The sequence below is a fragment of the Hibiscus syriacus genome, unplaced genomic scaffold (genome assembly GCF_006381635.1).
Source record: "Hibiscus syriacus cultivar Baekdansim isolate YM2019G1 unplaced genomic scaffold, ASM638163v2 tig00110114_pilon, whole genome shotgun sequence".
Classification (NCBI taxonomy): domain Eukaryota; kingdom Viridiplantae; phylum Streptophyta; class Magnoliopsida; order Malvales; family Malvaceae; genus Hibiscus; species Hibiscus syriacus.
The window spans coordinates 3,988,239-4,060,327 of record NW_024062594.1 but is presented as its reverse complement, the minus strand read 5'-3'; the positions used below and the strand labels follow the sequence as shown (position 1 = coordinate 4,060,327).

Sequence of the window (72,089 nt, the reverse complement as noted above, 5' to 3'; positions counted from 1 at the left end):
GGAGGCATCGGATCTAACATGCGAGAGACAGCAGAGGATTAAAACTCCGATTATTAGTAAAGAGGGGAGATTGCTGAAGTTTTTCATGGTGGATCGGAATATTGGAGAAGGATCGAAAGTGTTAATGAATAAAAACAATGGTTGATATCTTTTGTACGGGCAAATTGGGACACGTATGAAGTAAGATGTACATGATCCGACCAATCACGGGCACTTTATTTTCTTGATAAACTACAAATTTAATTCCTTAACTTTAACATTGTTTCTGTTTTGAGTACTCATCTTTAAAATTGAATTATTAATTTTATTAACTTTCTTATTCTTCATAGTCGAGTGCATTAGCTTGGTAAGGCGGGGGGAGAGAGTTGAAATCTAGCTTAAATTGAAATAAAATTCTTCAAGGTTAGCTTGAATTCTTCAAATTAATTTCATAGATTTCGAAACTAAGGTGAAATATCAATTGAGTGGATATTAAGATTAACTTATAAAATAAAACGACAATATATCAAAATTTAGTTATCGACCATATTATGTTCAATGAAAACCTTGAGATATAAGTCTTATATTAGTTATCGATCGTCAGGGAGAGGATTAATGTTGAAGTTTGAATTTAAAGAAATAAAGGTAAAGATTTTAAATTTTAAAGGTTGTTTACATATAATTTTAATGTGATTTTGATAATTTTTGTCATGAAAAATGTTATAACTGTAGTTTCATATTTTGATTTTAATGTTTTTAAGGCTTCAAAGAAAGTATCAATTTGAATTTTGAAGTCAGTGAATTTTGTATAATTAGTATAATATACGATGTCATCGAACTTATTCAAAAGCTTTTTTGGTGTGTATATATTGACTTAAATTATCATGATGTTGTTTTGACATGTTAAGATGACAATATATGAATTTGGACTTATTTGATAAGATGATACATCTAAATATTAGATGATGTGTACATGTGCGTGTAGTTTTTTTGGGTAAATTACACATTTAGTATCTAAACTAAACAATTACTTTGTTCTGTTTTGGTATCAAAACTTTTTTTTCAAAACCATACTTAATATTTAGTTTATGTTTCATTTTGATACCTACTGTTAAAAACTTAACGGTGATGTTGACGTGTCATCATAAGATAATGCCACATTATCATTGAAAAAATTACAAAATGTCACATAAGCTATTTTGTTAAATTTTTAACGATGAGTATCAAATTGAAACTTAAACTAAACATTAGGTATGACATGTGACATTAATTAAAGAATTCTTTAGGTACATAGATAAAAAATTGAATACTTTAGGTACCTATTTTGACCAAAAAGATAACTTTAAGTACTTATTTTGACAAAAAATACTTTAGGTACTTATTTGTATATCATCCTAAGAAATATCACGAAGTTATATCAGGTCACACAAACATCAAATTATTGAAATAAGATATCCTCGTGGTATATACATACTCATCGACTCGTAACATACTTAATTTAGTCTTAGAATTAGATAAATCTAACGCTTCGATACCACTAGATGTAACACTTTATTCTCGATACGGAAGTTAAACACGAGTCGAAGATGTCACAACACATATGACTAAATTTAAGTAAAACATAAGTTCAATTTGAATATTATACTCTTGGAACTCGTATGAAACTGAAATGGTTATTTAGGAAAACAATAAGCAAACCATGCTAAATTAAAGTGAAACATTCATAAACAAGTTTAATTTGATGTAATTAGGACTTAGTTGGAACCTTTGAGGAAAATATATAGAAATTGGCTAAGTACGGGAAGGGGTTTCGAAATTTTCCCTATAGGTTTCGAAACTCTTGATCTAGTTATTGTTCATTTTGACATTCTAGACTAAATGTTTTGAAACTTTCTTCAGGAGGTTTCGAAACCTTTGAAACAATTTGCTAAAATAGTTTCGAAACTCTTGAGCTAGTTATTGTTCATTTTGACATTCTAGACTAAATGTTTTGAAACTTTCTTTGGGAGGTTTTGAAACCTTTGAAACAGTTTTGCTAAAATGAGGCATTGAATTGGTTTTAAACCCAAAAACACTACCTTCAAAAATCCTAATTAAATTTAGAATTCATTCAAAATTGTATGAACTTGAAATGAAGCATATGCCAACACATTTTAAGACATGAAAGGCATCTTCAGACACTTATAAGCATGCTAAACACCATTACATCACAATTGAGCATTTAGGCTACAAGCATCTATAACTCTCAAGGTCGTTGCAAACATGCCAAATTACTAAAATGAGTTAATCAAAACTTGTAAAACATCAATCAACAAAAAGTAATGGTCAATTTGCAGTCCATATAGGACCATTACAATCGTATGTACTTTGCAAAAGAATGGCTGACAACTAAACTTATCTTACTATCACATATACTTGCCACTAAAACTAAAAACGTACAAAGAAAGACTTTTACTGTGATAACTTGCGATGACCCCTCTTTGGTGATGCAATTTGATCAACTCACGGTCGACTCAAACTACTTACGTGTGAAAAAACAATAAACATTTTTCCTTGAAACAGAAGATTTTATCTCACTCAAGATTATTTCTCCTTGAAACAGAAGATTTTATCTCACTCAAGATTGTTTTTCCTTGAAACAGAAGATTTCATCTCACTCAAGATTGCTTTTCCTTGAAACAGAAGATTTTATCTCACTCAAGATTGTTTTTCCTTGAAACAGAAGATTTTATCTCACTCAAGATTGTTTTTCCTTGAAACAGAAGATTTCATCTCACTCAAGATCAAGATTGTTTTTTCCTTGAAACAGAAGATTTCATCTCACTCAAGATTGTTTTTCCTTGAAACAGAAGATTTTATCTCACTCAATATTGTTTTTCCTTGAAACAAATATTTTATCTCACTCAAGATTGTTTTTCCTTGAACAAAAGATTTTATCTCACTCAAGATTGTTTTTCCTTTAAACAGAAGATTTATCTCACTCAAGATTTTTTTTCTTGAAACAAGATTTTATCTCACTCAAGATTGTTTTTCCTTTAAACAGAAGATTTTATCTCGCTCAGATTGTTTTTCCTTGAAACAGAAGATTTATCTCGCTTGAGATAGTTTCCCTCGAAACAGAAGATTTATCTCTTTTGAGATAGTTTTCCTCGAACAAAGATTTTATCTCGCTTGAGATAGTTTCCCTTGAAACAAATTTTGTCTCTCTTGAGACAGTTTTCCCTTGAAACAAATTTTGTCTCTCTTGAGACAGTTTCCCTTTAAACAATTTTGTCTCTCTTGAGACAGTTTCCATTGAAACAAATTTTGTCTCCCTTGAGACAGTTTTCCTTGAAACAAATTTGTCTCCCTTGAGATAGTTTCTCACGAAACACACAATTTTGATAACGTATCACATATAGTGTATTTGTTATTATCTCTTATTAACCCATGTACACATGTCACTAATTCTTTTTATCATATAACATATACAAACATTTATATACAGATAATGGAACACATATATCATTTTCAACACGTTTAACATTTCACATTTATTATCATTGATTCTTATAATTTAACACCCTTATACATACATATCATGCATTAACCAAGCAATACACATTACATAAATCCTGTGATCTATTCCATATAACAAATCACATATACAAATCATATCAGTATACTTATTAATCTCTTTATTAGCCCATGTACACTGTTGAGAACTGAAGGTATGTGAGTACATTGAGGTTGTGCACTAATGTTGTCACCACAGCTCGTATAAATTCCCACTAGGGGCACTGAATATTATCCCGAAGGACCGCGTAGAAATTTCCGAATGACCACTATGTCCCGAAGGACCACATATCGCATATGTCCCGAAAGACCACTCCTTAAGAACCATATACATAATACAATGGGCCAAATAAGTGTACCAAGCACCACATACATGTTCCACATAATTACATATATGTCCCGAAGGACCACATAGAATTGTTACGAAGGAACGCGTAGACCCTCTACTCTTGGCATGACAACTACCTATGCTCTCGTATCATATAACATGGGCATTTTCTTATGCTTCATATATTCATGTACTCATATCATTGCTCTTATGATCACATATCACTGTGCAATAATTACGTAGTTTACTTTCATGTATTCATGTCACTTTCATATGAATTCATATTCATATATCACATAGCTCGTATCACTTTGCATGAATTCACATAAATATATATATATATATATATATATCATTTGATTCATGTCTTATTCTTATATCATCATATATTGTTGAAACATTTTGATGTTTCGATATAACAATTAAATTAAAAGAATTTTAATTTTGAAAAAGATTTTTTCTAAGCATTTTCGATATATTAAATCGAATATCAAAATATTACTCAAAGTATTCAAAGTTCATTTTAAATCCTTACTCAAGTGTAAAATTAATTTTTAATCTTAAAAATAATTCAAAACGATTTTACAAAATATTCGAACCATTTCAAAGCCAAAAATTCCAGATTGATGAGGGAACCGATTCCCCCCCAAGGGGTACCGATTACCCCTGAATGGTTTGGCTTCAAGAATTCCAGTATGCTCGGAGGGAACCGATTCCCCCCAGGGTATCGATTCCCCCCACTGTTCAACGGTCAAAATATTTGAATTTTACATTAGGGGACCGATTCCCCATTAGGGTACCGATTCCCCCCACGCTCCAAGCTGAAATATTAATTGTTTTTCACACTTAACGGCTCCAAAAACTTCATTAATGATCCCCACGTTCAGAAGTGATTCAAGGTGTATTTAAGCAAGCTTAGAAGCCATTGATCAACAACAAGAAACATCAAGCAACTAGAATCAGAGAATCAAAGAGAAAGCATCAAACCTCAAGTTTGAGCATTTCAAGCCTATTTTTTCATTCAATATTCATTTTGCTTTCAAGAACACTTATTGTGCTCAATTGTATTCATTCTTGAGTGTTCTTTTCTTTGTTCTAGAATTGTGCAAACAATCTACATTATGAGGATTTCCTTGTAAGTTTGCAAATTTGTATTGTTCTATTTGGGAGAGAGTGTTATTAAGAATTTGGGGTATAATTCTTGAGGGTTTGTAAGGTTACTATTTGTCCTCAAAAGAAAGACAAATTAGTGAATTTGTGGAAAATCCTTAGTGTGGATAGTTAAGTAATGGACGTAGACTTTGGTTGAGAAAGTCGAACCACTCTAAATCGCTGTGCAAATTTCTTTCAATTTTCTGCAAAAGCTTCCACCAAAGTTTAATTACCAATTCACCCCCCCCTCTTGGCCATTCGTCAATCGTTAACTCAACAATTGGCATCAAAGCCTAACTCATTTGAAGGTTTAATCGCCTCTTGATTTGATTCGGGAAGAGTCACATCGATAATCAAGTCATCAATGGCCTCTACTTTAAACTTCGACTCTGGTCTCGATTCGATGCCCGTCAACAAGCCTCCTTTCTTCAATGGGGCTAACTATGCCTATTGGAAAAATAGGATGATGTACTTCATTCAAGCAAGTGACATGGGAGCATGGAATGTCGTAGAAGAATGATACATCAAGCCTCTCACTCATCCAAGTTTGTGGAGTGAAGGAGAGACAAAATGTTCCAGCTCAACTCCAAAGCCATCCATATCATATTTTGTGCTCTTGGACCAGATGAATACGGAAAAGTTTTCATCTGTACAATCGCCAATAAATATGGGACAAACTTCAAGTCACTCTGAGGTAAAATCTAAAATTAGTATTCTAACGCATAGCTATGAAAATTTCAAGATAAATCCAAATGAATATATCAAAGCTATGACAGATAGATTCTGAACGATTAACAATGGTCTCAAATCATATGGAGAGATCATTTCAAATGAAAAGCTTGTGAGAAGTTAGTTTTACTCCCTTCTAAATCATGGCAATCAAAGAAGACGACAATCATTGAGTCTAAGGATCTAACGTCCTTAACTCTTGAAGAGCTAATCGGTTCACTCCTCACTCATGAAATGATACTTGAAGATGAGGTGAACCTCGATAAGATTGAAGAGACACCAAAGAGAAACGAAGAAGAAAAACATTGAATTGCTCTCAAATCCACAAAAGATGAGAGTGATTCGGATGAAGATGACGATGACGAGGAAATGAATATTTTCCAAACGGTTCAGAAAAATGATGACCTTACCGAGGAAGAAAATTCAAAAAAATGAAGGCCTCAAAAATGAACCAAAAGAGAAGGACCCATCATTTGCTATGAATGCAAAAGTCGGGGCATGTCAAATATGATTGCCCACAATTGAAGAGAAATAGTCAATCAAAATTAAGCACAAGGCTCATGTGGCTACATGGAGCGATGAAGAAGGTTCCGATGAAGAGGAACAAGAAGTAGCAAACTTGTGTTTGATGGCATTCGGGGAAGATTCTAAGGTAACCTCTAACTCATCTGATTTTGATGATATATCCAATGAGCTATTAGAGGAATATAATGGGTTGGCTTCAGATTATGAGAAATTATTTTTAAATATAAAATGATGTTTCAAAATTAAAAATGAAAATAACTCATATCCAAAACCAACAACGATCTTGAAAGTAAAATCAAAGATTTGCAAATCAAACTAGAAGAGTTTGAAAAGAAATTTTGGACTTGCAAATTTACTTTCAAAGGTCATGATGATCATCAAAGAAAATTGATGATCTTAAAGCTTCTTTTGATAAAGTTGGAACAAACATTTTGAAAATGGAGAAAATTCAAAATCCAACTTTGTTAGAAAAAGTTTTAAAAACTACAATCATAGAGGACCCCAAAGAACCTCTAATAAAAATCGTTAGAAGTATATGGTTCCTAAAGAGCTCATTACTACTAAAGATAAGGATATCCTACACAAATGGATACCTAAGGGGACTATGATTTTGGTAACTAATGGATATGGACCCAAAAGAATTGGTTACCAAAAATTAAAATTAATCTATGTTTGTAGGAAAAAGAGCATTGCTACAAGGCACGGGAAACAAATTCAAATTCATGGTACCTTGATAGTGAATGCTCAAGACATATGACCGGAGACAAGCCGGTTCATTGAGCTTAACGCCAAAATGAGGAGAAGTGACTTTTGGTGATGATTCAAAAGGTCACATTGAAGATATTGGTACTATTGGTAATACCTCTTCCATACAAATTAAGAATGTTTTATATGTGAATGGATTAAAGCATAATCTATTGAGTATTAGTCAATTTTGTGATAAGGGATTCAATGTCATGCTTGATATTAATGGTTGTAAAGTCATTGACATTGCATTTAATCAGATTATGCTTGTTGGTCATAGATAGAAAACATATACATGGTGCATTTAGATTCTTTTGATATGACTAATTTGTGCCTAGTTGCTAAGGAAACATGATAGTTGGTTATGGCATATGAGACTAGGACATGCTAGTATGAGTGTTTGCAACGGCTAATTCAAGGTGATTTAGTTCGAGGGTTGCCTAAGCTTAAATTTGATAATGATAAAATCTGTGATGCTTGTGCTAAAGGAAAACAAAAGCAAATTTCTTTTAATCCGTTAATGACGTATCAACTAGTAGAGTATTACAATTGATCTATATGATCTTTTTGGGCCAACTAGGACTACTAGCTTGGGTGGAAAACAATATGCATTTGTATTGGTAGATGACTATTCTAGATACTTGGGTTATATTCTAAGTACTAAAGATGAAGCATTAGAAAATTTCATCACATTTTCAAAAGTAATCCAAAACGAAAAAGGTTACTCTATCATTAGTGTTAGAAGTGATCATGACACTGAATTTGAAATCTTGGATTTAATGAGTCTTGTAATTCTAATGGTATTAGCCATAATTTTTTAGCACCTAGAACCCCTCAATAAATGGATTTGTTGAGAGGAAAAATCGAACTTTAGAAGAATGGCTAGAACCATGCTTTGTGAAAATAATTTGCCAAAATTTTTTGGGTGGAAGCCACAAATACCGCTTGTTATGTTGTAATCGAGTAATATTAGGCAATTTTAAAGAAACTCCATATGAAATTTTCAAAAATAAAAAGCCTAACATTAGCTATTTTCATCCTTTTGGATGTAAATGTTTTGTTTTAAATAACGGTAAAGAAAACCTTGGCAATTTGATGCTAAAAGTGATGAAGGAATTTTTCTGGGTTATTCCTTAAATTCTAAAGCTTATCGAGTATTTAATAAAAGAACTTTAGTTGTAGAAGAGTCTATACATGTTTTTCGATGATAATCCCCTTCCGAGAAAGGATTCTTGTGTGAATGATGATGTAGGTATTATAAATACAAATGAAGTTAGACATGACATTGAAGAACCATCATCAAAGGAAGAAACAAAGATGAGGTAACTCATGATCCTCTTGAGAATCCAACCATTGAAGAAAGGGAAGTATCTATCCAAGAGAGTACAACTATGTCAAGGATGGTGATATTATAGGTGATTCATCCAAAGGGGTAACAACTCGATCTTCTTAGAAATATTTGTAATTATGTTGCATTATTTCATGCATAGAGCCTAAGAATATTAAAGAAGCATTAAAAGATGAACAATCGATTATGGCTATGCAAGAAGAATTAAATCAATTTGAGAGAAGTAAAGTATGAACATTAGTTGAAAGGCCTAGTAATAAATCTACTGTAGGTACTAGATGGGTATTTAGGAATAAGCTTGATGAGAGTGGTAATATAGTGAGAAACAAGGCTAGACTTGTTGCTCAAGGGTATACTCAAGAAGAGGGCATAGACTATGATGAAACATACGCTCCCGTAGCTAGGATGGAAGCAATTAGAATGTTATTAGCATTTGCATGTTTTTATAAATTTAAATTATATCAAATGGATGTTAAAAGTGCATTTTTAAATGGTTTTATAAAGGAAGAAGTGTATGTGGAACAACCTCCAGGTTTTGAAGATTCAAAGTTTCCGGATCATGTTCTTAAATTGACAAAAGCTCTTTATGTTTAAAACAAGCTCCTAGAGCTTGGTTTGAAAGATTGTCAAACTTTTTTAATTGAAAAAGGTTTTCAAAAGGGAAGGTTGACACTACATTGTTTTTAAAGCATAAAGGTAAATATTTATTAGTAGTTCAAATTTATGTTGATGATATAATATTTGGTTCTACTAATGATGTTCTTTGCCAAGAATTTTCTAAGCTAATGCAAAGTGAGATTGAGATGAGCATGATGGGGGAACTCTCATTTTTCTTGGGACTCCAAATCAAGCAAAGAAAAGATGGCATCTTCATCAATCAAGCTAAGTACGTCAAAGATATGCTCAAAAAGTTTGGACTGGAAAATGGCAAACCTCACGACACTCCAATAAGCTCTTCAACAAAGCTTGACTTAGATGAAGGAGGTAAATGTGTAGATGTTAAATTATATAGGTCAATGATTAGCTCTTTGCTTTATCTAACTGCAAGTAGACCGAACATTATGTTTAGTTTGCTTATGTGCTAGATTTCAATCATGTCCTAAGGAATCACATTTACTAGCTGTTAAGAGAATCTTTAGATACCTTAAGGACACTCCTAGTTTAGGACTTTGGTATCCTAAAGACTCTAGCTTTAGATTGCATGCCTTTTCTGATGCGGATTATGGAGGATGCAAATTAGATAAGAAAAGCACCTCCGGTACTTTCCAATTCCTTGGAAATATGATGATTTCTTGGTTTTCAAAGAAACAAAATTGTGTTGCATTATCTACCACTGAAGCCGAATACATTTCAGCTGGTAGTTGTTGTGCACAAGTTTTATGGATGAAAACTTTTTGATTATGGAATTGAAGTAGGTACCATTCCTATCAAGTGTGACAATACTAGTGCTATTTGTCTCACTAAAAATCCCATCCAACACTCTAGAACTAAGCACATTGAAATAAGACATCACTTCATTAGAGACTATGTCACTAAGGAAGATGTAGTTCTAGAATTTGTTTATACTTTGCACCAATTAGCGGATATCTTTACAAAACCTTTAGACAAGGAAAGATTTTGGACACTTAGGAGAGAATTAGGTTTGACCAACCTATCTTCACTTAGTGTTTAAAATAATTTTAGCACTTTTAAGACTAAATGAAAAATGCTTAGAATAGTACTTTTTGATTGCATTCATTGCTATTAGTTAGGGGGAGTTTATGATTCTTGATGAAAATTAACTTTATGTTCAAATATAGTTTAAAGATTAATTTGATTGTTTTTGAACGTGATTAATAGTGTTTAAAATAATTTAGCACTTTTAAGACTAAATGAAAAATGCTTAAATAGTACTTTTTGATTGCATTCATTGCTATTAGTTGGGGAGTTATGATTCTTGATGAAAATTACTTATGTTCAAATATAGTTTAAAGATTAATTTGATGTTTGAACGTGATTAATTTTCAATATATGAGGGCCAATACCACTAGAGAAAATAATTTAGCATTTTGTGTTTAAAATGGATTTTAGCATTTTGGTGCAGAGGGAATCGATACCCCCATGAAGGAATCGATTCTCCCTTTTGAAGGTGAACCAATTCCCCCCACAGGGGAATCGATACCCCCTTGGGGTTCTGGTTTTATCGGGTAGAACCTCATACTTTGCTCAAACTCTCTTCTCTCATTGCCACGTTCTCTTCTCTACTCTCCATATCTCCACTTTGCCTCAAAACAACGTTTTTAATCGGAATTCTCTTCAAATATCATCTTCTAAACCTGCTAGCATCATTAAAATCGTGCAAACAACATCAAAATCCACTCAATCTCATCTTTCAAGGTAATTTTTCTAAACTCTTTATTTTTCATTGATTTTGAACATATGACTAGTTTTAATTAGTTCTAGATAGAAATAGTGATCGGACATTGATGTTTACTGATTAGAACTAGATATTACAACTAATTCATCAACACAGAATATTCCAAAACTTTTGAAATTTTGAAATATTTTTTTAAAAATTATTGTGTTTTAATTGAATTATGTTGTTGTTATGAAAACTATACATATATGTTTTCAAAATCTTATTTTTTAATAGTTTTCAAAAACGTGCCCATTAGGATTGGTTTAGAGAACCTTGAAATAGGACTCAATTGAGTTTTGGGATTGATTGAATTGCATACATGTATTTTCTAAATTGCAGGTTATCCATTCTATTCCGACTTCCTAAATCATGTCCAATCCTAAACGTGCTAGGTCATTATCTAGTTGCTCACACCGTGAACCAAATCCACCTCCAAATCCTCCTCGTATTCCTGAAATTCCAATTCCTAATCCTAATCCTATTGATCCTAATATGACTATCCAAAACTCGTGCTTCAATCATCCTGGTCCTAAAATCATCGTTTTTAGTATTATCAATATTTTGACTCTTACAAATTAAAGAAGAACGTATCCCTTCTCGTCAAGCTATGTTAGATATCGATTTAGATATCTTCCTCTTTTACAAGAGTGGAAATTTGAAACTTTGTGACCTTGAACCTATAGTTTACCATCAACTTGTTCGCATCTTTTATTCTAATGCCGTTTGTGTCAAAAAGCGAGCTCAAACTGAAACCATAGGAGTTCGTTCCTACCTCCTAGAACATTCTTATATTAACTCGAATTACATAGCCAAAGCATTAGATAGATAATGATGGTATATCAATGAAAAAGGTTTTAGGTTCTCGTTATAAAAGAAGGATAGTGCGAGTGTCTTAGACCTTCATGATCATTTTCTTCATCTAATGATTTCTTGGTGGTTTCGACCATCCGGAGGTCGTTACTCTACTTCGTTCTTTAGATCTTTGGTGGTTACATTGTTTCCAAAACATATTAAAATAAACTACCTCAGATTATTTTTGCTGAAATCGTTGAAACCGTAAATCTTGTTCCTAACAAGAAACTCTGTTCATCTCTAGTTTACGGTTGCATTCTGAGTAATCTTTTCTAAAGCCGGGCTTAGAGTAGTCTAGATGTCATCTTTCTTCTAAAGAAACAAATTAATCTTCTTTCCTTAACGAGAGCGGGATGGATAAAGGATAAAGGATAAGGAAACCGGTGAATGGGTTCGATCTTCTGAAAATACTCCGGGAGCTAGTTCTTCACGAGCTCCACCAGAAGCTGACGACGATCCGAGCTTGAAAATTAATGCGAGACATCGATGAAGCCGAATATGAGCCTGAGCAGCCCGAGGAGCAAGCACAACAACCGAATCAAATGCCTCCATATTTTCAATCTTTTATGGAGACATTCGATTTCTGATATGCTACCATAGATTCGAGCTTTACTTCTATAGAGTCCCATTTATCCACAATGGGAGCTCAACAATTGGAAATTCTCCAGGAGATGCGTGCAAACAATGAAGCAACCAACGCTCGTATTAATGAACTCACTCATGAATGGCCGCTATGCGAGCTCGTTTTCCTCCTCCCGATCCTCCTACGGATGCTTGATTCTGTGTTTTGCTTTAGTACTTTGAACTTAAAGCTTATTATTTAAACATCTTGAATGTTTTTGATTGTTTTCCTTTTGTTGTTGGATATTTGAACTTATTTGATGGATTATGGACGTTTGAATATTTGGTTTAGTTAAATTTATTGCACCATTTACATCATTTTAGCAATATGGCCAATTTTGTGTCACATTATTTATGATATTGATTATGAAACTAATGGCTAACGTTTCTCTTGATTGTGATCTTAGCAGCTTAAACTATATATAATCAATTGGCCAAATGATTTCAAAACCTTGTTTAAATTCTTTTACGAATCTTTTTATTTAACAAAAAGGGGGAGAAATGTTATTAAATTAAAAAAGGAGTTTTTGAAGAGGAGTAGTGTTAAAGTAAGGGGGAGTAGTATTTTTCAAAATCAAAATTCATTTTAAAATTAGAAAATCTTAAAATGTTTTGTTATATCAAAAAAGGGGAGATTGTTGAAAATATTTTTGATGTTTCGGTATAACATTAAATTAAAAGAATTTTAATTTTGAAAAATATTTTTTCTAAGCATATTCGATATATTAAATCGAATATCAAAATATTACTCAAAGTATTTCAAAGTTCATTTTAAATCCTTACTCAAGTGTAAAATTAGTTTTAATCTTAAAATAATTTCAAAACGATTTTACAAAATATTTCAAACCATTTCAAAGCCAAAAATTCCAGATTGCTCAGAGAGAACCGATTCCCCCCCAAGGGGGTACCGATTCCCCTGAATGGTTTGGCTCCGAGAATTCCAGTATGCTCAGAGGGAACCGATTCCCCCAGGGGTACCGATCCCCCCTACTGTTCAACGATCGAAATATTTGAATTTTACACTTAGGGAACGATTCCCCATTAGGGGTACCGATTCCCCCCACGCTCCAAGCAGAAATATTAATTGTTTTCACACTTAAACGTCTCCAAAAACTTCATTATAACCTCAAGTTTGAGCATTTCAAGCCTATTTTTTATTCAATATTCATTTTGCTTTCAAGAACACTTATTGCTCAATTGTTTTCATTCTTGAGTGTTCTTTTCTGTTTTTAGAATTGTGCAAACAATCTACCTTGTGAGGATTTCCTTGTAAGTTTGCAAATTTATATTTTTCTTTAGGAGAGAGTGTTCTCAAGAATTTGGGGTATAATTCTTGAGGGTTTATAAGGTTACTCTTTGTCCTCAAAAGAAAGAAAAATTAGTGAATTTGTGGAAAATCCTTAGTGGGATAGCTAGGTAGTGGACGTAGACTTTGGTGAGAAAGTCGAACCACTCTAAATCGTTGTGCAAATTTCTTTCAATTTCTGCAAAAGCTTCCACCAAAATTTTAATTGCCAATTCACCCCCCCTCTTGGCCATATTCGTCAACGATTAACTCAACATATATATATATATCATCTATGTTCATCACTTAATCTTATATCATATAACATGTATTCACATACACTATTTTTTACCAGTTCACATAGCTTATCACACTAACATTTATTCCACATTCATGTAACATATGCAATGATATATATATCACATAGCACATAGAATAACATGTCACATAGCTCATGTATAATGATATATAAACATATAATCATGTAGGTCATGTTACATAAGAATAACATCAATCACGTAACATTTTAGGAGTTACTTCTTACCATAGAAACTCAGTCACTGGCTCATCGCAAGCCAATATTTGTTCGATAGCATAAATACAATTAAATTGCACTCACCTTAGCCTTGCTTTGATTCGATCCTAATTCTTTGATTGTTTCAGAATTTGTTTAGGTTCTGTATCTACATAAATGATTTTCAAACAATTATCAGAAGCCTAAACCTTAACTTTATATTAATAACTTAAGCTAGTTAATGAACCAAAATTTCATTTTTCCTTTAGGGGGTACAGATACCCTATCGATTCCCCCTATAGGTATCTGTACCCTATGCAAAATCTGTAAATTTTACCCATAATTTATTGTTCATGCAAGAAAATTCACTATTTCCAACTTCAATTCTTCATGTTTCATTCCCTTTCACATTCTTAACTCAAATATACATACTTAAACTAATTTCTATCCATTTATTATCTTAAACCTCAAAATCTATTCTCCATATAGAAATCAATAATCATACCAAATTTAACACTTCTAACTTCTTATTCTCATAGATGACAAGTCAAATTCATCATCCAAATTCATTTAAACCTTCTTATTCAAAATTTCACTTAAAAACCTATTTTCTTTAATCTGTCATAACTCCTTTATCTTTTGATTTTAAGATAACTTAAGTTTTCCTTAAGCTTAGTTATCATCTAATGATCAAAACCCAACATTTAATTCAACAAATAATCAAAAATTAAGAAATCTTACATTTGCTATCTTGTTCACAATAGAGAAGAAGAAATGAAGAAGAAGATAACTTCTCTTTTCCCTACGATCATTCATATATATAAAAAAATATATTTCCTGTAAAATGACCATTTTGACCTTTAATTCCTTTGATAATTACTAATAACTTCCAGGAAATATTTCCAAATAAATCATTGAACTATTCAACTATTCTACTTTTATGACCAAATTCTGAAATTTTACAATTTAGTCACTAACCCATAATTTGGGATGTTACAGCTACTATTCTCAGCTTATTGTTTATCATTAACACCATCAAAAGAGTACGCCCAAGAAGTTTAACAACAATGTGAAGCCTATCACGTAAGGGTGGACAAAATCGTAGGTCCAAATACGCAGTAGTACTCAGATCAAGTGGAACAAGTTAGCAAGATGGATGAATTCGAAGGTCCTAACGTACCGAAGTGCTAAACTCTCACCAAACGAAACTAATCATGTAAGGTGGATGAACTTGAAAGTTCAAATGTGTAATTGCTCGACTCTAGACATGTCACTGTATCATATGATCTCTATCTAGTTTACATTCACGAGTAAAGGTTAAACATGGATAATCTATGGTACAACTAGATCCATTTTTTACAACATAACATGATCTTGCAACACCTCAACGACATGAAAATCTTGATATCATACAAATATCATGTGAACTAATGACAAAGAATGTCATACATTAACTCATATATAGAACATAAAATATGAGGGGCCTTCGTTTGATCTTAATTTGAAGCAAATATCATAATTGCACTTACCCTTATACTATCTTACCAAAATACAAAAAAAGTAATAAATGGAGTTCTACTCCTAACCCTTTTTTTCTTTTGCATTTGGATGTGCCAACTCCTTGTTCTTTTCTTGGAGCTAGAAGAGCACACATACAATAATGAAAAAATCTATCAATCAAGCATGTTAATCACATATGTGTACACATATACCAAATTTTGGTTCATCTTTTCTCTCCTAAAAACATAATAAATGCCTCAACTTCTTTTAAAAATCAATATATCATTGTTTGACGATTAAGAATAAAGATAGATATCCATTAAAATTATATGGTTCATACTTATTGTTTATATAAGTATGCATAAACTATTTGGGTAAATTATTTTATAAAAGCTCAACTTTTCTCTTGTTTCCATTTTAGAATTCATATACTTCATTTCTTTTAACTAAACTCTTAATCTTCTAAAAATATTATTACACATGACTTAAACTTTTAATAGTAGTTTTAAGTAATCTTCATCTTTAAGGAAATTGTCAATTTAGTTCTTGCGGAAATTTTTTAGTATTACAATATTAATATCATATACAGTGGTGGACGTACGTGTACTTCAGGGTAGGCACGTGTCCATCCTGAAATCCGAATTTGTTTATGTTAGTTTTTCATTTTATTGATGGTGTTTCTCGAAACAATTTTTAAAGTGGGGCGAACGAGATTTTGAAAACCACATCATTTTTAATTATTCTCTTTTCGATTGAATTTTAATTAAAAACAATGTAATTTTAGAAAAACCTCTTGTTTCGAATATTTGGGAATCCTTTAAAAATAAAACATATTGTTCGAGAAGTCACCACCAATATTGATAGGGTGTGATTGGGCACCCAAAAATATCTTGCCATTTTAAATAAAAATTAATTTTAATTAAAGTGACACGTAAAGGTCTGCGTTACCAAAATCTAGATTCGGTAGTCGATTACGCGTGGGGAAGGATTAACACCCCCATATTAATTAATGTATTTGCAATGAAATTTAAAAATTCAAATTTTAATTTGATTTATGATCCCTATTAGAACAAAAATTTCAAGAAAAAAATTGTTTTGTACAGACAATCCTAAAAAACACACTCCTTGTTAGTTAAGGCGCATTTTTTATGGATTATCCATTTAAAAGATCATTTCCATGTTTTGATCGAATTATTTAATATACATGCAAAAATTTAATAAAAAATATGTCATGCAAACTATTATCCATCGTTATGCCAAACTATTTGTACACCTATTTATGACTTATAATGTGAACATGCGAACTAAATGAATGCATAAAAGACTAAGTGTATTACAACAAAATATGGAAAACATACTAATACAGACAAACATAGTAAACGAAATGCACAAAATGACTAAACAAATAAACACTGGAATTAAAGGGGAAATGCGAGCCAATAGGAAAATAAATGGTGTAAGACATACACAATATTTCATTTTATACAAACATAAAAGGACAGACTTTATAAAGAAAACATGATTACAACATTCCATTTTGACACCTAATTATTTCAAAATTAATGCACAATATGGAAATAATAAACTAATTAGTGTAGAATATGAACAAAAAAAGGAAACAAAGTTACAAAATTAAAAGCTAAATTCATAAATGTTGAACTGTGAAACAAATGTAATACAGTGAATTGTAAATTAAAAGGGACACATAAATGCCGAAAAGAAAATAAATAATGAAATAGGCATAATAAATGATCTTAAGTTAAATAAAAAACAGGGAATGACTAAACCGAAAAAAAAAACAAAGAGCAAGATCGAAAAAAAAACATAAGGGCTCATATGAAATGTCAATGAATAAAGCTCGAATAGTAAATAAATTATGAAAAAATGTAAACAAAATTAAAAAAATGAAGGCAGACCAAGGTGAAATGAAGACAAAATAAGAGGGACCACATAACTTATTTACTCTTTATAAAAGCATGGGTTGATGAACACTGAATCATTGCCATTTTAATTAATTAATATATATATCATTTTAAAACCTAAATTGCAGTATGCGGCTGATCATGGCCATTTTAATTAATTATATATAATATTTTAAACATAAACTAAACCCTATAGCCGCATTATCTCAACCTTTTTTCTATCTTCTTCACAGAACCCACGGCTCCTCTTCTTCTTTTCTTTTATTGCCACAACCGAACCCCTCCGGTGACCGCCCTCAACAGTTGAGCAAACCCCAAACAAACTAATTACGAGCTCCTTAATCCGGCGACGAATCCATATAAAAAGGTAAATCTTACTGCGTATTTATTACCACTTATTTCTATTTCAAAATCTCTATAATGAAAACTAAATTCAAAATTACATGCAAACTTCCCGATAGAAAATCGACGCTTCAACCTTAGACTTTGATGACATAAACAATTTCGGTAAACTTCTAGCTCTATTATATTTTGGGATTCACTGTTCTTGAACGGTGATGGTAACCTCGCCTGAGCGATATGGACCGCCAAGAAGAGATCCAAACGCCTCAGGTAAAGAATATTATTTCTTTTCTTATTTTTCATTTTTTAAAACACAAATACACGTAAAAAACATAATAATAAAATAGAACAAGAAGAACTAATGAATAAGAGAAAATGAAGAATACCCTTCGAATTCTAATAAAACTGATTTCTTTGATGGTGTTTTTTTTCTTACAAATGCTTTTACAATGATATCGATCCCCTTCTCTTCTATTTTCCTTTTGATTCGAATGTTTTTCCCTCTGTTCGTTTTTTTACTCTAATGGTTGTTTCTCTCCGAATCCTCCTTTTGTTGATGAAATCCCTCTCTTTTGTTGGTAATTTTTTTCTTTTTTCCCCTTACTCTTTGCTTAATCCCTGATTTTATCTCCATTTTCTTCACCAAATACCTTGACTATGGTTGGATTAGGTAGATAAGATGGTGGAAATCCCAGATTTTAAGGATTAAGTTGTTTTCTTCTTGACTTTGGTTGTGATTTTGGTCGAATGTAGATGATTTGTGTAGCTTAATTGTGGCATGATTGGAGGCGACTCATATGCGTGGATGGGAGCAGCAGTGAAGCACAGACGCATATCTGGTGGCTGGCGGTCTTGTAACCGGGTCTGGATATGGGTCTAGATCCGGGTCTTGGGCTTGAACCAACATCTTGTAATTGGGTTGATATATGTAACTGGGTCTTAGGCCTTACTGGGCTTCTGGGTAATTGTTGGGCCTGTAAAATATAATATGTAACATTAATAATAATAATAATAATAGTAATAATATATAATTAATATTTATAATATTTTTAAACCCGGTCAAAACGAAAAAAATAACTAGTTTTTGTCCAGTTATTTCTTCGTGCTTTGAAACTTGTGAGGGATTTTCTCCCTCTTCTTGAACAATGTTCGACCAGCGGGTTTGCTCCCTCTTGCTTCAGGGAGTGTAAAACTCAAACAATCTTCATAAAACGGGTTCGTTCCCTATTCCTTCAGAGAGTATAGGACTCGATCTTTAACAAACGTGTCTGCTCTCTATTCCTTCAGAGAGTATAGGACTCGATCTTCAACAAACGTGTTCGCTCCCTATTCCTTCAGAGAGTATAGGACTTAAACAGCCTTCAACAAACGTGTCTGCTCCCTCTTTCTTCAGAGAGTATAAGGCTCGAACAATCGTGTCTACTCCCTATTTCTTCAGAGAGTATAAGACTCGAACAATTTCAATAATCGTATATGCTCCCTATTTCTTCAGAGAGTAAGACTCGAACAATCTTCAATAATAGTGTCTGCTCTCTATTTCTTCAGAGAGTATAGACTCGAACAATCTTCAGCAATCGTGTCTGCTCTCTATTTCTTCAGAGAGTATAAGACTCAAACAATGTTCAACATCGTGTTTGCTCCCTATTCCTTCAGAGAGTATAAGACTCGAGTAATCTTCAACAATTGTGTCTGCTCCTTATTTCTTCAGAGAGTATAAGACTCAAACAATTTTCAACAAATGGGTTCGCTCCCTCTTTCTCTAAGAAGTATGAAACTCGAACATCTTCTTCTTACGGGTTCACTCCCTCTTTCTTCAGGGAGTATAGAACTCGGACATCTTCTACAAACGGGTTTGCTCTCTCTTTATCTAGGGAGTATAGAACTCGAACATCTTCTTCAAACGAGTTCGTTCCCTCTTTCTCTAGGAAGTATGGAACTCAAACATCTTCTTCTTATGGGTTCGCTCCCTCTTTCTCTAGGGAGTATGGAACTCGAACATCTTCTCTTGCTTCATTACTTCTTTATGAAGGCTTATAGATGATTTACTTCACTACTCTTTCGTGAAGGCTTAAGTTTGATTTGCTTCGAAGGTTGAACCTGAAAATCAAGCATTATCAATCATGAATGTATGCTTGAAGATTTGAAAAGCATTATACTCAAATATTTAGAATTTAAGAGAATCATTTCGAATCCATTTCTCTTGTGAGAGCTTGTCTTGTCGCAACTAAATGCCAGTCTTCCTTGACTTGACTGCCATTTGAACCTCTCTCTTCCTATGACCTTGAATCTGTTAATGACTCTTCGCGAGCGTTTCCTTTTAATCACTTGATCATCTTCCTTGTACTCGAGAACTTTTTGATTTCCTTCCACATCTGATAATTTGATGGTTTGCTCCAACACTCTTCTGAGAAGGCTTAAAATGGATTTGCTTCACTACTCTTCGGTGAAGACTTAAGATGGTTTGCTTCACTACTCTTTGGTGAAGGATTAAGATGGATTTGCTTCACTACTCTTCAGTGAAGGCTTAAGATTGACTTTGCTCCAATCTCATGTGTGCAAGTCACTTCAATCGATTGATTCCTCTCTTTATACACGAAAATCTTTGTTTTTCTTCTACATCTGATAGTCTTCACTTCAAAGAAATGATTCTTCTGTATATTAGACCTTTCTGTTCTTCAGGGTATGCCTCTTTAAATGTAACTCCTTGCGTTTGAGGTTTGAAATCTTCCTTTCAATTGTTTGGATTTTAACATCCTGCATCTTCTCTTTTCATCGAAAGATCTGTCAAAATCATGTATTTATGTATGAAACAAAAATGCAATTAAATGTATCAGTGTAATGCATTTTCTTTTATGCAAATGTTATTCTCATGAATGCATAAATGTCATTTTAATCTTCATTTGCCTTAAAAGTGGCGAACTCAGTCTTTTTCTACTTGATCATTCTTTCCAAGGTCTGCTTCATATACTCGTGTAGCAACTCATAGTTTCCAACTTGCATTTTTGACGAGCCCTCTGATCTTCTTCTATCTTCTTGTCGTCTTTGTTTTTTGCCTTCATTTTGGAGAAAGTGTTTTCTCTCTCAACTTTTTACTATGGTCAGAAGCATGACTGTGTTGCCCCATTTTTGAAGACTATGTATATGACTGCGCCAAACTCCACAAAGATCAATGGGATAACAACATCTATTCTGATTTGGCTCTTACAACATATCACAAGGAGGACCACATCTAATCAGATATCAAACAAGGCTCAATTATACAATATTATGTCGAGAGGTTTAACAACAACCCATCATTCAACTTTAATTGGTTCCACTAGTTCCTTGCTGTTAAACTTCTATCGTCACTTCCATTGAAAGTAATCTTCATCATTTCTCATTTTCAACCTTGGGATTCTAGAAGACCATCTTCATCTTAGGTAATAGAAACAATCCATAATCGCAACACTGATTTATCACCATATTCACTGTTCGTAAAACATTTGACAATGCATTTATATCTTCATGTGGATTCTGCTCATATCTTTTAACCAGAGAAGCTCTTTTCATAGCCTTCAGAGTTTTGTATGGTATTACAAGGATACCAAAACACGGTGGAAATCACAAGAGTCATGCAACTAATGATTGACAAAATGATCATATAATAAACCCCACTATCATTGCTTCTCCATTTTCACTCTTCATACATTCATGCCCCATCAGAACTATTTGTTCAATTCAATGATCATTCAACAAGTCTTCATAGGCTTCAAAGATGCCCCACATTAACACCTCTAGCTGAAACAGGCCTTCACTAGTGCCACAACGTCAACTTATACTGGTACGGGCCTTCAAAATTCCACAACACCTCAAATTGTAAGGATTATTCTCAAGGCCTTCTTGGTCTGTATCTTGTCATCTCAACATGATGTGGGTTTAGTCACGCCCCAACATTACCTTATACTGGTACGTGCCTTCAAAATGCCCCATCACCTCAAATTGTAAGGCTCATTCTTCACGCCTCTTTGGTCTGAATTTTGTCATCTCAATATGATGTGGGTTCAGTTATGCCCCAATATTAACTTATACCGTACGGCCTTCAAAATGTCCCATCACTTCAAATTGTAAGGATCATTCTTCATGCCTCATTGGTCTGAATCTTATCATCTCAACATGATGTGGGTTCAGTCGTGCCCCAATATATCCTAACTTGAATGTTCTCATTCTGGTGTCACTTCACAACAGTATAGTCGAATATCTTGAGGGCTTATCTTTATATTGCCCCAAACACTTAAGATGCGACTAACTCTTCTAACAAATTGTCTTACATTTTTATACAAGCTATAATATGTGTCTCTTCTGAATAATGAGATCATCTTCTTCTTGATGGGTTCCCGATGATATCCCAAGAAAGGGTTCTTCATCCATTCTGATCTCGTAGACCATCTGCTTCAAGATTATGGAATGCTTCGTATTATGACATTGCTTATTCTTCTTCTCCAATAGAGGCACAATGAGTCTCACCAGCTTCAAGGACATTTCACATTTGAATTGTCCTGTTTAAAAATGTTTTCCTCTTTCTCTTATTTTAGGGATCAACGAATGAAAGAATTTTATTAAACATTATCCCTTAATTCAGGCTCATAATCAAATCAAATTATAAACATGAGTTCACAAAATATCAAAAGAATTAATAACTCTTTAATGTTTTCAGGGTTATAGCTCTTTGACAAGTGTCAAAATTAAGGGGTTGGATTCAGGTTGGCTTCCTATTTTCTAAGGTTTCGACCACCAGAATGTCATTTCTTTATTGATCATTGTGAATATCGCAACATGCCCTTTTTTCTTGGCTTGGTATTTTAATCGGATGCGGACAAAATGACGTAATTAGTATAATCCATTACTAGACTTCCTAGAACACTTCCATTTCAGTTCTCTGAAATCTTCCATTTGTTCAAGCTTCGTAGACTCCTCTAACCAAGGCAGTGCAGAAATATCAATCTAAAAATAAAATTCATGAGTGCTCGTGTGAAATTGACTATAACAGGTGTTCCTCAACTCCCTTAGTCCATCTTTACAACAACTCCTTATTTAGATAAACTTGATTTAATTTTCCATTGTCTGGCTAGCTGAATTCAGCTTTATTGTAATTTGCCTTTATCAGGCTAGCTGAAGGGTTCATCTCATCACAAAGTCTTTGACTTTACAATCACAGTGGAGCATACACCGAATTGCCAGGTACTCGATCAGGGTCATGGTTTGAATATAATTTATTCATAAAGCCAGGGCTTTTGAGTTTTCTCTATAACCAATTGTCTTAGCGGAATAGCTCAGCTTTATTTTATACACATAATATAACCACCTTTATCAGACTTCATTATACATATAATATTATAATCTGGGTATACGAATTCAATTTATTAAGCTTGTCAAGAAGAACCTGTCATAGTCTAGGTGTTGTTGAAAGTCAGAAAATCTCATCGTTAGAGCTCAATTTCCAAGCAGTTGACCTAAATTAGATTCACCTACTCGACTATTTCATCCGTGAAGATCATAATCATCATTTAACATCGTCAACAAAAGTATGGTCTAGACAGTTTTGTGTTGTCATAAACAAAAGATGCCCCATGTTGTCTGCTCCTATGCATACCTGAATACCAAGCTTATGGTTCATTCCCTTATGATAGAAGAAGGTTATATTGGTCCCTGCAATAAAAAGGTATGGTGTTTGATTGTATCTTCTGCGGATAAGGTCAAGGTCATTGTTTTATCAGGTTTAAACCTTGTCATTTTGTCAAAGAATTATAACTCTAATCATTAAAGAGCTTTTAATTCAATTGATACTCAAAGAATTTTAAGTTGTATATTTGATTCAACGCTCACCATCCTTAAAGTAGCATGAATTCATTTAAAATATCCTTACAAACAAAAAGATGAGAAAGTACAAAAAACAAGTTCAAACAAGATGTCGCAAATGGAAAATGCGATTTTGGTGGAGCACAACCTTCTCTTGTTCAGCCTGAATGCCTTATTTTCCCAAGAATGATGGGTGCCCAGTTGTATTAGGATTTTTTACCCTCATTTACTCCCCATTTCTCGATCATGTCTCTTGTCAAGACTCCCTGGTCAACGAGCCTTTCTATCTCTTCCATCAATGGTATGCACCTATCAATGTGATGGCCCAATGCCCCTAGATGAAAGTCGCAAGCACTATTCGGGTCATATCCATAAGTAGATGGACTAGTCTTCACACTTAAGGGCCTTGGAGTGAGATATTGATTATTGGTTAAAGGGGATAGCAAGTCAGAAATGGGCACTTGAAAAATCTTGAGGGTTGTATTTTCCCAAAACATCTTCTGTGGCCAATCTCGGACTACCTCTCCTTTGACTTTTTTCTCGTCATCTCCCGCTTCTATCTTCTTTTTTAACATTAGAGAGGTCTCAAGAGTTGAGTCATTTATCTCTGCTTCACATACCTTGCTTTCACTGATTTTGTTCTTCTCTTTTTCAACACTCTTTTCCGTATATACTTCACTTGTTTTGACCCCGTCAGCTTCATTCTAGGGATTGATTTTCAACTATTTACCATCCACCTCTATAACCCCATGAGCCAAAATATCTCGGACTTGTCGTTTGAAGTTGCTACAATTCTCGATGGAGTGTCCTTGGGCTCCAGCATGATATTCATAGGAAACTTTCCCATTATACCAACTCAATAAAGGGGGTCGTAAAGGCTTGGCCAGACGTGGGATAATCAGTTGGGCTTGGAGCAACTTGGGATATATCTGGTTATATGGAAGCTCTTTCGACCTCACTTTCTCCTTGCTATTTTTATGATCATATTGGAGACCTTGTGACTGACCACTAAAACGTTTGCTTTGAAGATTTAACGTTTAACCAGGATCCTGGGAGAGACATTGGTTTGCAGATCTCCCTTCATCGACAATTTTTGAGCTTCCGGGGAGCTTAGGTTTTCCATTTTCAAAGCATAACAACCCTTCTGTGATGAAGTTTTGAACTTTAAATCTCAGGATCGTACAATCTTTTGTAGAGTGGCTAAACTTTTGAAAATGATAGCCCCATGATTTTTTGACACCTTGCCAGTCTGGACGCAAATAAGTATTGTACCTTGGAGGAAAAGGCTTTAGGAGCCCACTTTCAAAGAGAAAGGGTAACAAGTCTGAATATGAGATCGGAATTGAAATCAGAGGCGTCCTCTTCTTCTTATTTCTATTCTTTTTGGCCTTCTTTACTGGCACTTGAACCTCCTCTAGGCTTCTCTTCTTTGAGTCCTGTTCAACTTCCTTATTAGAAGTTTCACCCTTAGCTTCTACTTTCCCCAGTATGATCTCTGTAGCATTTTTTGGAATCATACTTGATTTTTGGAGTTGACTTGAATTACCACATCCCCTAACAGGTTCTTGATCATTTGCTGTCATTTCCTTGGCTACACTACTATCATTCAAATTATCACTCAAAGTCTTCATCTTTTCTTGCATAATAGGGTCCTCTGATGATTTCTCCCCATATATTATTGTAATCATCATGCTCATCAACTGGGACATATGTTCTCTGGATTCCACTTGGAACTTCCTTGCTTCATCAATCATTTCTTGTTGGGTCCTTACGAGTTGTTCTTGAATTCCATCGATCTTACTAACTCGTGTTAACATTTCATTCATTGCTCTCTAACTTTCCAGAAACACGTCTTGGGTAACTTCAATTTACTTTTAGAGCTTCTGTCACATCATCCTTCACGAGTTACTCTCACATTTTCATGATCGATGCATGTAAAAATGCTTAAATTAACGCATGCAATGCAAAATGTAAATGTAAATGCAAATGCACGAGGTGTTAATCCCAAAAGTGGCCACTTATAGAACAATCGTTCACTTAGACAACAAGAATTCAGTAAGTGCACCATGTAGTCAAAATACATATGTGATTCTTCATCTTTTAATTTCCTTGAGTCGTACTCTTCATGGAATCTAACACTAAACCCAAAGTTGTCAGAGTATTTCATCACCTTTGATGACGTCGGATGTCCATAAATTGAATCTTGAAATCTTCATTCTTACCTCCAATGCGAAGTGGTCTTCATGTCTTTATGAAGGGTCTTTATGTCTTTATGAATGGTCTTCATGTCTCCCGGTTTTGACTACATGGTGGAGAATTTCTTGCCTCAATATATTCAGCCTTCTTGTTAGTCAGTCACTTGCGAATTAACACCCCTCGATGACATTAGGATGCAAATGAAATAATATCACAATAAAATATACATAGAACAAAAACGGGTTAGTGCACATAAGATAAACAACAAGATAGTGGATACCGTAAATATTAAATAAAATCTACCCTCACATACTGGCTACCCAATCATGCTTTAGTAGATCCTACCCAACATGATATCTACCCACATGCTTTGTCATTCACATAAAATCCTAACCGCATGGCATCTAATTCACATGCTTTGTGCAAAAATATAAAAACTAACCGCATGCTTTTCTAGTTCTCATACTTATTGCAAAAATAAATTCAAGGAAAAGGTTAAAATGAGTTTCCCTTTTGTGTCTGCGAACAGAGATTCAACATAAAACGGGCAGAGTTTTGGTATCACTAATAAAGGTCCTCGAATTGTCCTTTGATGGTGCACCCTTGAGCTTGCCAGACCCTCGATCGTCGCCCATTATAGGCTTAAAATGAATCGAGTTAAATTCGAGAGGATATATTTCCCTATGTCCATGCGAGGAAACTCAATGTTTCGCTCGTAAACATAAGGCATGTACCCCAGAGGTTACTTGCTAAAGCTTATGCGGAGAAAAGTAATTTCTCTCTCGTAAGCGTAGCGTTCACCTCTACTTAACGGTAGAGAGCACAGTTAGAAGGCTCTAAATATCGAAAGGTTATAACGACAATAAAGGGAAACTCATAATCCTTTGTCTCGATCCAATAAAAGCAACAAACTAAAATAAAGGTCAGAAAACTAAAACATGGAAATCACACGTACAACTATTTATTCGTTAACCAAATTACAAATTAAAATACAAACAAGAAATTCAAAACAAACAAGGGATTAAAAACCAAATTAGATCGAACTTATAACTTTCGTTTGCAAAGTCAATTAATTAATCGACTATCGGCTTGACTCTCTAAAAAAAAGTCCCCAGCGGAGTCGTCAAGCTGTCGAAATAATTTTTAAAGTGGGGCGAACGAGGTTTTGAAAACACATCATTTTTAATTATTCTCTTTTCGATTGAATTTTAATTAAAACAATGCAATTTTAGAAAAACCCTCTTGTTTCGAATATTTGGGAATCCTTTAAAAATAAAACGTATGGTTCGAGGAGTTGCCACCAATATTTGATTAGGGTGTGATTGGGCACCCAAAAATATTTTGCCATTTTAAATAAAAATTAATTTTAATTAAAGTGACAAGTAAAGGTCTGCGTACCAAAATCTAGATTCGGGAGTCGATTACGCGTAGGGAAGGATTAACACCCCCATAGTGCCCTAAATCGGTACCTAGTCGATTAATTAATGTATTTGCAATGAAATTTAAAAATTCAAATTTTAATTTGATTTATGATCCCTATTAGAACAAAAATTTCAAGAAGGAAATTATTTTGTACAAACAATTCTTAAAAACACACTCCTTGTTAGTTATGGCGCATTTTTTATGGATTATCCATTCAAAAGATTATTTCCATGTTTTGATCAAATTATATTTAATATACATGCAAAAATTAATAATAAAAATATGTCATGCAAACTATTATCCATCGTTATGCCAAACTATTTGTACACCTATTTATGACTTATAATGTGAACATGCGAACTAAATGAATGCATATAAAGACTAAGTGTATTACAACAAAATATGGAAAACATACTAATACAGACAAACATAGTAAAACGAAATGCACAAAATGACTAAACAAATAAACACTGGAATTAAAGGGGAAATGCGAGCCAATAGGAAAATAAATGGTGTAAGACATACAAAATATTTCATTTTACATACAAACATAAAAGGACAGACTTTATAAAGAAAAACATGATTACAACATTCCATTTTGACACCTAAGTATTTCAAAATTAATGCACAATATGGAGATAATAAACTAATTAGTGTAGAATATGAACAAAAAAAGGAAACAAAGTTACAAAATTAAAAGCTAAATTTCATAAATGTTGAACTGTGAAACAAAGTGTAATACAGTGAATTGTAAATTAAAAGGGACACACATAAATGCCGAAAAGAAAATAAATAAATGAAAATAGGCATAAATGTAATGGATCTATTAAGTTAAATAAAAAATAGGGAATGGCTAAACCGAAAAAAATAAAACAAAGAGCAAGACCAAGGTGAAATGAAGACAAAATAAGAGGGACCACATAACTTATTTACTCTTGTTTATAAAAGCACGGGTTGATGAACACTGAATCATTGTCATTTTAATTAATATATATATATATATATCATTTTAAACCTAAACTACCGTATGCGGCTGAATCATGGCCATTTTAATTAATTAATATATATAATATTTTAAACATAAACTAAACCCTATAGCCGCATTATCTCAACCTTTTTCAATCTTCTTCACAAAACCCATGGCTCCTCTTCTTCTTTTCTTTTTTAATTGCCACAACCGAAGCCCTCCGGTGACCGCCCTCAACAGTTGAGCAAACCCCAAACAAACCTAATCACGAGCTCCTTAATCCGGCGACGAATCCATATAAAAAGGTAAATCTTACTGCCTATTTATTACCTCTCTTATTTCTATTTCAAAATCTCTATAATGAAAACTAAATTCAAAATTACATGCAAACTTCCCGAGAGAAAATCGACGCTTCAACCTTAGACTTTGACGACTCAAACAATTTCGGTAAACTTCTAGCTCTATTATATTTTGGGATTCACTGTTCTTGAACGGTGATGGTAACCTCGCCTGAGCGAGATGGACCACCAAGAAGAGATCCGAACGCCTCAGGTAAAGAATATTATTTCTTTTCTTATTTTTTCATTTTTTTAAAACACAAATACACGTAAAAAACATAATAATAAAATAGAACAAGAAGAACTAATGAACAAGAGAAAATGAAGAATACCCTTCGAATTCTAATAAAACTGATTTCTTTGATGGTGTTTTTTTCTTACAAATGCTTTTATAATGATATCGATCCCCTTCCCTTATATTTTCCTTTTGATTCGAATGTTTTTCCCTCTGTTCGTTTTTTTACTCTAATGGTTGTTTCTCTCCGAATCCTCCTTTTGTTGATGAAATCCCCCTCTTTTGTTGGTGATTTTTTTTCTTTTTTCCCCCAACTCTTTGTTTTATCCCCGATTTTATCTCCATTTTCTTCACCAAATACCTTGACTATGGTTGGATTAGGTAGATAAGATGATGGAAATTCCAGATTTTAAGGGATTAAGTTGCTTTCTTCTTGACTTTGGTTGTGATTTTGGTTGACTGTAGATGATTTGTGTAGTATCAGCTTCAATTGTGACATGATTGGAGGCGACTCATACGCGTGAATGGGAGCAACAGTGAAGCACAGACGCATCTCTAGTGGACGCATATCTAGTGGCTGGCGAGTCTTGTAACCGAGTCTAGATTCAGGTCTTGGGCTTGAACCAACATCTTGTAATTGGGCTGATATATATAATTGGATCTTGGGCCTTATTGGGCTTTTGGATAATTGTTGGGCCTGTAAAATATAATAATAATAATAATAATAATAATAATAATAATGTATAATTAATATTTATAATATTTTTTAAACCCTGTCAAAAACGGGTGTCTATAGTGTTGTTAGAATTGATGAAACTCAAAAGATCAATCGAAATAATGTCAAGAGGAGATAGATTGACATTTTGAAAAATTTTAGGTATGGAAGAGAAAGGATAGGAAAATTTACAAAATGATTAATAGTAGTTTGACTTCTTAAGTAAGTCTACATCTACTACCTTAGCTTCACACTAATGATTTTCTAACAAATTTACTAATTTATTCTTTATTTTTTAGGCTCAATAGTAATCTTTACAATCTCCCTATTTTTTTCAAAGGCTAAACTATAATCACTCTCCTTTTTAGAAATGATAAAAGATGTAAACAAAAAAACCTCACAAGGTAGGTGTTTACAATAATTAAGCTCACAATAAAAGCAATTGAAAGATTTGCAATGAACTCAAACACTTATGAATAAGAGAAAAATGAAATAAAAGAGCGAAAAAGTTTTTCTCTTGATTTCTATAACTTGGATAGGTGTTGTAATCTACTTCAAGTGTCCTCAACTTATTTTTATATATTGGAATGTGTTTGTAGTCATTTCTAACCATTTGAGATATTTTGGAGCCGTTGGGGATAAAATTTCTACAAAAATATAACTGCTCAGAACATGGAGTATATGTACCTGAGCTAGGAGTATCAGTATTGCCTTGTAATTTTTAAATAACTAGCTGTTAGTGATAAGTATCAATACTAGGGTTTCAGTTTCGGTACCAATTTTGTATTCTGGAATTTGAACACTTTAAAAAACAACATATAATATCAATACTATCATGTGAGTATCAATACATTTCTTACCGAGAAAACTATTTTGTGTTTAAATTATAGTTTCATGGACTTTGAATTATTTTTGAAAACTTTGAATAAATTCAATTAAGTTCAAAAATATTTTACCCTTAAGTTGTTATATCAAAATATAATTTCATCAGGTATCCATCCTGAAATTTTATTTGTCTGCCTCATACGAATTTTTATTATTATTAATACATATATTTCCAGCTTAAAAAATATTTCTTAATTCTCCATTAATAATATGTACACTGAAATCTCACCCCATCATCATTAACACACAAAAGTCATCATCTCTCCGCGTCGCCGGATACTGAAATCCAAATATACAATATATCTGTGTCTCGTCAAAAACCGAAATCAATACAAAACCCGTACAAAAGCTCTGTTGAATGGCAACAATATCCGAGATTTGTCATTTGACAAACTGACCAAGAATTCGATTATCACAATTCAAAATTCATATCTTAGCCGATTCATGATAAACTTCCGCAAAGATCGCATTAACACAAAACAAGAGCACATAGCTTATAATTGCTTACCTTGTTTTCATTTGACAACTTTTATAATTGTTTATTAAAATTAATACGATGAATCAAGGACTAAAACATTGAAATCGTACAATAAAAACATATGAATCAATGCAAAAGGTTTTAAACGAAAAAAAAATATAAATAGAAAAGAGAATTTTTATTATATTGATTATAAATATAAAAGAATTTTCTAAAAGTATTTCAAATTTCATAATCTTAGTTATATATATATATATATTCATATAAATATAAAAACTTTAGTTTAATTAAATGGTACTATATTAAAATCAATCAAGTAACTTCAATGATTAAAGGAGTGTTATTCTCTCTAATGGTCTTGAGTTCGAGCAGTTGCGTCTACAATGTGCCTATGTTGTCAATTGTTAAGAAATATTCTGAACAGTATTACCTTATAATCCCCTCATACTATTAACAAAATTGCAATATATTATTTATCTCAATTTATTTATTTATCAAACAGTTGACATCGTAAATTATTTAAATCAAATCAAGCAAAATTTAAATTATAATCTCTAATTGAACCTATCAAGTGACCTCAGTGATAAAAGAAAATGTTGTTTTCTAATTGAACCAATTGATAATTGGTTTAATTTTTTTAACATATACTATCTTATAATCACTCTAAACTATTGAAAAAAAAATCATAATCTCTAATCAAATGAAACCTATATGAATGTACTTAGATGTGAGGGTTTTATTTTAATAGACAATTTTGCTGGATTCCTATGACTATGCTTGAATTCCGTCCGATAATGTTGTGTTTAGCGTATAAGATCAGAATAAAAGGATCTGATAGTACTACTATTATATCTATATAAAAAAACATAATTTCAGGCTCAATTAAAGTCTCATAGGAATAATAATATCGTATTTTTTTATTAATTTGAAATAATTATAAGATAATATATGTTTGAAAAACTTACAATTATTTTTTTTTGAAAAAAACATTTTGTACGGCTTTATTGATAGCACATATAAAAACGACACAAGCATAAGTCTTATTAAAAAACCTCCCTAAACTTAAATGAAAGAAAAAGAGTACGCCATGCTCGTGATACAAATCCGATATACAAGGAACAAAACCGTTCTTACAGTAAACTCGATACACTACATTCAAGTATATCACTACCAAGCAAAACCTCTAGACAAGAGCAACAGCAAGCAACCCCCTAGATCAAGGATTCCAACTAACAGACCAAACCAAATTCAATCGCCCATCACTACCAACAGTAAACCAACGGCAGTGAGCAAGAGACCCAGGCAAACATAATTCAAACCACTGATCACTCTATAAGACTTACAGTTATTTAATAATAAACATTTAAATATCCATATATATATATATATCATATTCAAATATATCTCTAAAAATAATAATATTTTTTTATTATTTAAATTATTTAATTTACGCATAATCTGTCGTATTAGTTGTTGGATTTCTGGCAATTTTAAAAAAGTATATGCTCACTGACTCATCAGTAAATCGACTACTCAAATGCATCACGTCTTTTGTTAAATTATAAATTAATAGAGTATTGTATTTGGCAATCGACATTGTATTGAAAATGAATGAATTTTTTACCAGTACGGATTAATTTAAGTGGTAAGCAGTTTGATTTCGTTTAAGTAAAGTCTCAGGTTCGAGTTTTTACGTATGTAAAAAATCCTTGGTGGAAGACTCACTTATCAATACTAGGTGTGTGACTCGGGTCAGTCCGGATTAATCAGGACAAAACCTTAGAATCGAAAGAACAAAAAATGAATTTTTTTATTTTGCCAATGTTCCAAAAGTCATTCTTATCATCTTTGGATAATAAAATAGTGAAAGTATATTATAATCCTTGACTATTAAACTTTTAAAAAATTATAAAACAATTTTAAATTTATTGAATAATTGTAATATATTTATTAAAATCTATCAAATCATTATAAAATAACTTTTATCAAACTAATATAAATTAATTAATAAATTTATCATACTTTTGTAATTATAACAATTTTATAGTGACGTTTCATAATAATTTAATAAATTTAATATTTTTTTAATTTTTTTAAATATTCAAACATTTAAATAATTATTTAAACCTACTTCAATACTTTATCCTAAAATCATTCATGTTCTTGAAGAATAACTTATATTTAATTGATTTAACCTCACTATTTTTTTATAGGAAGTACGGGGAGAAAGAGTACTTCCGATTCAAGTTCAAAATTTAATATCATTATAAATTTGTTAGGTTTAGCGTATATGTGACTAATCAATAGCGTATAATAGAATAAATTTCATATTTTTTATTATTGGGATTACAATTATTATCACTTCCATCCATACATAAAACGATCTTTATTGTTTAAAAAAAATTTAAGGTATTATAATACTAATATTCCCTTTGTCTCAGTAATTTTACCACCCGTTAATTATGCACATATTATTAAGAAATCTATTAAAAAATTTGTATTAAGAAATCAAAACTTTTGCAAATCAAATGCCTGAGAGTTGAGCTGAGCGTAGTCGAACTCAAAGGTCTTTTGTTGGCAGACAACCCTTCTAGACTTAAGTTGTGTTGCAAATGATATGCCTGAGAGCTGAGTGTAGTCGAACTCGAAGATCTTTGGTGACAGATAACCCTTCTAGCATTGAGTTATGCTGTAAATGATATGCCCTCGAAGCTGAGTGTAATCGAACTCGGGGGTCTTTGGCAGATAGCCCTTCTCGACTTAAGCTATGCTGCAAATGATGTGCCTTGGAGCTGAGCGTAGTCGAACTCGAAGGTCTTTGGTTGGCAAATAACCCTTCTTGTCTTGAGCTATATTGCAAATGTTGTCTTAAAAAAATGGTTTCCCTTCACAGGTCTAAGTCGATCATAGTTCTTCAGGTGGTTCCTCTGAGCGGGTCTGAACCAAGTAATATGATTTTTTGGATGACTCATCTTCACGGGAAAGTCCACTGATAAATTATGTCCGCTGGAAATCTTCCGTCATGGAATTGAAATCTGGCTTGAAAGTGTTAACTGGAAATATGTTGCTCTTTGTTAAGTTGATCTGAAATGGATTTGATCTGAATTGGTTCTTGAACCTATCTGAAATTGGTTCTGAGATTTGTAGATATGTCAAGTCGGTTGAGGTGTAGCTTCTCACTGCTGAGTTAAGCAACCACCATCGTTCTTCAAAAGCGCTTGTAAATCGAGTATCCTTCATCCTGAAGTTGAAACTTGATTCTAAAAGCTGCAAAAAATCATGTATGCCAAAATGATGAATGTGGTGCACTTAAGTATGTCTAAGATGCATGCAACATGAATGAATTATGTGTTATCTCTTGGATGGAGTCTCGTGCTTTGTCTGCCAGTCTGGTCATTGGAATCGATTGTGCCCTATTTTCTTTTCGAGCTTTGGCTTTATAGACCTTTCATATATGAGACTGTTCTGTTTGAAAACGTTTTTCCTTTTTCTTGTTTTAGGAGAGAAAATGATAAAAATGCTGAAAAATAATGTTCGCAATTGAATCAAATTGTAAACGTGAGTTCAAAGAATATCAAAGGAATCAAGAACTCCTTTAATGCTTTCAGAGTTACAGCTCTTTGAAAAATGTTCAAATTGATGAGTCGGCTTTAGGTTGGCCTTCTTTATAAGGTTTCGATAACCCAAAATGTCATTTTTTTAAATATTGCAATATGCCTTGGCATTTCAATTGGGTGCGGACAAAATGACGCAACTAGCATGATAAATTACTAGACCTTTTATTTCGGTCCTCTAAAATCTTCCATTTGTTTAAGCTTTGTAGGCTCCTCTAACAAAGGCAGTGCAAAAAATATCGGTCTAAAAATGAAATTCTTGAGTGCTCGTGTGTAGTTGACTATAACAGGTGTTCCTTAACTCCCTTAGCCCATTACTACCGAAAATTTCTTGCTTAGATAAATTTGATTTAATTTACCGTTATCTGGTTAGCTAAATCCATAAAGCCGGGGCGTTTAACCAATTGCTTTAGAGGGACAACTTAACATTATAATCAGTTTTATCAAGTTCACTGAAGGGTTCATCTCATCACAAGATCTTCGACCGGACAATAGCAGTGGAGCAAACACCGAATTGCCAAGTGTTTGAGCAATGTCATGGTTTGAACGTAATCTATTCATAAGGTTAGGGCTTTCAAGTTTCCCCTATAACCAATTGCCTTAGTGGAATAGCTCAGATTTGTGGATTTAATTTCTTAAGATTGTCAAGAAGAACCTATTATAGTCTAGGTGTTGTTGAAAGTCAAAAATTTCATCTTTAGAGTTCAATTTTCAAGAAACTGACCTAAACTAGATCCACCTACTAGACTTTTCATCTGTAAAGATCATGATCATCACTGAACGTTTTAAACGAAAAGTATAGTAATTGTCATATGCAAATGATGCCCCATGTTGTCCGTACCTTATGAAAGGAAAATGTTATATTGGTTAATTACAAGAGCATGGTACGATGTTTGAGTGTATGTTTTGGGTAAGGTCAAAGTCTTTGTTTTAAATCATGTTACTTCGTCAAAGATCTGTAACTTGAATTATTTACAGAGTTTCTTAATTCAAATGATATTCAAAGAATTGTAAGTTTGCAAATGTGATTCATTGCTCGTCATCGTTAAAGTAACATAAATTTATTCAAATGTTCTTACAAAAACTTGAAAAAGTGAAAAAAACAAGTTCAAACAGAATGCCTCAAATGATGAAATGATCTTTCTCACTTGGATGCCCCCAAGTTGTTGAAGTCGATCCAATTCTGGTTACACATCTTCTGTACGACCCTCTTGAATGCGTAACAGTTCTCAATAGTGTGCCCTGGGACACCGCCGTGATATTCACAATGTGAATTCTCATCATACTACTTGGGGTATAGGGGCTTCATGGGTTCCACCAGATATGGTGACGCTACATGGGTGTCAAGAAGTTGCTGGTAAAGCTCCTTATAGGTCATGGGAATAGGGTCAACATGTTCCCTTTCCTTCCGGGGTTCTCTAAAATCTTGTTTAGAAGTACCTGATGGTACAGCTGTAGTTGATTTGGGCCGGAGATTGTAACACTTTTATTGACGTGTTTGATGTTGTTAATTTCTCCATCCTTCTCCCTCATAAGAGGTTTTTTATTGGCTTCACTATCCTTAATCTTGCCTTGCTTTATGGCCGACTCGATCATTTCTCCGGCCATAACCAAGTCTGAAAAGCTCCCTGACGTGATCGCAACCAGGTGTCTGAAGTATGGAGCCTTCAGGGTCTGTATGAAAGCTTCCGGGTTTCCTTTTCATCTAAAGGTAGATGAACTTGCATAGCCAAGTCCCTCCATTTTTGTACGTATTGCCTGAAACTTTCATTATGCTTTTTTTCCATGCTTTGTAGCATAACTCGATCTGGCCTTATGTCATTGACATGTTTATATTGTTCCAGAAATGACTTGGCCAGGTCCTTCCAGGTCTTGATATTTGATCGGCTTAGCTGGTTGTACCACCGAATGACTGAGCCCGACAGACTCTCCTGGAAGCAGTGGATCAGGAGTTGGTCATTTCCTCCATATCCTATCATCTTTCGACAGAACATGGTGATGTGAGCGGATGGACAATTGTTCCCGTCAAACTTCTCGAATTCCGATGAGTTAAATTTCGGAGGAAGAACCAAGTTTGGGACTAGACTGAGCTCCGCGGCATCGATTTCATGGTAGTCATGGTCTCCTTTGACTACCTTCATTTGGTCCTCCAATTGTTTGATTTTTTCCTCCATCTTCTTTGCTTTGTCCTCTTCGTCCAAATCCGGTACATGGTAATAACCTATATTCTTCTTAGGGTTAAATACAGAGGACAAGGGCTTCGCGTTTGCAGTAGATGAGCCCCCTGGAAGTTTTGGTAAGATTTCAGGTGAGATAACCACTTACGGGGTAGGTTGTATAGTTACCCCTTCCGGTGAACCTGCCCCAGGCGCACTGGTCTGTTGTAGGCCAACTAACTTGGCAACGATCTGATCAACCAAGGACTCTTGGTTCTTTGTGATTGTTTCCAAAGTATTTCAATTGCTCTGGTTTATCTTGTCTTCTAGCTCTTTCTATAGTTTCAACATATTCTCCTCGATTTGTGTAATTCTGGCTTCCATCCTCTTCTTCTTCAAACGGGTGTTATGCAGGTGGGGTGTGTCCAACGCTTGAGGTAGTGTATCCAGTATTTGCTCCTTTTGATGAGACATGTATATATTAGTTAATGCAAATGTAAAAAATAATAAAATGCAAAATATGTCTAGATGTATAATGCATGCAATGTTCGAGACATTAATCCAAAAATGTGTCTGTTATTAGAAATAATCCTTATTGGGGACAAAAGTGTTTTATCTTTTAAGAGACAAAAAATATTCTGACAGCTTCTGACATATTGACTAGTCTTCCGCCTTCGTCCGTCGCCGGTTGAATAACCTGTCGAACCGCTCTGGTTTCTCTGGATGAACCGTGCAAATGGCGAGTTGTTTGCCCCAAAAAATCTCGAAGGACTGCACCTCTGACATTTATCTTTTGTTGAGCCTGTTCCCAACGAATATGTCATTGGAGCCCTTAATTGATAGGAACTATGTGAAGTCCATTTGTATGTTTCTTGAATTTGTCAGTAATGGTCTCCAATTTCAGTTTTCGTTTTGCCATTGTCGTCTTTGAAGTGAATCTTAAGATCAGTGGTCTTCATCTTGCCCCTATAACTTCTGCCAGTCAGTTCTTCAAAGATAGACTTTCATTGTGCTTGATGTAGATCCGGTTCATTGAGTCCTTTATAATGCAGTATGGTGATATAATCTTCAATTGCGGGCACCACGTCTTCTGGATTAAATGTGACACATAGTCTTCTTGTAGACTGTCCTCTGCATTTTCATCTCTTGTATTACAACCCCTTTGTCCATTAATGCAGATTATTCATGTTTAGCAAACACGTTTTTTGTGGATCAACACCTCTTTTAAATGATGCAAGTGATGAAAATAAAATGAAAGAGAAAAAAAGAGTTAGTGAAGTAAAAATAATAAAAAATAATCATTAAAAATAAAAGCCCTACCCCACATGATATCTACCCGAACATGCTTAATATTCCTACCCGGACATGATTTCTATCCCGCATGCTAATTTCAAACAAATCCTAACCGCATATTTGTCTAGTTCACAAGCTTTGAACAAAAAATAAAGCAGGAAACAAAACAACCTAGGGTTTGGAATGAGGTTTTGGGGTGGGCTCTAATTCCCTGTACTCTCCCGGTTTAGGTTCTAAAAAATGGTACTCGAGTTCTCCTTGTCGATGCCCCCTTGGCCTTGCCAGACCCTTAGTATTAAACCCATCACAGGCTTGTGTGGACTAAGTTAAACTCGAGAGGACACATTCCCTTATGCCCATACGGAGAATAAATTCACACGAAGGCATAACGTATATGAATCTCGAAGGTTACTTGCTAGGCCCGCACGATGAATAAATTCACAAGAAGGCGTCGCTTTCACCCCCACTTAAAAGGATTCGGAGCTCGGGTATATAGCTAGATATGAAAACTTTGAAAATATGAATATTAAAAAACGTTAGTACAACTATTTATTTGAAAAATAATCAAAGGTAAATAATTGAAATCGAATAAATAAATATAAATTTAAATTTACCATTTTCACATAAAAAGACAACCGAAAATTAATTTTGGCCTGACTCACTTACCTGTCCCTAGCGGAGTCGCCAAGCTGTCGGAACCGCCTTTCGGTTGGGCCCAGAATTGGGCTTCGACTTGGATTAAATGAATTGGAGTCACCACCGACCATTTTAAAAACATTTAGGTAGGTCAGATACCATCTTATCTGATCTGTGTTGTACCAGAAATGTGTCGGGCTCGGGAGTCGGTTACGATCAAGGAAGGATTAACACCCTTGAACCACCCTTTCGGTACCAATTAATTTATCGGTTGTCTTTAATTGTGAAAATTAAGGATTTAAATTAGAATTTAAAAATTCGATTTAAATTACTTACCTTTGATCGATTTAAATGACCACTGAAAATGTCAAAGAAAATGTCAGATAATAAAATAAAAATAAATACGAAAAAAGAAGAAAAAATAAATAAATAAAAATATTGAAGATGAAGATAAACAAAAGTCGATAAAAGGATAATAGAAAGTAATAAAATAATAATAAAGAAATAAAAATGTTAATTAAAAGAGGGAAAAATAAATAAATAAAGATAAGAATGATAATAAAAACAAGGTAAAATAAAATAAAAAACAAAATTATAAAGTTAGTTCGTAAAAACACAAAAAAAGTATAAATAGGAACTAAATTGAACGAATTGAAAATACGGAGATAAAATTAAAACGAATGATCAAATTAAACATGCATAAAATTCGAAATCAAAATTAAAAAAATATCGAAAGTTCATTGTAGTGACTGGAATGTAAAAGATGAAAGATACAATGACTAATTTAGGGGTTTAACACGAACGAAAATATGCAGGAGACCCCTCGGTGAAACGACGTCGCACTGCACTAAGTATATATATATATATATATATTTTGAAGACCAAATCGGTTACATTAGCTCATTTTCCCCACTTGTGCTGAGAATAGAGAGAGAGTGTGAGAGGAACTCTCTCTTGGGAGGGTTCACCGGTCGCCGTCGCTGGTGACTGCATACGGCGGTTCACGGTGGCCGGCACGGCGGTGCTAGGTGGCCGGAAGGACAAAAAGCTTCCCCTCGTTCCACAAAACCCATATCTAACCCCCTTTGTCTAAATCCTACCTCAAACCCCTAGATCTAGGAGAATACCTTTCGAAAAATCGGAAATCCAGTGGCCCTTCAACTTCTCAGTGGTAAGCACTTTCCCGAGTTTAGATCGGGCTTCCTTCGTTTGTCTTCTCGGTATTTTATGAGGCTTTGCGGTTGCTTTGTGTTATGGTTTTTGTCTTTTTGGTTTGTTGTGTATGTGGATCTCTCGATGATCGCTTTGGGTTCTCGTGGGTTCTGTTGGTTACCGTTGTGTTTTCCTCTGTTTCTGTGGTACTGGTTTAGTATTTTTGTGGCTCTCTCTTCCGATCCTTCCCCCCTCGTCCGGTTGTGGCCATCGTTTTTTATAGCTTGGCTCTGGTCGTTTCTAGCCCCGAGATGAATGGGTTGTTCCGAGATCTTCGGGAACGTCGTGGGTTGTTGCTTGACCGAGTTCCCCGGGATGGTTCAGTCCCGGGGATGTCGGTCGGAAACTGTTTCGTGCTTTGACCCTTGGTTGCCCCCTCGTGTGATGTTTGTGTTGTTTTTGTTTTAGGGTTCCCAAAACCCTAAATATAACGAGCTGGATCAGGCCTACTGTTCTGGACCAATCTGTGACCGTATTGGACCCAAAGCAAATCTTGGACTTAGACCCGGCAAAAAACATAAATAATAATTATAAGAAATAAATAATAATAATAATAATAATAATAATAATAATAATAATACTATATTATATATATAAATGTTTTCAAAAACATATAATATATAAATTTCTGAAATATTTTTTTAAAAACTATATATTATACGTATTTTCAAAAAACGTTTTAAAAACTATATAATATATATTTTTTCAAAAATGTCTTTAAAAAACTATATATTTATATATATTTTCAAAACGTTTTTAAAAACTATATAATATATAAATATTTTCAAAAATATTTTCAAAACTATATATTATATAAGTTTTCAAAACGTTTTTAAAAACTATATATTATATATGTGTTTTTTTTTAAAAACTGTTTGCAAACTATTAATATATATATATGAAATAAAATAAAAATATGGACGAAAATGAGTGTCTACACATATCATATAAAAAGGTTAAAATGATAAAATTATTCTTAAATAAATTTAATTATTTTCAAGTCTAGAGGATAAAATGATAAAATTATTCTTAAATAAATTTAATTATTTTCAAGTATAAAAGGAAAATATGAAGTTTAACGTGGAAATAAGAAATTAATATTTATAAATGAGATAATTCAAGAACATAAAAATAATAGGGACAAAGAATAACAAAAGTTAAACGAACGGACAAAATTAAAAGTCAACAAGATAACGTAATATAAATTAGCTACAAATTTTCTGTTCCTATAGGCTATTGCAGGTAAATAAACAAATACGACGAGTACATGGAAGCAAATGATCAGAGTTGTAGCAACATGGAGGAGACAAAGGAGAATCTGTACCTGTTACCATCGAAAATGTTACAAGAGATTAGCTCTTCTTCATCGGAGCCGGTTGATGCGGTTATCTTCGTTGGGATTTCGTTGGTATTAGGAATTGCTTGCAGACATGCTCTTCGCGGTACCAGAGTTCCGTACACTATCGCTTTGCTTATCATTGGCCTCGGTCTTGGCTCTCTCGGTTCGCCTCTTCCTTTCTTTACCACTCCATCTTCTTCTTCTTCTTCTCTTTCTTACTGTTCTTTACTTATTTATCATAAAAAAAAAGAAGTTAAAATACCCACCATAGGAGAAGAATATCCATTGAACTTTGATGGGTTTTGGCTTTTGTTTTTATTTTTTCTATTTACCCATATATCAGAATTTGTTAATTTCATTTGATTTATAAATCCTTTGCCATTAAAATATATTAACCTGACTCATCTAAATTCAATTTTGTATGTAGCAGGATCTAATTTAGATTTTAATTCTTTACTTATTTTCCAGAAAAAAAATAGTACTAATTTCTTGGGTATTTCCTTTTATCTGTTTCTATCTTCTAGTATTAAATTTGAATTCTTGATCTTCTAATCCAAATAAACGTACTGATATGCCAGAGTTCCCTTTCTAACTTGGTGAGTTTAAAGAGTTTGTCCGCTTTTATTTCTAAATAGTTTTTTATTATTATATATTACGGACTCTAAAAATAAAAACTAAAGCGGAATGCATTCTTAGAGTATATTTAGAAAAAGCGACCCTTAGCTTTGATTGTGAAAGTTTTAAAAAATTACAATATGAGTATATAAAAACGTATTCATTCCTAATGTTTTAGTTATTTGGGATAAAATCAGTGAAGGATCTACAGTAAGTTTAGTTTGTGTACGTATATACTCTGAATTTTATTTTTTTAATTAGTTATTTATTTTACTAATTGTATCTGTCTTAAATTTTATTTTGTGCCCAACCAAATAAAAACTTTTGTGTTATTAACATATGTATATCAATTCTAAAAAATATTTTTGAATCTATCACCGAATAGAATACATTTGGAGGAGTTTAAGAACTCCGTAAGGTGGATGGAATAATTTTCTTAAAACATATTATATTCCATTTTGAATCGTAACTCTTTTAAGTGAAAGGTGATTTACATTTACTTGTGAAAATTGATCTCAGTTTGGAGGCAAGATAGCATGTCCATAAACAGTGTCGATGTCTTAACTGGAATTATGATTATTTAGGGGACAAAACTCCCATATTTTTACTCTTTCTTAAACTCCCATATTTTTACTCTTTCTTCCTGGTTTTGGACACTTTTATTGATCAATAAGTGAGTCTTGAAACTTAGTCATGCTAAGTTGGATGATTGTTGCAAGCTTGTCGCTTTTTCCCCCCTGTCCTTTAGGACATGGTTTTTACCATATCTTTTTGTTGTCTCTAGAAGTTATTTGCTCATTGTAAATGTGGTTCATCCTTGCTTTGCAGAATATGGTACAAGTCATAAATTAGGAAGAATCGGTGATGGTATTCGTATTTGTAAGTTTTTTTTTTTATTTTTACTTTTCTCTTCCTCAAAATTTAAGTTAGCTTTTATCCCAAAAAAATACCTCTATTTCATCAAGAATAACCCACAAGACTAAGGGTGTTACTTCTCATTGTCAGGGAACAATATTGATCCTGACCTTCTATTAGCTGTTTTTCTACCTGCTTTACTCTTTGAGAGTGCATTTTCCATGGAAATGCACCAGATAAAGGTCTGTTTTTGATTCCTTGGCTTACATGTGCATAAAAATACCAGTTTCACAGTTTTACTCACAAATATGTGTTAACAGAGGTGTATGGCACAAATGCTTCTGCTTGCTGGTCCTGGAGTTCTTATTTCGACCTTCTGTCTTGGATCTGCTATGAAGGTATCCCACCTTTTTATTCTTAGAAATTTGATTTTCTAATTGTGTAATCTCATTAGCTATATTTACCTTGCAGCTCACTCTTCCATATGGATGGAACTGGAAAACTTCACTGTTGCTTGGGGGACTTCTTAGTGCCACTGATCCTGTTGCTGTTGTGGCATTGTTGAAGGAGCTTGGTGCTAGCAAAAAACTGAGCACCATAATTGAAGGCGAATCCTTGATGAATGATGGGTATTTAATTTAAAACTTTATTCTTTGATCTTTTAATCATGCTGTATAAAACACTCCACATATTGCTCGATAAATCAGATTATCTGAAGACAACATCTTAATATCATTTCATGATTGCTTTTACATATGTTGTGATATAATTTTTGTTAATTTACGTGTGCAGGACAGCAATTGTGGTCTATCAATTATTCTATAAAATGGTACTTGGACAGAGCTTTAGTTGGGATGCCATTATTGCATTTCTGGCCAAAGTCTCCCTTGGAGCGTAAGTATCCTTCATTTCTTGAACAACTGTGACAGAGATGAATATGTGTAAGAAATAAATAAGAAAAAGGGAACTTTATTATAGACAAGTCCTCAAAAAGCTTTCTTTGAGGAAATAGTCCTTGTCTTCAAGCTTGAAACTAATCCACTACTCAGTCCGCAACAGTCAATTTTAGGAATAATGTCTGATATAAAGACTCTTCTTGGTTCCAGTGTGGGCATCGGAATTGCTTTTGGGATAGCATCAGTTTTGTGGCTTGGATTTATTTTCAATGATACAGTGATTGAGATTACTTTGACACTTACCGTGAGCTACATTGTTTACTTCACTGTATGTTTCTTTCCTATCATTCGAACGCCTCTTTGAAAGGTCCTTTTCATCGCATACACAAAAGTGCAATCTATTATATATGATAACTAAATCTGTTATTAATAGGAGCCTCAAATGAAAGTCCCGATTGAAGAGCTAAATCTTGAGTCTCAATACCTGTTTTACACTGTTTCATTGAGCTGTTTTACACTGTTTTTCATAAGAAAGGTGAATCTTTCTTATACATAATTAATCGAAATGTTGCCAAATGTAATGCAATATGGCATATAGTAGTAATTTATTAACTTCAAGAGCTTTGTGGGTAAGAACTTACGCGTTTTATGTTATAGGGTCAAGAAGGTATTGAAGTTTCTGGTGTTTTAGCAGTGATGACATTAGGAATGTAAGTAGAACAACTCTACATGATTCCTTATCTAATTCCTACAAAACAAATCTGTTGAGGTTATGATCCATGGGTAGGTTTTATGCAGCTGTTGCAAAGACAGCCTTTAAGGGTGATGGTCAGCAGAGCTTGCATCACTTTTTGTATGCCTAGTGCCTTTGTAGCTTTTGTGTGATATTTTGTCTTAATGTGACAAAAGCCATTAATTTTACTGTAATTCACTCTTATTAAACGTGTAGGATACTTATAATTATATATACAAGACTAAGCCTTATCTTAGGTAACTTCTAAATTAGGTAAGAGACTAATTCTAGTAATAAAAAGAGTCCCTTAGATTTAGGGATACTAACTAGATAGAATATTTACAAATCCAACTCAATCTTCTTAACTTAGGTAACTAATCTCTGACACTCCCCCTCAAGCTGGGAGTATGGATATCTTCCATCCTCAGCTTGTCTGTTAACTTTTGAAAATACTTACCAGGTAACCCTTGGTAAGTATGTCTGCAACTTGATCTCTAATGGTCACATAGGTATAGATCAGGCCACTGTCAAGTTTCTCTTTTATGAAATGTTTATCCACTTCAACATGTTTTGTTATATCATGTTGAACTGGATTATGAGTAATATTGATTGCTGACTTGTTATCACAGTAGAGTTTCATTGGTCCATTCCACTTTGTCTTCAAGTCTTCTAAAATAATCTTCAACCATAATAACTCATAAATTCCAAATTCCATAGCTCGAAATTCAGCTTTTGTACTTGATCTAGCCACTACATTCTGTTTTTTGCTTCTCCAAGTAACTAAGTTTCCTCCAAAGAAAGTGCAATAGCCTGAGGTTGACCTTCTATCAATTATGGATCCTGCATAATCTGCGTCTGATTTTGCTTCCAGAGTCAAGTTCCCCCCTCTTCTAAATAGAATTCCTTTGCCTGGTGTACCCTTCAAGTACTGCAAAATTTGGACTACATCCCTTAAGTGTGATTCTTTGGGATTATACATGAATTGGCTCACAATTGCAACAACATATACTATGTTTGGTCTGATGTGTGGCAAATAGATAAGCTTTCCCACCAGTCTCTGAAAAAAAACTTCTGTCAACTGTCATATCATCCTCCTTTGATTCTCCAAGCTTGTGATTGACTTCTATAGGAGTTTCTGCTGATTTAGTTCCTAATTTTCCAGTTTCCATCAACAAGTCCAATGCATACTTCTGCTGAGATATAAAAATCCCTTGCTGTGAGTGAGCTACCTCAATACCAAGGAAGTATTTTAATCTTCCAAGGTCCTTCAATTCAAACTCCTTTATAAGACACTTCATTAAATTAAAAATTCCTTCATAATCATTACCTGTAACAATTATACCATCTACATACACCAACAGTGCAGTTACTCCCCCTGAAGAAGAGTATTTCACAAACAGAGTGATCACTTTGATTCTGTTTGAAGCCTTGTTTTAGCATTACTTTAGTAAATCTCCCAAACCAAGCTCTTGGGGATTGTTTTAGTCCATAAAGAGTTTTTCTCAATTTACACACTGTCTGTCCAGTATTCGAATCAAATCTGGGTGAAATATCCATGTAAACTTCTTCTTCAAGGTCCCCATGCAAAAAAACATTCTTGATGTCAAATTGCTGCAAATTTCATCCCTGAATAACTGCTAAGGATAGTAGAACCCTCACTGTGTTCATCTTTGCAACAGGGGGAAAAGTTTCAAGATAGTCAATTCCATAGGTTTGAGAGTACCCCTTTGCCACCAATCTTGCTTTGTACCTTTCTAGAAAACCATTTGATTTATACTTATTAACAATAAATACCCATCTGTATCCTACTATTTTTCTCTCTTCTAGCAGCTTCACTAGATCCCATGTCTTATTCTTCTCTAGCGCCTCCATTTCCTCTTTCATAGCCTTTTTACAGTTCTCATTTTCTAATGCCTTAGATACTGTTTTAGGAATAGCAATGTCATTTAGGCTAGTAAGGAAGGTTTTGTAATTGGGGGATAGGTTTTTGTGGGTCAAAAAAAGATAGGTAGTATGTTTGGTGATGCAAGTTCTTTTTCATTTTCTAATAGCAATGAGAAATTCAAAATCAGAAGCAGATATAGTATTTTCAGCATTATTTTATTCAAAAGGAGTTTCAGAGTGTACGTCAAATTGTATATAAGTTGGAGCAGGAGAAGGGGATGATTGAATCTGCATAGGTGTCTTCTTCCTCGAATAGACCCTTAGGGGGCAATTAGTGTCCTGAATGTTGGGCTGTGATGTATTAATGTTTGTTGAGATGTACTAGGTTCTAATTGGGGAGAGGATAAAGTAGAAGCAAGTTGTATTTCTGTCTGTATTTCTGTAGAATGTATAGGTATAGGTGTAGGAAAATCAAAAGGGGCTAAAGTAAAAACAAAACTATATCCTTATCTTCCCTAAAAAATATTCCCCCCTGAAGATAAGGAACTGTAAAATAACTCTCTTTTTCCACAAAAGTGACATCAGCAGAAGTGTAATATTTTCTTGTAGGAGGGTGGTAACACTTATAACCCTTTTGAGTGGAGGAATACCCAATAAAAATACATTTTAATGTCCTTGGATCAAGTTTCCCTCGGCCTTGAGAATGAAAGTGAACAAAAGCAACACACCTAAATACCTTTGGTTTTAGGTTAAGAGATGGAATGCAATTTGGAAAGAACTTTGTAAGGGTTTGAAGGGGACTTCGGGATTCAAGAACTTTAGTGAGTAGTCTGTTTATCATGTAAGTGGCAGTTAACACAGCTTCCCCCAGTACCTTTTAGGGAAATTGTTTTGAAATAAAAGGGCTTTAGTTATGGAAATAAGATGTCCATTCTTTATTTTTGCTACCTCATTTTGTTGGGGAATGTATACACAAGAGGACTCATGTATAATACATCTTTCTAAGAAATAAGGAGACAAGACTTGATTAAAGTAATCTTTAGCATTGTCTGATCTGATTCATTTTATTTCAGCCCCAAACTGATTCTTGATCATGGTGTAAAAGGTTTTAAAAATAGAGGTAACATCAGGCTTCTGTTTTAGTAGATAAATCCAAGAAACTTGAGTACAATCGTCTATAAAAAACACAAACTATCTAGCCCCAGTTATGTTAGGAATAATGGAAAGGGTAAAGGGACTGTTGGTTCGTTTGTTACTTGTTGGAAAAGAGGAACGTTTATGCTTTGCCAATTCACAATGAAATTCTTCAACATTTAAGGAATTACACAAGGAGGTAAACATAGTTTTTAAGAGTCTAAAAGGTGGGTGACCAAGGCGAAAGTGATGTAGCCAAATTTGGTCTTTATTGGTTGTAGATTCGGATAAAAAAGATAATGATCGAGTATTCAAAACCCTAGCTGGTCCACTAAGGTCTTCAAGATACTATAAGCCATTTATTTCCCTAGCACGCCCAATCATCATCTTCGTTTCTTGCTCCTGAAAAATACATTGTGTATGATGAAATAAAACATTGCAGTTAGTGTCTTTGATAAGCTTTGGAATAGAGATAAGGCTAGTAAATAGTTTTGGCTCATGTAGAACATTTTTAAGCAATAGGTTTTTACTGATAGCAATATTTTCTTGGCCAGCAACCGTTACCATAGTACCATATGTAATTTTGATTTTCTTGTTGCTAGAGCAAGGTATGTAGGTGAGGAAGTTTGGTGAAGAATTAGTCATGTGATCAGTGACTCTTGAGTTAATTACCCATGAGTTTTGGGTAGGTATATGGGTAGATGATTCTAAGGCATTAGAATTCTGAGAAGAGGAAGAAGATATACCTGAGAAAACTAAATTGCATGTACGCAGAGGTTGGTTTTTCTAAGGATTCCAGTAGGTTCTTCAATTTTTCTACTTTTCCAGGTTGAATTCAACAGATTGTTCATCAGACTCCTTAGCCACATGTTTAGTTGCATAATTTTTGCTTTGTCCTCTTGTTGAACCTCCTTTCTCTGTGAAGTTCTTATTTGCAATATGAGGCTTTCCATGCAACCTCCAACATTTTTCTTTAGTGTGACAAGGTTTTTTCAGTAAGTATACCATAAGGAGTCCTTGTTAACGGTCCTTGTTCCTTTTTTGCCTTCAATTATTATGTTGCTCCAGACTATTTGGTCCCTCAGGAACAACCCTAGTAACCAAGGCTGAGCTTTCTATTTAATTATTTTCAACCACCATCGCTCCTCTTCTTCTTTCTTCAACACGAATGATAGCAATAGTTTCATTCAGTGAGGGCAAGCCTTCTTTTCCTTGAATCTGGACCCTTACTGCATCAAATTCTATATTAAGTCCAGTAAGAAAATCATAAATCTTATCTTTTTCTATAAATCTTTTTAGGATTGTTGCATCCTCACTGCATTTCATCTAAATGCATTGATAATGGTCCATTTTTTGCCACAGATTCTGCAACATATTAGAATACTCTGTTATAAATTTTCTTTCTTGTTCAGTGGATGAAATCTTACCCTTGATTTCATAAATCTGGGCAGCATCTCGAACCTTCGAATAGGTTTGTTTTACAGCCTCCCATATCTCTTGGGTTGTTCCAAGAAACATGCAGATGTCACTAATTTCAGGCACCTTTGAATTCCACAACCAAGACATAACCAATGAGTCTTGTTCATCTCAAGCCTCAAATATGGGATATCCTTCCTTTGGACCCGTTCCAAGGAAATGACTAAGTTTACCTCTCCCTTTTAGGAAAGTTCGAACCAGTTAAGACCACTTAAGGTAGTTTTTTCCATTTAACCTATAAACGGCTTGTATGTTTTGTAAGTCACTTATCGAATTAGAGTGACTTTCCTCACCCATTGTCCCTCATTGAATAGTTTTTGTACTACTGAAATCACTTGTATCGCCTATATTTTGCTGATCAGGTGTCATACTCTTAAGAACTATGAAAAGAAGCTCAACAAGGAGATCAAGACCCAAAAACGACTAGCTCTGATACCATGATAAAAGCCATGAATTTTACTATAATTCACTCTTATTAAACGTATAGGAAACTTACAATTATATATAAAAGCCTAAGTCTTATCTTATGTAACTTCTAAACTAGGTAAGAGACTAATTCTAGTAACAAAAAGAGTCCCTTAGATTTAGAGATACTAACTAGATGAAATATTTACAAATCCAACTTAATATTCTTTACTTAAGTAACTAATCTCTGACATAATGATTTTAAAGATGAAAGTGGAGAATGCAATCTTTTCTTAGATGTCTGAATTATTTCGTAGCTGAAAAATAAAGGAAGAAAAGCCATTCACATTATATACTATGTGCAGTGTCTATAGTGTCTGCAAGTACCATGAGTTGTCTTAGTGGATGTCGACTCATGTATGATTTATTTACATTTATGTAACATGTTACCTAAACTGAACTTCATAAAGATAGTAACTTTATTATATCTTTTCTTTTTCCTTCTTCAGGGAAATGGTTGCCTATATTGCAAATACATTAATTTTCATCCTGAGGTAAGGCCTTACCTTAGTCTCTATGGTCCTTTATTTTGTAATGTGAATCATTGTTTTTTTTTAGATTAGAAATGATTCAAACGAATACTAAGCCCTAAAGATGAGACATGATACTAGTTACAGAAACAAAATTGAGGCATCATGCCTTAAGGTCTTAGTTATCAGTGAAAACATTTAAGATTGATCACTTACAATATTAAATGGTTTTGAGGACTTGTGTTATAAGCTTTCTTAATGATATGTTTCAGTAGAGCAAAGACATCTAAAATACCTTCTTACCACATGAAAGTATACCTTCTTACATAATTGCATAGAATTCGACGTCTGATTCTCATTTGCATGTATTTTATGTTATTTTTTTCAAATACATATCTTTCATTTAAAATCTGATAATTGTAACAGCAATCAAGGTAACTAATAGATTTTGTATTGAACAGATTTAGGAAGAAGAAAATTTATTATTTCTTCTAATAGGAATACACTCTTTTAACATAGCAAAAAAAGAATAAAAAGGAAATAATCTCTAATAATTAGCCTATCCCTAAAAATTAGTAATTAGATTATGGCTAATATTTACAAGGAAATTTCAAGAACTAAGGTAGAGAATCTCCTTAATTTAAAGATTTCCAACACTCCCCCTCAAGCTGGAGTGTAGATGTTAATTGAACCTAGGTTGCCCATAATTTCTTCGAACCTTTTTCTACTCAAGCTCTTGGTTAACACATCTGTTACTTGTTGTCGAGTAGGTAGATATGAAACACAAACTTCCCCTATGTTAATTTTCTTCGTAATAAAGTGGCGATCGATTTCCACATGTTTGGCGCAGTCATGGTGTACAGGGTATTAAGCTATACTAACTGCTGCATGGTTGTCACAGTTCAATATTATAGGTGTTGTATAGGATAATTTTAGTTCTCTCATTAGTCGTTGTAGCCACATTCCTTCACATATACCTTGGGACAGAGCTCGATACTCAGCTTCAGTACTGCTGCGTGCCACAACCGACGACTTTTTACTCCATGTCACGAGATTACGCCAAACATAGATGTAGTAACCACTTGTGGAGTACTTGTCATTAACAGCATCTGCCCAGTCTGCATCAGTGTAGACTTCTATGCTTCGATTTATATTTTTCTTGAAATGCAACCCCTTACCAGGAGTCCCTTTTAAGTATCTCAATATTCTGTAGGCAACTGCCAAATGTTTCTCCCTATGAGCATGCATAAATTGACTAATAACACTTACTCCACAAGCTATGTCTAGACGAGTGTGAGAATGATAAGTTTTCCCATTAACCGTTGATATCACCCCCTGTCTACCTCTTCTCCATCCTTATCAGTTCCTAATTTAAGGTTGGGTTCCATTGGAATCTCGACTGGTTTGCAACCCAACAGTCTTGCTTCAGAAAGTAGATCAAGAACATACTTTCTTTCAGAGATTAAAATACCTGCCTTTGACCTTGCTATCTCCATTCCAAGAAAATATCTAAGATTCCCCAAGTCTTTAAGTTGAAACTCAAGACTTAAGAATTCTTTTAGTCATTTAATTTCAATAGAATCATCTCCTGTCAATATTATGTCATCTACGTATACAATAAGAATACAACACTTCCCATTACCCGAGTGTTTGTAGAATAAGGTGTGATCAGCTTGACTTTGAATATAATGTCTACTCGTCATGGCTTTTGCAAAACGATTAAACCAAGCCTTAGGGGATTGCTTTAGTCCATACAAAGACTTCTTCAACTTGGATACATGGTCCTTGCTTCCTTCGAATCTGGGCGGAAAATTCATGTAGACTTCTTCGTTTAATTCTCCATTGAGAAAAGCATTTTTTACATCCAATTGGATCAAAGGCCAATCTAAGTTGACATCAATTGAGAAGAGCACTCGAATAGTATTTAATTTGGCCACTGGTGCAAAAGTTTCCTCGTAGTCCAACCCATATGTTTGAGTGAAACCCCTGGCCACAAGTCTAGCCTTGTATCGATCAATGCTCCCATCTAGTTTAAATTTCGTAGTGAAAATCCACTTACAACCCACAGTCTTCTTCCCAGTAAGTAGTTTAGATATTTCCCACGTTCCATTGTCTTCAAGAGCCTTTATTTCTTCCAACACGGCTTGCTTCCATTTGGTTGACTTAAAAGTCTCTTCTATGTTCTTTGGAGTTTCTACAGAGTCAATATTAGAAATAAAGGCATTGTAAGATTTAGACAAGTTCTCATAGGATACAAACCGAGAAATAGGATGTTGAGTGCAGCTTCTAGTGCCCTTTCTTACTGTAATTGGAAGATAGATGGAAGGCGAAGGAGGTGAGTCTTTTTCCTCAGGACAGTCATCGGGTAAAGATGGCTTTGGCACTGTTGTTTCAGTCTCTGGCAGCTGATGTTTTCGAGAGTATACACGAAGCTGCTGAGTTTTTTCTTGTTGCTTTCAGAAAGAGAGGGTTGTTTTTTTCATTTGTATAGTTAATCACCCTTGTTTCTTGTTATTACATAGTGGAGTCGAGTAAAATAGGGTCTAAATCAGGAATTACAGTGGCTGTAGGAATTTCAGCAGTGATTGTAGGATTTTCAGCAGTGATTGTAGAATTTTCAGTAGGTTTTGTAGTGGTGGTATGACTGATAGAGTCTTGAGGTATAATGAGAAGGTCGTTCAATGTCTCATCTTCACTAAATATTTCCCCCTAAAGATGAGAGGCTGAAAAATATAGCTCATTTTTTAAGAAAGTAACATCAAGGGACACAAACATCCGTTGTAGAGTCGGAGAATAGCACTTGTACCCCTTTTGTGTAGGTGAGTATCCAAGAAAGACACAAGTGTGGGCTCTAGGATCAAGGTTAGATCGGTTAGGTTGATGATTGTGGATAAATACTTTGCCACCGAAAGTTTTGGTTGGGAGATTAGGAACACGAAACAAGGGAATTTTTTTTGAAGAGTATGTAAAGGTGTTTCAAAGTTTAATACCTTTGATGGGAGTCGATTTATAAGATAACAAGCAGTGAGAACAACTTCTCCCCATAAATACTTCGGTACACTCAGAGTAAACATAAGAGCACGAGCCATGGCTACAAGGTGTCTGTTTTTCCTCTCGGAAACCCTGTTTTGTTGAGGGGTATCGAGACAAGAACTCTGATGTATGATTCCTTTCTCAGAAAGATAAGGGCTTAGGATAAAATTAAAGTACTCTCTCCCATTACCAGTTCTAAGGGTGTGAATTTTGGAATTGAACTGAGTTCGAATCATTGAATGAAAACTTTGGAAGATTTTAGAAACTTTGGTTTTTTCTTTGAGGGGATAGACCCAACAAACTCTAGTGTGGTCATCAATGAATGTTATGAACCACCTAGCCCCTGTGACATTGTTTACTCGACTGGCTCCACATAGATCACTGTGGATTAAAGAGAAAGGTTGAGATTGAGCATAAGGTTTCAAAGGATAAGGGACACGAGTATGTTTAGACAGTTGGCAAACTTCACAATTCAAAGAATTTATTTTCTTATTTAGAAATAGTAGAGGAAACAATTTCTTCAAGTACATAAAATTAGGGTGTCCTAGTCTACGGTGTCATAGCATGATAGATTCTTCTTTCGATGTAGATAAGGCCATCCCTTCTTGTGAACTGTTTTTATTCCAAATATATAAGCAATCATCAACTTTAGCAGTGCCAATCATCTTCCCCGATTCCTGTTCCTGAACCACACAACCGAAAGCAGAAAATTCAGCAAGTATTTTCTCATCCTTGGTAAGCTTGCTAATTGAGAGTAAATTACAAGAAAGATTTGGAACATATAAAACTTTATCAATGGAAAAAATTTCAGTAAGTCTGATTGTTCCAATTCCAGCCACCGGCGAGTAAGATCCATCAGCTATGCGAATCCGGGAGTGATCATGACAAGGTAAATATGTGTGAAACAAACTTAGATTACCTGTTATGTGGTTGGATGTACCCGAATCTAGTATATAGATGGGTTCGCGTGTAGTATTTAAGGCAGCACCTTGAATAGCTAGTGACCCACTGGCTGTAGGAGTCCCGAGGAGTTTATGAAGAGCCTCAAGTTGAGTTTTGGTTAGCCAAACATCCTGGGCATCTTCTTCAGTAGTAGATATCATTGCTGCCTTGATTTCTTTCTGGTTTTTTCCGGGATAGCCATGGATTTTAAAGCATTTCTCCTTGGTATGTCCAACCTGATTACAATGGCTAAACCATGGCGTATTTGAACCGGAATCAATTCCATCCTTGTACCTTTGAGACTGTGGGCCTTTTGAAATAAAGGCAGTGTTCTCGAAAGGACGATGACCAGATGTAGTAAAAGCTTTTAGTTTTCTTGTGTCTCCCAACATAATAAGACGTCGTTTCTCTTCCCTCCTTACTTCAACAAATGTTTCTCCAATGGTTGGTAGTGTGGTTCTGCCTAGTATTCGTCCTCGGACCTCATCAAGATCACGATTTAGTCCTGCTAGGAACTCATAGAGACACTCTTTGTTAATATGATCCACGAACTTGGTGAGTTCCGAGCCCTCGACCCCAATCAGCTTCATAATACATGTCCAACTTATGCCATAAGATCTTTAGGTTGTTGTAATATTGAGTGACTTCAAGTGCTCCTTGCCGAATATCTTTCAACTTTAATATGATCTCGAATTCTTGGGAAGCATTTCCAAGATTCGAGTAATTCTCCTTAATTGCATCCCACATTTCTTTGGCAGTTTTGAAAAAAAGGTAAGTTCGGCTTATATTACCTTCCATCGAATTTATAAGCCAAGCCATAACCATTGAGTTGTTAAGCTCCCAAGTTGCATAACCAAATTTTGTCGATGTTGGTCGGGGAATGTCTCCATTGATGTACCCAATTTTTCCTTGGCCACGAAGAACTATAAGGACAGATTGTGACCATTCCAGGAATTTTTTCCATCTAATCGATGATTTGTGATTGTAAGAGAGGAGTTAAGGTCAGTTTGAGAGATTCGGTGATTTTGAGTCATTTGTGAGATCTCAGTCTCAGAGAGGGTTTCATTGATATCACCTATGAGAGAAGGAAAAAATTTTTTAGGAAGAGAGATGAGAGGCAAATGAGTAGGATCGAATGAATCCTATAGCTCTCGATACCATGAATAGATTTAGGAAGAAAATTTCTTATTTCTTCTAATAGGAGTATACCCTTTTAACATAGTAGAAAAAGAATAAAAAGGAAATAATCTCTAATAATTAGCCTATCCCTAAAAATTAGTAATTAGAATATGGCTAATATTTACAAGGAAATTCCTAGAATTAAGGTAGAAAATCTCCTTAATTTAAGGATTTCCAACATGTATGTTAAAACCATACTAGCAAATGAACTTTTATGCTCCTATCTGTTTTAGGAAGGGGGAAATATTTCTTGATTACCTTTTTTAATTCAATGAGATATGATATTTTGAGTGATAAAACTATCTTACATAGACTAAGATATTTGTTTTTTCTCTTGCTTTTGCAGTGGGGTTGATATAGCTGAAGGCATTCTTGGCAATGATAAGATATTTCATAACAATGGTACTGCTTACGTTTGGTTGGTCAATTTAGGAGAAAATAATTTTCCTTCTTTCCGATATTAAATCAATAATGAAGAGACAAGAGAGACTATGTCGGACAAAATGAGTTTCTAAAATCGGATGCTAGAGTTAATTTCAATACATGTTTTAGAGAATTTAGTATGCAACAATCAGTTTTTTTTTATAAAAAAAAAGAGCCTCGATATATATATAAATATATATAATTAGCTAGGAAACTCACTATGAGGGACAGAATTTCTATAAAATTGATATAGACTTAATTTAAGTACCTCTTTTAACAATATGCAGCCAGAAAAAGTTATTAAAGGGATCCTGTTAAAAGATATATATAACTAAGAGAGTAAAGAAAACAACATGATATCTACTTGGAGATCCTAATGGTTAGTTTCTGTAACTTGTCAGTTTAGAGACAATATGATCCTGGATAACTCATCTATTACACCATAAAAGAAAGAACATTTAGCTCTAACAAGTTGGCTCTTCAGGTTCAGAATATTAGAACCTGATAAGAACTGCATGAACCTTTAACTTCTTTTTCTTATGCCTAAAATGTAATTTAAAGATTTTGGATATCTGGTACCCAATTGATGCTGCTTTGAACACCTTTTCTTTTTTAAATATGGAAAAAGGAGTAATATTACTCTTTTCATCATTTGCAATATATTTGCTATATTTGAAAAAGTCTGTCAGTTAACCTCCTCCACTTATTTTCTCTAGTTAATTGTATTTGAACTATTGGACTAAAGAAAGTTTTATATAACTTGTATGCTCTTCATCATCTTCTATTTAAAATCTTGTCCATTCTTTTCATATTTCTTATGTTTTTACTGAAGTAAACAGGGTTCCATAGCTCTCATTGTACTCATATGTTTACCCAATTAAACAACTTTTGTGAAAGAAGAAACATCATGAATCTTTTTTTTGCTTCAGAAAATTCGTGGGGCTATCTGATTCTTCTGTACATCTTTGTCCAAGTATCGCGATGCATTGTTGTTGGAGCATTATATCCATTTTTACGATATTTTGGATATGGTTTGGATTTAAAGGAAGCTGCCATCCTAATATGGTCAGGGCTCCGAGGGGCTGTTGCATTATCACTTTCTCTATCTGTTAAGGCAAGTTTGCATGTAGCTCCTACATGTTTTCATATAGATTATATATGCTTTGAATTATTATTGAATGTAAATTTTGTGGCTTTAAATTTGCACATTTCTTGGCCATGTTTTGTTGTGATTTTGTAAAGGCCAACATGCCTGCTAGTGTTCAAACTTTTTTATGTTTTCTTTAAGATGTTCATATAGCATAGCTTTCATTTCTAAGAAATTAATTGTCCAGGAGTGAGCTTTACAATAAATCCTTCTCAGTGTATAAAGTAAATAAATTGCAGCAGCATCTGCATGCATTGCTATGATTGCTATATCATATTGAGGTATATTTTATGTGTTAATGCTGATTTAAATTTGTTTTGGTTTGAATGCTTGATTGTGTTTAGCGTTCCAGTGATGGCTCACCATATATCAGTTCTGAAACAGGAAGCCTGGTGAGTGTTCGCAACATGCTTCCTGATCCTATTGTAATGCTTCATCAGTATATACCTAGAAATGACATCGATGTTATTAATTTACTGCAGTTTGTTTTCTTCACCGGTGGAATTGTATTCTTGACACTTATTGTGAATGGATCAACTACACAGTTCATTTTACATTTTCTGGATATGGATAAACTGTCACCACCCAAGGTAATTGCTCAATTACTTACCTGAAAGGGATCCAACCTGGATTTTTAGTAAGCATGTAATGTAAAATCAATTGGCTGAAGAAAGAGCCAACTGAGTTGATTGGGATGTAGTCAATGATAAAGATTATTAAAATGGTCTACCACTGTTAAAGAGAAAAACTGGAAAACGCACTTTTCCTAAATGGTGCATCTGACAATGTTTCTGAAATTTGAAAGCAAGTACAATTTATACTTGCTTAAAATTTACTTATTATATCATGTTAAACTTCTGTTAGACAGAATAATAAAAAAAATGTATATGGTGCATCTTTTGGGACCATGCTTATTTCAGACATGGATTGTTTAAAAAACCTTCCCTATATTTCTCTTTCAAGGTATTTTGTCTGAGTTTGGGTAGTCTAAGCTTGAGAATTTATATACTATTTTATCCTTAATTTATTAGTTGCATTACCTATTTTAAGGTTGAGTTTCTATTTTTCTCTTTTGGGTATGTTCTAGAAGGCCATTGTTTCTGTGTTTTGTGTTCTCCATCACTTTGGTTGTAAGATTCCATTTTATGTTTTGCATTATATTTACTTCTACAGAAGCGTATACTGGACTACACAAAGCATGAAATGTTGAACAAAGCATTCGAGGCTTTTGAAGACTTAGGAGATGATGAGGAACTTGGACCTGCTGATTGGCCTACAGTAAAGAGATACATCACAAGCTTAAATGATTTGGTGGGGGACCCTGTGCATCCTCATTCTGAAGCTGAAGCTGATGATAACCTGGACCCTTCAAACTTGAAAGATATAAGAGTACGGCTTTTAAATGGTAAAAACCTCATTTCCTTTTAGTCTTGATGCTCCATTTTCTATTATTCATGTACTGATTGTCAGTGTAGTTGTGCTTCCTGTCATTAATGCACAAGTCCTCTTAGAAGCTGGATTACTCTGTCAAGAGCATGAACTTTAATCCTGCCAGTTTGTTCCTTTCTGTCTCTGTCTTTTTCTTTTTACTTTCAATGGCACTGGATTTTATATGTCCTTTGTGGAGATACTGTGGATTGATGTGTGGTTCGTATATAGCATGTAACCATGTACGGAGACTTTTTTGTTTTCAATTACAGATGTATTATTTATCAGCTTTACCGCTCAACTCCATGCCGAAATTTCATGATTGTTTATAAACTTGGGGGATCTCCTGGTGTTTCCATGACTACTAGTTATATTGCAATTAATTATTGCCCTGAAATGGCAAACTTGATAGTATGTTCAGCAATATTAAAATTCAACTCAAACCATATATAACCGTTGCTTAATGGTTTGTGGCTTCGCGCTGTAGCATCCTATATGTTCTCTTTGGAAGTAATTTGTTTGCTAATCTGAGGACTGAAAAATCTTGAAACAGGTGTTCAGTCAGCATACTGGGGAATGCTTGATGAAGGGAGAATTTCATAAAGTACAGCAAATCTTTTGATGCAATCTGTTGATGAAGCTATTGATGTGGCATCTCATGAACCTTTATGTGATTGGAAGGGCTTAAAATCTTATGTTCATTTCCCAAATTATTACAAGTTTCTTCAGACAAGTATGTTCCCACAAAAACTGATTACTTATTTCACCGTGGAAAGGCTGGAAAATGGATGCTGTGTTTGCGCTGCATTTCTTCGAGCTCATAGAATTGCACAACGGCAACTTCATGAGTTTATAGGTAATGATCTTTCTGTGATGTATGATGTATCCTTTTGGCTTTCTTTTCAATGTTCTTGCAATTTCTCTCCCTCTATTTGGTTTATTTTTCACTTTAAGTATAGGCTTCCAAATCCTTCTCTTGTTATATATATATATTAGCTAACAAACTATGTCAACTTGTAGGTACAGAATTGTTATATACACGCCATGATCATGTACACAACGTAATTCTCATGGTTTTCATCTCTTGTTTAAGATGTTTATGGACATTTTTGAGGAAGAAAGTAAAAGGGGAAAGGAAAATCAAATCATGTTATGAATGTTTGGTTTTCAAGGAAACATTGTATTTTGCCTTTACCATCATTGGAAAATGGCCATGAAATCAATGGATTTAGTGATGAGGAACACAAATATTATCAATGAACTTATACAAGAATATAGGAGATATCACTTACGGGATAGGCTTGCCTGATTAGAATTGGGATACAATTGATGTTTCCTGAAAAAAGTGTACTTGGAAATTAGGCATAGTTCTTGGACTTCTGATTTCTGTTTTAAAGCATTTCCAGGGTTTGCTTATGTTTTTAGAATTGAAATCTGATACTTCTCATTACCACGAGAAAGCTTAGTGGAACGTTTAAAGAAAGCAGCAGTTCGTGAAGGAAAAACTCTATATATATGCAAGATTTTCTTCTTCTTTAAATCAGTTTTCTTGCTATATTTGCAATGAACTCTAGAATAATCTGATCTTTTGAAACAACCTGCTTATTTCTTATAACTTCACTTCTCTATTTAGGTGACAGTGTAGTTGCTTCTGCTGTAATTTCTGAAAGTGAGGCTGAAGGAGACGAGGCGAGGAAGTTTTTGGAAGACGTCCGTACAACTTTTCCTCAGGTGTGTCAACCATAACCATTTTTAGATTACTGAGATGACTATATTATTGACTGTCTCTACTTTAGGCTTATTAAGCTGTTTGAGAAACATCTTCAGGTTTTGCGTGTTGTTAAAACAAGACAAGTGACCTACTCGGTATTGAACCATGTGATTGATTATTTACAAAACCTCGAGAAGGTTGGGTTACTGGAAGAAAAGGAAATGCTTCATCTTCATGATGCTGTCCAGGTAGCTTTTCCTGGAATAAAAAAAATTGCATGTTAAGGCGGTTTATTCTCTCGATATTGTGATTGCTCGAACGATACAATATCACATTTTCCGTTTGTTTCTGCAGATTGACTTGAAGAAGCTTTTAAGGAATCCTCCCTTAGTAAAGATTCCGAAAATAAATGATCTTATAAGTGCCCATCCTTTACTAGGCGCCCTTCCTTCTACTGTCCGTGAAAAACTACAAGTTTCTACAAAAGAAAAAATGAAAACACGTGGTATGACACTTTTCAAAGAGGGTTCTAAACCAAATGGCATTTGGCTTATTTCAAATGGTGTTGTCAAGGTACCCAAATACTTCTGCATGCAAGACAGCTTGTTAATTCTTCTTAAATATAACCTCAGTTTTTCTTTGAAGCATGTTTTGAATTGGAAATTGTCATTTGGCAGTGGATGAGTAAGAGCATGAGAAACAAGCACTCAGTGCATCCAACTTTTACTCATGGGAGTACGTTGGGCTTATATGAAGTATTGGTTGGGAAACCATACATGTGCGACATGGCCACAGATTCCGTGGTTCTCTGTTTTTTTATCGAAAGTGACAGAATACTTTCAGTGCTAAGGTCGGATCCTGAGGTAGAAGATTTTCTCTGGCAGGTATAATTGTTTCTTATAAATTGACAAATGAGGAAGCTTACAACCTACGGTGTCATTTGTAACTTCAGCTGTCTTGCTTGTCTTTCGTACTCGGTTTAACAAAGTTTGTGTTTTCCGTGTTTCTGCCATCCTAGGAAAGTGCTATTGTCCTTGCCAAACTCTTGGTTCCTCAAATATTTGAGAAAATAGCACTGCCAGATTTAAGAGCCCTTGTAGCAGAAAGGTCATCAATGAAGACGTACATTACAGGGGAAACAATAGAAGTGTCTCACCAATCTATTGGCTTCTTGTTGGAAGGGTTCATTAAACCTTTACTTGTTCAAGAAGAGCTCATCGCATCACCGGCAGTTCTTCTGCCTTCACAAGGGAATCATAGTTTCTTGAATGCAAATAAGTCAGGTGACAACATCATTGTTCTAAGTAACTATGTGTGCTTAAGGGTCCATTTGTTTCACGGAAAATAACTTGCGTAATTCACTTTCCAAAAACAACAGTCAAACATAAGAACCTGAATGCAGTTCCATAAACCAAGCATTCTATGCTCCTTTTTGGCACTAAAGAAAACCAAATTGACGACTGATGTTTAATAAAACCAGGTGCTACAACAGCCAGCTTTTCTCATCAGCGAACGGGGTATCAACTTGAGACGAGAGGAAGCATGATATATCAAGTTGAGACAAGAGCAAGAGTGATCTTTTTGATATTGCGACACTCGAAGGCGGTAGAGTTTTGCAGAGAAATTCATCCTCATTTAACCATTCACACAAAACTTTAAGTAGAGAACATGGAGGTCTTATGAGTTGGCCTGAACATCGACACACACAAAATCATGAAGCAAGTGATGAACAAAACTGCTTATCTGCAAGAGCTATGCAGTTAAGCATCTTTGGCGGCACGGTATGTCCAGAAGCAGCTTTGATTACTTCTATGTTAAAATACACTTTTGTTCTTGGAACTAAACTGCATTCTTTTATGTTCCAATTAAAAGGTTGATTTGCCACGGCGCAGCCGGAGTGTATCAAGGATGAATCGATCTCAGCCGGCATACAACCGGTCATACGATAGAGTTCTTTCATTCCCTGGCCATCCACTGGTTTCTGTCAGATCAGAAGGATCTGTTACACTGAGGAAGAATCTTGAAGAAGGGAGAAAGATAACAAGATGGGTACCCCCAGCACAAGTGAAGAACACAGACTCGAAAGAGAGTCACGTAAACGATGATTCGAGTGATGATGAATCTGTTGGTGAGGGTGAAATCCTGGTAAAAATTGATTCGCCTAGCAGAATATCATTCAACCATGCTTCTTGAAGGTTTGCCTATGTCCTGTCTATTCATGGTTGTGAGTTCCTTCTCAATTGGTGTATCATTATAGAACTGTTGTGTCTTTTTGTTTGTGACATAATATATATAGTTTGGTTGTGAACAAAAAAGCTTGGTTCGTTTTGAATCAGCTTTCTGTTCTTCCATTGAATTTTATTGGTCCATTAGTCTTTCATTTAGAAACCAGGGTGCTGGTTTTCAGAGTCGGTCATGAAACAATGAATCCTATGTCAGTTATGGATCTTATGAAAGTTTATACTTCATAGGTGAATAAATGAATATATATAAGCCTGCAGTCAGTCTATAAATATACAATTTTTTTCTATTTGACCTGAAAAAAAGAGAGAGGAAAGACTCGTTCTTCCAAATGATTTGTTGTAAAGACAGTAATAGACTTGTTCTTCCATAGTTCCTTTTTGTTGGAGTAAACAAAAATGATAAAACAAAGAAGAAATGATTTAATATTTTGTCTCTGTTTGATTAACGACAAATAGAACAATTTTCACGTCCACCTTCAAAGCATTGAACTTTTATAATTTCTAAGATGATTAAAATAAGAACTTTGATCATGAGTTTTTATTACCATTTTTCTAATAGTTTTCTAGATTTTAATATAAAAATCTCCTTTTTTTCACTTTTAAGCTCAAGAACAAGAACAAAAAATAATATATATGTGAAAAACATAAATAAGATACTCAATATTTCCTTCTCGTTTGAATGCAACTCATTTGTAAATTTACTAATAATAGAGTGACGTGTGATTCAATTTACTAAAATAAGATGACTCATTTGTAAACTTACTAATAATTGAATGACTTTGTGATGTAATTTACCCATAACATATTAATATTTAGTATATTTATTGGAAGATAACATGTGACATTTTAAAAAGACCGGTTCATATGTATTAGTAAAACCAGAAGTTGACTACATTTATTTGATTGGCGATAACCAGAAGAAAGAAAGCTTCAATGCAAGTAATCCATCAATTACAAAGTTTCTCAAGTCAAATGCATTATATTGAAGTCAAATTCAGAATTACAGAAAATAAAACAATGGATTACATATTAATGGTTCAACTCAGTGCTGAAGCTTGAAGAATGATGGCGTGTAAACTAAAACACAAATGCAGAAAAGAAATGAAAAACAATACTAAAAGTTAAAGGACATAAAAAGATTTTGAGATGAAAGTATTGTGTATGAGTATTGGAACAAGTTCTAATAAATCTGGGTTTTGTTAGTTTTCGTCTCGGTTACATATTTCTTCCAGTAAGCAGTGATTTCCCTCTGAGTTTCAATGGAAGTCTTCTTCACACTGCCATTTTTTAATTGTTCCTGCTTGGCATTGAGCTTGGCGGGGAGGGCGTCGAGCTCATGGACCACTTTTTGGATGTCAAGCACAAGCCGCTCGGCCAATGTGCGAGAGAAGTCTTCCCTGATGACAACACGGAGCACGGTGATATGCTGAGCATCTGCCGGCATGGTGTATGCTGGCACGATCCATCGTAGCAACATCTCCGATATCTCGAACTCGTCGTGCCGCTTGTTGTCCTTCAGAGAAAACACCACTAAGGGCACCCCGTCATCCTTGGACACGATGTCGAAATGCCCTGTTTTCTCCAATCCTTGTTAAGGACCATAACGTTTTCATGGCAATTCTCCATCACATTCTTGTATCCCTGCAGGTAAAAATTAACAACAACGCACCGCATCAGCCATTATGAAGGTAGTTTCTACGGTTGAAACGGCTTAAAGTAGCTAGTTTCTCACCTCGTGACCCAATCGAGTCAGCTGGTAGTACTGAGCAATGACTTGGCTATAACCCTTGGAGAAATTGAGAGTGAAAGTGGGTTGATCAGCTCCAAGGTAATTAATGTGGAAAATAAGTTCTTCAGGCAAATCCTCCTTGCTTCTCCAGATAACACAACCAATTCCAGCATAAACAAGCCCATATTTATGGCCACTTACATTAATAATCTTCACAAGTGGAAGCCTAAAGTCCCATTCAAGCTCAGGGTACATGAATGGTGCAATGAACCCACCACTAGCTGCATCAGCATGAGTGGGGTATCCCATCTGCACCAAGAGCGCTAGAGATTTCAATTTCATTGAAAAATTTCATGTCAACTGCAAAAAATGGATATATATATATAAACAACAACAACAAAACCCTATTTCCATATGCAATTTGGTAAGGGATATATATATATGTACCCAGTTTCCTTGTTTTTCTCCACCAAGAGATCGTTTAGAATCTTGACGTCTACGAATTTTCCCTTGAGGGTCGAACCCAAGATCGCCGCGACGCAGACAGTGTTTTCATCGACCATTTCAACAGCCTTGACAGGGTCCTTCACATAATAGCCTTCCCTCAGCTTGACTTCCTTCAGCTCCACCTCAAAGTACCTGGCGAATTTCTCCCAGCACACTTGAACATTGGCTCCGGTCACGATGTTGGGCTTACTGCTTTACGCTTATTTTGCCACTTCTCTTGAAAGCTAGTCCGGCCAACATGATTGCCTCCGATGACCCGACTGTTCCCACTCCGACAGCCACCTCCGAGTCCCCTAGTGGCGTGTTGAACAAATGTGCTAACATGTTCACACAACGATTCCGCATCAACAGCACATATTGTGAGAAAAGTTGAAAGAAAATTTACTAAAACCAAAAACAAATACACACACACACACACACACACACATATATATATATATATATATATATATATATATATATATATTTGTATATGTACCTGAAGATCGGTGGTGACAGGGTACTCATCCATGTCAACATAGTTATTGTTAATGGCATCCATAATAAGCTTATTACATTCAGGTTCCATCCAGGTAGTAACAAAAGAGGAAAGGTTTAGCCTTGGGTTTCCATCAAGCATGAGCTCGTCATTGATGATCTGAAACGCGGCCTTTTTCGGAATGGAATCCTCAGGCATCTTGAACCTGCAATATTCTATATTCATGGAAATCATTTAACCCTTTAAGCTTCAAATTCTTGGGAATTTACTTGGGAAATGAGTTCCGGACATAGCGAGAGGCAAAAGTGGAGTGAACAGAGACATCGGTCTGAGAAGCTGTCTTAGATAACACCATGGTTTTTGATGTCTTGACAAATTAAAAGGTGTTTTTTTTTTTTTTTGCTTTGGTGGGGGAGAAGCAAATGGCATTTATAGGGATATCTGATTCATTATAATGTAACGTATTATAATAAAATTACATATTTATGAATTATTTTAGGTAATTTATATTTTGATTCTTGAACTTGATCTCAATGTGCAATTTGGCATATATATTTTTTAATTAGATACATGAACTCGACTTAAGGTCTAATTTGTTTTATCCAATTATGTACCGAAACTTGATTTGTTAATCAAGATTAGTCCCTAAACTTCATTTTTTGTTTCAAATTTAAATAAATTATTTATTTAAACCTTCGAACTATAAAGTCAAATTTAGGTATCAAACTAAACTTAAAAGTGAAGTTCATAAACCTAATTGAACCAGAGTCGAATCCCAAATTAAATCTTAAAATCAAATTTAATATCTAATTGGATTAAAAAATTAAATATTAAATTATACCTTAAATTCAAATTCAAATATTAAAACATATATTTATCCATATTTTATAGGGTAAACTATACTTTTAGTGTTTAAACTATTACTTTTGTTCCGTTTTAGTACTTAAATTTTATTTTTTTCAAAATCATACATAAAGTTTAATTTAGGTTTTATTTTAGTACCTCACAGCTAAAAACTTAACGGTGATGTTGACGTCTCACATAAGATAATTCCATGTCATCATTTCAAACAAAATAAAAAAATGCTAGTAGTTCTGTTAATTTTTTAATAGTGGATTGCCAAATTGAAACATAAACTAAATATTAGGTATGATTTTTAAAAAAAACTTTAGGTTTCAAAATAGAACAAAATAATAGTTTAGATACTAAACATATAGTTTATCTTATTTTATATATGGATAAGTATTCAATATATAATGAATATATTGATTGATAATTATCGATGAGATTTTAGCAAGGTTGATATAGAAAATTCTCGTAAAATAAAATAATTTTCACAATTTCAGCTCAATTATACCTCCCCCCGCGTTGCTAAATTCACGATTTCTCGGGTATAGTTTACCGCACATCATGCAACACATTTCGAAGCATCGTTTGGTTCGGCTTTTATTATTTTTAGGTTTAATATATAAAAGGTGTCTAAATTACTTTTTTTTTCTATTTAGATATCTAAATTTTTTTCGAGTATATTTAGATGCCTATCGTTTCTAATATTATCATTTTGGTACATACTCGTAACGGTCGTTAAAAAAATCTATTAAAAATTAATCAACTAATCAATATTTGACATGTAGCTTGATTTTTTATTTCCTTTAATTAAAAAATTATTATTTTTTAAAAAACCCACAATTTTTCTTATTTTTCATAAAATACCTCAAGACTTTCAATTTCGATACTGACCACTACCACCGCCGGCGATCATCGACTCACCCATTGTCCCTCAACCCACCAACCACCCACCGACCTCTCACCCACTATTAAGATGGATGTTGGTGTTTAGGATTTGGAGGTTTGGATTTAGGGATTGTGGGGGTTTGAAGCCGTAACTAACAACCGATAATGGGTGGATAGGCGGCCAGTGGGAGCGAAAACTGCAGTGGACGACTAACGGGTTGGGTATTTTTTGAGATTTTAGAAATATTTTAGGAGTTTTCTTAAATAATAATAATTTTAATTTTTAAAATAAAATTTTAAAAAATTATAAACATGTCACGTGTCACATTTTGAGTGATTGATAGAATTTTTTTAACACTTGTTACGACTGAGGCACCTAAATGATAATGTTGGAAACGTTAGACACCTAAATTGATCAAAAAAAATTAAAAACCTAAATGCGAAAAAATATATAGTTTGTGTTTTCTTTATATTAAGCTTTTTTTTTTACATAACAATCTTATCCTCTCCTCTCTTTCTTTTCTTTTATATTTCCAAAGCCCATATCCACATGCTTACATTATTTTTCTAGAAAAATAAAACAAATATTTAACCTTTAATTAAACCTTAAATTAGTTTAACTATATAATTTATAGTTTAAATGTAGAGCTTGTCTAAAATTAATTAATTAATAGTATTATCATTCTAAAACTCATAGATATGATCCTAATATTCTTAACCATCCACTTGTAAATCAATGATCAATTTGGGTATTGGAAAAATTATATTAACCAAATTGAGTTGCTAGGGTTTTAAGAGTGTCGTTAGCTAAATATCATTGAGTCAAAATAAAGAATAAAAGCAAAATTAAAAATCTACAATAATGAAGAACTAAGTCTAGTTTACCTTGTCGTCGGACTTGATTCAACATGGCTTAATTGGGCGAATAATGATTGTGGAATTAGGGCAAATTTAGGGTTGGTATGATTAAAATATGCAATTAGGAAATCAAAAGAATTATTATTTAATAAATAAAAATATTTTATTTAAGTTTAATTATAGTAATATATTTCACTTTTTTAATATTTAATGAATCATTCTATGGGTTATACAGTTTGAGCCAAGTACAAAATGAGGTTTTGAAAAAATAAGTTTATGTTTTAATTTACCCTAATCTTGTATACACTGAATGTAGATGTGCGATGGAAAAAAATTTAGCATACATACAATGAATCGAGAAATATTTTTTAGGGTAAGTATATTTGTGTTAAAAAAAGAAGTTCGAATGAGACGAATACAAATAAATTTTTAGGATTGACACATTTAATAAAATAGACAATTTCCATAAAAAAATAGATTTTATATTGAGGACTTGCCCACCCTGATCAGTACATACATCCGCCGCTGATTTCATCAAAAGCTTAGAGAAACATTGGATCCTCTTCCATCCACGGACAAAACAACACATTGATGTATGAAGGTCCCAAGTCTTGGATTAAAAATTTGGACAGAAGTAAAAGTCATATTTTAAAAAATAACAAACCAAAGACTAGATGATTTAGTAGGATAAAATATTAGATTCTTTAAGTAATGTTATTGGGACGATCGTCTCCTTAATGAGCCTTCACAAAACCTAATTTGGAGTAGTCAATCAATAGATTAAATATCAATAGTTAATTCAAAAAATATAACAAAACTGATATATATTATTTAAATTGATGATCGAGATTAAAAATTGAAAATAAAAAAAGTGTTCAAAATAAATAAAAATAATTTTAACTATTAATTTATATTCTCAATAATTCTAAATAACTATAAAATAATTTAATTTAGATCTTATGTATATTCCAAAATCCTAGGAATCAAAATATTTTTTAACAATTAATTTTCAAAGTATAACAAACAAATAATCACTAGTAATAAAATAAGGCAACTTGAAATCTTGAATAAAAATATAAATAAATAAACAAAGCAATATAACCTTTTAAATTTTGAAAAAAAAAATAAGAGCAACAAATTCCTTTTTCAGATTTTTTTTTTCTTTTCACCTTTTTTTAGTGTCACTGTAAATATTCAATTGAATTAAGTTGAATTTAACCAAAAAAAGATGAGTTTATGAATATCATTTTATTATCTAAATCCAGTCTGATTTTTTTAATAAAATTTAAGTCGAATTAAATATTTTTTTTGAGTTTTTATTTAAATTTAAATATAATTATTTATAATATTATGATATTATTTGATTTTAGTTTGAATGATTTTATTTAACCATAAACTAAAGGTACATACGGTTCAGTTCAATTCGATTTAAATTTTTAATTTTTTTAATAATCTATCAGTTTTTGATTCAATTAATCTTAGCTTTCGATTTTTCCAAATTAACTTTAATTTTTGAGATTTTTTGTTTTATTTTGAAAAAATAACTTTATTTTATCTTTTAAGTATTATTTGGTAGAAATTTATGTCTTACCCTTTAAAATTATAAGAGAAATATTTGAAGAGATTATATTTTCATAATCTTTGTAATTTTTAGTGTTTCTAGTATATAGATGGTTTTGTAAGGATATCCACAGTATTTTTTTTAGATAAATGAGTTTTGATATATATATATATATATATATATGATAAATAAAATTGTACTACGTTAAATTTTACTTCTCGTATATCGAGATAAAACTATACTTTGTCAGAAGGTCACTTCCCCTTCCTAATTTTTATTATTAAAAAATATAAGTAAATATTTAATTAGGCCTTTTAACTTTTTAGTTTATTTTAATTTTGCCTCAATATTTTCTTAATAATTATACTTTGTGCTTGAGCTGGTATTTTAATTTCGTCTTTATTTATATATGATTTATTTTATGTTGCATTGTTTTGTTTTTCACTTATAAATTTCTAACCTATACATTATAAACAGAATATTTAACCAGTATCTAATTGTATTCACTTTAGGAATGAAGCAACCAAATCCATACCATTATAGGGACGAAGCAGGGGCCACTGCCCCCTACTTTAATTCCCATCGATTTTCATAATAAAGATTTGCAGGCTGGGGAAGGAAATAATTATTAAAAAAAGAAGAAGAATCAAAATTTAAGAAAAGAAAAAGGCTGACCTGCTACTGAAAGACTCTCCAACGATCAATGTCTATGTTGTGAAGCTTTGGACTATGAAAATCTCCAGTGGTTGAATCCAAAAGAAAACGTTAGACTAATGACTATAATTAATTATTTGATATATATTCATTCACTAAACTGCAAAGCCCCTGTATGCCCCACTTGTACCTTTTTTAGTGCTCATCGTCCATCGTCGATATTTTATTTTTATTTTTTATTATCATATTTTTTCTTTTTTAGTTTATAATATCTTTGATTTTATGAAACGTTTTTCTTTGTCTTTATGTCATGTTGATATTCCCTACTTTGAATCTTCTAATTGGATTTGGATATGCAATTTATGTTCGTGGATAGATTTCTCACGTCACTCAACTTTGATATGCGATTTGTTGGTGATCTTTCAATAGCTTAATCCCCTTTTGTAGTTCGTTTGTTGATGCGGTCAAATGTGATCGTATCTATCTTTCATTCCAATTTTTTTATAAGGTAAAGCAGAATAATAGACATGAAAGCCTAAATTCAAGACAATCTAATAAACAATTTAGTGGTGATGTGAGTTCAGCCACTTTTATTTAAACGGGTTTCAATTTATGTAGAATACCAAAACAATGGTGTGATAACATTAGCCATTTAATCATGTCTTGAAGACCCTTTGGTTTTTCGTGGGGTGGAGTATCCAAATCCTTTGGACTTTTGGTTGGCCATCTCAAATTAGCATTTACCCAAATTTAGGATTAAATATTTAACCTAATTTTGATTCTACTTTGTACTTGGACTTGGGAATTCGTTCCTAAAAATGCATTCTTCATAATTTGACTCGAATCAAATCTAAATTTTAAAAAAAAAAGAGATATAATTAGATCAAATCAACTCAGAATCCATAGATTTAAGCAAAATTCTCATTCCTAAACATGAAAATAATGAATTAGACACTCTAGTACACCCGCACCAATACTTTTCAGGTTTATAGTCATCTAATAAGAGAATCCAATTTTGTTCGGTTCCTGTGATATTTGATTTGAAGAAAAGGTAAACCGTATCAATCGATTTGTGTTTCTAATAAGAAATAATATGCAAATTGTCACACCCCAATATTTAATTTAAAATATATTTAATTTATTTAATTTAATTAAGGGACCAAAATAGATAGTTTCAGAAAATTATGGGTTAGTCTCGAATGTTTGGGAAGTTCAGTGCTTAGTCCTGAATTTATCTATTTTTGGGTTGTAGAAAAAATTTAAAAATGGTAAATATGTGGTTAAAGAGGCTTAAACTCGAGACCTAGGGGATGGTCATCCATACCTTAACCATCTAGCTTAGGTCACTGTTGATGATAATAATAATAAAAAGATGTTTTATTGGTTTAGGCTCGGTTTTAGTACCCAAAAACCATTTCCCATGCTCGTGAAACCCCTAACCCATTCCAAAAATCTAAAACCAAATTCCCCCCCAAAAACCCCATCGTCACCATCTTCGACCGTCGATCTTCCCCGCTCCGACCGCCGCTGTAGTGCACCATCGCTACCCGTTAAATTAGCGTCCTCTCGTGACCCAACCCCGACCGTCAGACCTCTGGATTCGAGCATCGTTAGTCGCAAAGAGGGAGAAACCCATTCTACTTCTCAATCGTCGATCTCGACTGCTACTCATCGGTGAGAGACACCACTGGCGCCAACTGAAACGTCGCCTCAGTCCAACTGCAACCCAAGGTTCTACTTGTCGAAACCCCGTGTTATCCACCGTGGAAAAGTGTTCGAAAGCTAGATGAAAAACTCAAGTTCTCCCCCTCAGTTTCTCAGGTTTTTCGGCAGCAACGACCGTCCTCTTGCCTCATCACCACCACCACTGAACTCCCCACCTCCGTGCACTCAAAACCCAACCGATAGGTTACATCAATGTCACAAGTTTCATCTGTCCACTGTGGGTAAGCTTCTGATCGCTTTTATTTGATTTTTTTCACCACGTTTTGGCAATTTGTTGCGTTGATTTGCGAGGATATGATGTTTTGTTGCTCTATGAGTGTTCAGCTACTGCCCTCGACCCCGTCGCTACTGTCACACGTTGTCACATGCCACCACGTGCGCGTGGGACTCCTCCCCAGTTTTGGAACCTCCTAAGTTTTGGAACCTCCTAGAACCAGTTCGAGTCAACTCGGACCGAATCGAGTCAACATGAATCGACCCGAGTCAACCCAAACCTGTATGTCACATTGACTTTGACCTGACCATTGACCTATTCGTTAACTGTTGACCAAACCCATTGACTTTGATCTTTGACCAATTTGACCGTTAACTTTGACAAAAAAGTCAAAATTTTTGAAAAGTCATATTTTATGTTTTTTAACATCTTGACTCCGAATCCGAAGTCTGTTTTTGCCAAATTCGAACCCAAAAGCCTCCGAATTGACCATTAAACACGAACATGCATATGTAATTTAATTAAGTACTTTTAATTTAAGGGTCAAGGACTAATTTATGTTATTGCATATTTAAGGTACTCGTGGATCTCCTAATCGTTTGTCTTCTCGACCCGTTTCCTCTCAATTTGCTCGACCGCGAGAGCTTGTGATTACCCGTATAGTCCTACAACTCTGTTCAATACTCAGTTTGTACTACTCTGATAGTAATTATGTTATGTTATGACTGTTGACCAGACTTGTTGACTCTGACTTTGATCTTTGACCAATTTGACCGTTGACTTTGACAAAAAAGTCAAAATTTTTGAAAATTCATATTTTATGGTTTTTGACATCTTGAGTCTGAATCCGAAGTTTGTTTTTGCCAAATTTGAACCCGAA

General features: G+C 33.8%; 1 protein-coding gene, 1 long non-coding RNA gene and 1 pseudogene across 3 annotated transcripts; 2 read left to right on the top strand and 1 right to left on the bottom strand.

Moving 5' to 3' along the window:
- Positions 1-17,855: 17,855 nt before the first annotated feature.
- LOC120215178 lies at positions 17,856-29,475 on the top strand. Of its 2 annotated transcripts, none has more exons than XR_005524921.1 (2): positions 17,856-18,064; positions 29,253-29,475. It is a non-coding gene; the product is annotated as an uncharacterized LOC120215178 (long non-coding RNA). The 2 variants fall into 2 exon arrangements; XR_005524920.1 differs by lacking the exon at positions 17,856-18,064 and adding an exon at positions 28,355-28,766.
- Positions 29,476-41,026: 11,551 nt separating this feature from the next.
- On the top strand, positions 41,027-61,937 carry LOC120215370 (sodium/hydrogen exchanger 8-like). Its single transcript, XM_039213088.1, is given in 24 exon segments — positions 41,027-41,278; positions 42,559-42,609; positions 42,736-42,827; positions 42,906-42,983; positions 43,057-43,214; positions 43,378-43,479; positions 43,692-43,809; positions 44,139-44,191; positions 44,269-44,334; positions 49,623-49,667; positions 55,144-55,199; positions 56,150-56,334; positions 56,712-56,759; positions 56,850-56,957; positions 57,541-57,772; positions 58,349-58,651; positions 59,429-59,526; positions 59,623-59,754; positions 59,861-60,079; positions 60,184-60,390; positions 60,525-60,789; positions 60,987-61,082; positions 61,085-61,287; positions 61,379-61,937. Coding segments are annotated over 24 exon segments (3,471 nt in total). The 5' UTR covers positions 41,027-41,043; the 3' UTR covers positions 61,700-61,937.
- A 948-nt stretch (positions 61,938-62,885) lies between these two features.
- Positions 62,886-64,845, bottom strand: LOC120215369 (annotated as a pseudogene).
- Positions 64,846-72,089: the final 7,244 nt, after the last annotated feature.